A 72,089-nucleotide genomic window follows, 5' to 3' on the forward strand; every position below is an offset into this window, starting at 1 on the left:
AGAGCAAAAGATTATGGCAACTCCGATTGGTTCTTCATTTGTCGAAGGCCAATCTATATGAAACCACCACTCTTCAATGACACAAACTATACTTTTTAGAAAGCTAGAATAAGAATTTTTATACAAACTTTAAATTATAATATGTGGAGAGTTATAACTAGAGGACCACACACATCCACTATTGAAGTAAATGGAGTGTCTCATCTCAAACCGAAAAAAGAATTGAGATGAATATGATAAAAAGATGACGCAATTAAATACTAAAGCTATTAATATACTTTATTGCTCTTTGGATGTAAATGAGTTTAATAGAATATCCATTTGTACATCTACAAAAGAAATTTGGGATAACTTTGAAATAACTCATGAAGGAACAAACAAGTTAAAGAGTCTAAGATTAATTTGCTTATTCATAAGTACGAAATATTCAAAATAGAACAACATGAGTCTATTTCTGATATATTTTCTAAATTTATAATATTATCATGCTTTAAATGGTCTTGGCAAAACTTATTCTAACTATGAGCATGTTTGCAAGTTTTAAGGTGTTTGTCAAAGTCATGAAAAGTAAAATAACAGCAATACAAGAAGCAAAGGATCTCACCAAGCTGTCATGGAGGAGTTGATTGGTCCACTTATGACACATGAGTTGAACATGTATCAAAAGGAGGAAGAAGAAGAGTCAAAGAAGAAAAGATCATCACATTCAAATCAACCACCAAATTTGAAGAAAGGAAGTCGGAGGAGGAGGATGAAAATGAAGATGACTTCGTGGGACTACTCACTTCGAAATTCAAAAAATTTCTTAAGAAGAAATGATTGAAGAAGAAGAAAGACAATGAAGAAAAAGAAAGAAATGTCATTTGCTATAAGTATAACAAGCTGGAGCACTACAAGTCGAATTGCCCTCTACTTAAAAAGTACCCTAAGAAGAAAAAAAGATGGCAATAATGGATATTTGGGAAGATAGCGACATTTCTATCTCAGATGAAGAAGAAGAGAAGAAGGCATTGCAAATCTATGCCTTATGTCAATGATGATGTGGTATATCTTGAAAACTCTCTGATTTTTTTTTTTGATGAATTATATGAAGCTTTTAGTGATTTAATGAATGAATATAAAAAGATGAGACTGAAAATAAAGAACTTAAAAAGTCTAACTATTTTTGGCTGAAGAAAAGAACTAAATTTTGATGAAAATGACCAACTTTTGAAGAAAAAAAAGATCTTAACTGAGGAAAAGGATAAGCTTTTGAAATAAAAAAAATCTCTTGTGGAAGAAAATGCAAAACTAAGAAAATAGATTAAAATATTAAAGTCAATTCCGAAAAGTTCATGTTTGTTATGAAAAACTTCATTAATGTTGAAAAATCAAAAATCTATTTTCCATGAAGCTGAAATTGGTTTGAACTCTTTAAAAAAATAGAAAGTAGTCAAAAATATATTTTTAAGAGCTTCTTATGAAAACCATTCAATTGTTTGCTATAGATGTAACAAAATGGACAAAAATCTCAGAATATAATACTAAGAAAATTGGTTATACTTGCTTAAACAAATTTGGATTCCAAAAGAACTATTTCTCTAACTCATATGGACTCAAGGTAGCTTGGGTACTGAAAATTAAGATGTGATTTTACAGGTATGCCAAGTGTCAATGAATGAAAGAAGTAAAGTCTTAAAAATGGATGCTTAGGATTTAAAAGAATGGATGATGATATTTAATAAAAGCTAAACCTTTCTCACATCATACCACATTGCTTGTGAATTTACTTTGCTTGACTGATTGATTTTGATAATTTTTCTAGTGTTAGCAATAATTTATTCTATGACTTAAAAGTTTTTGATGTATTGACCTTTATGCTCTCTTCCATGTGTCACTTTGATTATTTTGAGATATGTTTTACTTTAAATTCAGCATGCAACTCATATCATGATGTTATTGAAGAAACTTAAATTAAAATGAGTTTGATGGCATATAAAATATTTGGATGCAAACTCTCAATTAATTTTTGACGTTCTCATAAGATTGTAACTATTGAAATATTTTTTAAAAAAATGCTTGATTGGAGAAATATCAAGATAAGTCATCAAATCATAAAAGATCATATGCTTGATGTTGACTTGTATTGCATTATAGTTTGATCCCTTAAGGATTTGAAAATCTCTAGTTGAACCTAAATCTTTTAAGCCTTCATCTAGTTTTCCCTTAATTTTTTTTATTTATTTTGATTAATTTGTAAACCCTAAATTGATTAATTCTTGATTTCTCAAATTGTTTTGAATATCATTCTGTGTCCTTGATTTGATCACTCATTTATTTCTATTCATTTTGATCAATTTTTCTTAATTTGAAACTTCCTGAACTATTTTCTGTATCAAGGAGTCGACTTTTGAAATTGAGGAGTTGACTTGTGGCTTTTGAAGAAAAATGATTCTATGAGTAGACTCATATTCAATTTTTCTAAATAGATTTGAATCTCCTTGATCTGGGATGAGTTTTTTAATTAGAGACATCCTGAGGCTCTATTCATCTTTTCTCATTTTTTTCAATCGAAACCATTTCCAAACCCCTCTCCCTTCAAAATTGGACCTCCCTCTCCATTTCCATCTGATTCTTGAGGTTCTTGTTCTCCAATGACATCTCGAAAGTAATTCATCCAAAGCAAGAGGAAGTCTCATCAGAAATTCAAGAATCTAAGGTTTCTCCAAATGGCTCTCTCATGCAAAAAGAAGGATCAAGCCGAGTTTTGGAAAAACAAGGATTTATAATTGGATAAAAAGTCAAGAGATTGGCTGAAAATTTTTGTGTTCTTTGGATCTCTTGAGCTATCTGAACCTAATTCGAGAATTCTATGAAAATATAAAGTTTGAAATTGAAAACTTAAAATCAGACGTTTAAAGTATCCATATTGCATTAGATGATGTTAAGGCTATTGAAGATACCAGTGCCAACACTCATGCTACAGTAGATAATAATGATGAAATTCCTACAGCAAATCCATTATGATAGTATCAAAATTGAGGAGCCAGTAGAGCAACATGAGAGACGCTTCTCCTCCACAGACTAGTCATCCAGAGGGTTCAGATTGATTATTTGATAGACTGGATGAAGATTCATTAGTTGAGAGAGTTTTCATTAAGATCACTTCTTTGTTTGTGCAAAGATTCAGAGATACCCATCAGAGGCATAACAGCTAAGAGAGAGTTGATGGATGTTCTATCTTTGGTCAGAGAGGAGTCAAATTAATTCAAGCACTTACTTCAGTAAGAGAGGATATTTTGATCAGATCAGTCATCTGGAGATATCAGGCACCCTCTCCTTCTAGTCAGTCGGATCTACATCTTAGGATATTCTGACCAATACTTATTTAGGATACTAGGATTCTTTCATAAAGCTTTAGTAACCCTAGCAATCTATTTTTATCATTTATATAGAAATTAGCTCTCATACATTGGTATGTATCATATTTTTATTATATTCTATATTTATATTATCTAATCAATAAAAATTTGATCTTTTATGAAAATTCAATATGTTGGATGTTTATACTTATGCTTGATTGAATATTTTTTTATTTATAAAACTAAGAAGGAGAAAAATATATTCTTGTAAAGTTTATTTTTAAAATGAATATTATATTTTGAAAAAAAAGAGGAGAATTAAGAAAAATAATTTTTTTAGCATTTATTATGAAAAATAGAGAGAAAAATATTATTTAAATATTATCAAGAAATATTCATACTTTGCATGCTTTTAGCACTCTATTGTTTTTGATTCTTTGGATTTTTGAGAAATCTATCTTGAACTTACTAAAGAAATCATTATTAATCTTAAAAGAGCGATCACTGATAAACAATTTACTTTATTTTCTTATGATTTATTTGAGCATTCATGTGGTTTTGATTATTTGATTCATTTTGAATAACTATTCATACTTATACATTTTGATCATATCATCATTTTTGATAATTAATTAGTATAAAAAAATTTTGAATCTTAAAAAAATTTATTAATGAGCATTCATTCAAGAAAAGAATGAAATAACTTTTAAAAAATTGAACTTATCTTATGAAAATTCATTGCTCTGAAAAGCTTTATCCTCTCAATCTTTGAAGCTCAAAGTCTATTTGTAATTAAATTTGAGATACCTTTTAATGCATCAACTCTATTTAAAAAGGAGAGATATATTTTTAAATCTATATTAATTAAAAAAAATTAGATTATTGCTGTTTGGATTGAATCTCAAAATATTTGGTATCAAAAAAAATTAAATTGATTATTTTTATTGATTATTTTTTAAAAAAATAAATTCAAACTTCTTTCAATTGGTATCAAAAAATTTTTCAAAAATATTATCACAAATATATCATGACTCTCATAATTGGTATCAAATAGCTTATTCATACCTTAAATTCTATCATATTATCTTTTGGCAGAAGAAAAGTATGTTATATCTCAAATCTAAATTTTTATGGCTATATTATTTTATTATATTATTTGAGACAAACTCTTATGATATATTTTTAGATGATCTACTTTAATATCAAAAAGGAGAGAAGTATTTTAAGACTATATTGTTCAAAAATTTATCTCTATTAAATCTTTAAAGTCCAAATACTTTTAATTGAAATTGAAATGTATTTTTGTATTTATGTTTTTGAGAAAAAAAGATAAGTCTTGATCTGAATTTAAAAGTTAAACTCAAGTTGGATTTGAAAGGAAGAGAACTAAAATTAAATTTTGAAAATTGAATGTGCGTATGTTTGATTTGAATTGATTTTGATATTTATCTTAAATCCTTTTCTTGTATGTTTTGATGCCGCCAAAAAGGAAGAAATTATGTTGAGTATATGCTTGAATGATCATATGCTTAAAATGCTTGAGTTGACTATTTGCTTGAAATACTTGAAATGCTCATTTATTTTACTTGAGATAATCATATAAAATGAGACTATATTATGGATATGTGTCTTCTTGAATATCATGTATAAAATGCTTGAAATCTGAATTTAAGATAAATTGAAGCATTCATTAAGTTTATATCTATAAGTGTTTAGTTATCATTTCATGATTCATATTCATAAAATCAATTGAAATAAATTATATGTTTATTGTGCATATACTCAAAATTTTATTATCATCAAAAAGAAGAAAATTATTAATCCTATGATTGATTTTGATAATTACCAAATTTTGAGTAATTATGATTCTAATCATTTATTTCAAGATTAGATATAAAATTTTTCAAGTGTCCAAAATGAAAAATTTGTCTTAAGGATATTCCTCTTTAGAAGCCAAGCCAAAGTACTTAAAAGAATAAGTTCTCACAAATTTAGATGGCTTATTAAAAAGATAAATAAAATTAGAAGAAGCAAATATCATTTGGAAGCATTGAGACTAAGAAATTCAAGTTTATGAGGCTAAATTTTGAAGAAAAATATTGTTGAAAGTTTTGGAGCTGACTCCGAGAGATTTCGAGTTGACTTTGGCACGTTTGAAGAAAGTTGGTATAGCTTCGAGTCGACTCACTTTCAATCCGAGCCAACTCTCTCAATAGAATAGAAGACTATATTTTCAAGATCCTTGTAAATCAAGCCAGCTCAATTTTTAATGCGAGCCGACTCGTTTGTCGAGCTTACTCATCTGCAGAATCGAGTCGACTCCATTTCTGAGATAGCAATAATGGCTAGTTTTCTATACTTTTTAATAGCTAGTTTTTACTTCTAATGGTTACTCTAAGCTCTCCAACGGTCAAAACTCATTCTTAAACCTTTTTCAAATCTATTAAAAATTAGAAAATCAATTTAAAAAGGAAGCTAAATGGATTGAAAAGAGAAAATCATAAATTTGAGTGAGGAACATTGAATACCATTGAAAAGAGAAGCAAAGAGAGAAATTAGTGCATACTTTTGAGAGCTTTCAAAGAAGAATCATCACCAACTTTTTTCACATCCTCTCAAGCATCATTCAAGAGAAGTTGAAGTATCTAAAGAGTAAATTCTCAGCCACTTTTCAGCACTTTAAAGAGTTCATTTCTATTTTTATTTTTGTGCTAAAATTTTTTATCTTTGTATTTTGATTTCTTTACAAATTTCTTTGAGAGAAAGAAACTTAAGGTTAGACCTATCTAAGCCTAGAATTAAACAAGTGTAGGTTTGGCTGGTGAGTCCATAAAATCAAATAGGTTGATTGTAAGTCTGAAAAATAATTGGTGTAAGATTTTGATTGGCAATCTTAAAAATTAATTGGATTTATTTGTGAGCCTGAGTAAAACAAACACACTGTAATCAAGAGAATTATAGTTAAATTTTCAAAAATCTTTTAGAGAGTAGATGTAGGTGCAGGATTGCACCAAACCACTATAAATTATTTTATATTTGTGTGGTGCCTTATCTTGTTTACTTTCTTGTGCTTTGCATTCTTGCTTTTCTTACTTGCTTTACATTGTTTTAATACTTATATTGCATCTCTCAAATTTTAATTTCACTGCTACTCATTACATACATCTCATAATCACTTAAGTTAGCCTAAACTGAAGCACATATTTGTCTCAATTTTAGATTTGGTTAAAATTTTTAAAGAACCTAATTCACTTTCTCTTTTAGATTGCTATCTTTCTGGACAACAAGCTCTGATCATAGGAGAACCTAAATCTTGTTTGCCTAAACCCCCATAATTTTTAATAACTTGAATTTAGTTGATGGTGACAGTGTTAGTGTTGGTTGAATATTGAACTCTGACTATCAGTTTTGAAACTTCTCGATGATTAAATTTTCTTAGGTTTGATGTTTGAGAGTAAAGATAAACTAAAAAGAACTGTTGATCTTTATCACATTCGAAAAGCATCGGACATACAATGTAATTCAGTAACATTCAAAGTTGTGGTCCATATAATGTGCATCATCAGATAATGAATAAGGTTATAAATGGAGGCTTCGTGCTGCATTGTTAAAAAAGCATGGCTATTTTCAGATCACAGGATATGATAATTCTCATACTTATTTGTTTAAGGGTTGAGTCGGGACCACAAACATATTAGTAGAAAGATGATTCGTATATTAGTCCGATATATTATTGAGAAAGATCTAGATGTTAAAGTTGAGGCTATTATGGCAACTATTAATGAGCAATTTCAATACACAGTGTCATATAAGAAAGCATGATATGAAAAATAGAAGGTATTAGTTGATATTTATGGAGAATGGGAGTCGTTTTATGCAAAATTACTCTATTATATGGCTACACTCCAAAATGCAAACCCCGACACTGTTATTTCATGAGATTTTTTCCAACTGAAAACTTTTGATGTATGGATTTTAAATTATATTTTCTAGACTTTCCAACCATCCATCCAAGATTTTAGGTACTGTCATCTTGTGATCAGCATCGATGGCACATATTTGTATGAAAAGTTTAAAAGTAAGATGCTAATTGTAACAGAAATTGATACGGGGAATGGAATTTGTTCCTTAACATATGCAATTGTAGGCGAGAAAATAACTGCTAGTTGGAGTTGGTTTCTTTTAAGGCTCAAAAGGTATGTCACACAAGATAGAAATAGAATATATCTAATTTCTGACAGACATCCAGGTATATTAAATATCATTACAAATGAGTCTATTGGATGGAGTCTATCACGTACCTATCATCGATATTACTTAAGATATGTCTGTAGTAATTTCAATACTCACTTTAAAAATGCATAGCTCAAAAGAGCTATATAGCAAGCAGGGAGTGCTCATTAAGTTCGAAAGCTCAAATTTATCATGGGTAGGATTAGGATAGCGAAGGCAGAGGTTTGGAGTTGGCTGTCTGAGTTAGAGCCAGAAAAGTGGACATGGGCACATGATGGCGGCATGCGCTATGATGTTTTAACTACAAATTTATCAAAAATTTTTAATAGTATCTTACAAAGAGCTAGAAATATGTCAATTACAGCATATTTTCAAATGATATTTTATCATCTTATAAAATATTTTAATACAAGATATGCCAAGCCTTAAGATATATGCAAGAGAATTTCAATAATTTTTTTATTCCTTATATTATAATTAAGATTGCTGAAGATCAAGTTAAAGCTAACCAATATAGAGTAATAGTGTTCAACCTCCAAAAGACATATATGAAGTGCTTATGAGAAGAGCAACTGCAGGGTTAAGAGGTAAAAAAAATTTCTATACCATGACTTTAAGTAAAAGAAAATGTTCTTGTGGAAAGTAGAGCATCTATAAATATCCTTGCCCATACATTTTAGCTGTGTGCCAAAAAATTGCTATGTATTTTAGTGGATTCGTAGATGATGCATACATGGTTCCTTTATACATGAATGCTTAGAGTGACGAATTTTATCCATTACCATATGAAGACTATTGGGGGTGCACACATATATTCACATATATTCTTGATTATAATCATTTAGATCTAAGCAGAAATACAGGCCAAAGTCAACAAAACTTCGAAATGAGATGGATAATAGGCAAATAAGAAACAAGAATCATTGTGATATTTGTAAAGAATAGGATCATGATCGTCGTCACTGTCCTAAATTACTTTAACACACATCAACTTCAAATAGTAGAAGAAATTAAAAGATGCCGAGTGTATTGCTTTATGTATTTTAGAGTTATGTATTGCTTTATGTATTTTTAGAGTTGAACTGTGTGTAGTGTATATTCAGAGTTGTGTATTATTTTATGTATTTTCAGAGTTGAACTGTAGTATATCATTTTATGTATTTTCAGAGTTGAACTGTTGTGTAGTGTATGTCCAGAGTTGTGTATTGTTTTATATATTTTCAGAGTTGAATTATTGTATAGTGTATGTCCAAAATTATGTATTATTTTATGTATTTCCAAAGTTGAACTATTGTGTAGTGTATATCCAGAGTTGTGTATTATTTTATATATTTCGTGCCATTGATTATGGAGCTGTTGTTGTCCAGAGTTGCCTTATTCTTTGAGAATTTCCTACCATCTTTGTATGCCATATTCTTTTGAATGTGTTTTGCAGATTATTTTAGCCATCATGTCTTATTGCATTTTAAATCCAGGGCCAAGGATCCTAGTGTTCTAACTTTACAGGCATTGTATAGATCAGAGCTTATATGCGAGGGAAGGTGATTAACTTTCTATTGAAGCAGCTCCGATTAATTTGATATTAATGATGTTACTTTTTTCATATTACTTTTATTTGATATTTTTTTCGGAGATGTAGCAGATCAGATGTTGATAATCAGATAAATCTTTTTGGACACACACCCCACCTTTTTCGGATAGCATCTTACAGTTTTTGTAGTAGTTGGATTTTTACGGCGTCATCATATTGGATGGATACAGATGGATGTAGGTCTGATTGCTGTATTAATTGAGAGGTAGCACATAGAGACTTATACATTTCATTTATCTTTTGGGGAGACTACTATCACATTATAGGATGTCAGCATCCTAACTGATTTATGCATCGATGGTTTGCCAGTTATTAATCATGATCTTGTATTTTTTATACCGCAGTGGTAGTCACTTTGCGAGTGATTATTAGAGGTTGCACCTCCAACTGAAGATTTTGAGGGGAGTAGACTTAGAATGAGATAGCTGTCGGATTATTATGTGGACTTTCAGTTATCAGATGATGCTTCCAATGAGATGGTTCAACAGTACACTCGGGGCCAGATTTGACATATGCTTGGAGGATTCCTTTTACCTGTACATCATTGGCTCTAATGAAGTTGACGTATTTACTTCTGTTGGAGTATCTTCATCAGTTGGCCTATATGAGTTGGAGAGTGCAGTCCTTGCATTTTTGTATCAGGCTTTGTGGAAAGCCACTAGGCCTACACAATCAGATATTGGTTCTTACTTAGTTTTACTACAAATACACATTTTCTTAAAGTTTATTTATATTTATTTATATAGTTTAGTTACATGATTTATCTACGGATATTTTTAGATATGGGCATGGGAGAGGCTCCCTATTTTTCGTCCAGAGGGATGGTGATTTTTAGAGATAAGACCGACGAGATGGAAAAGATATGCCATTCGCCTTAGATGCACCATAGGGATTTAGGTAAAAGAAGTTCATATTATAAGCATCATATTTTTACTTTTACAGTTGGTTACAGTCAAATTATAATAACAACATGTATAGGTGGAATGTTCTATTTCGTATGAAGGATATGTTCGTTCATGTCGTATGTGCTTATAGAGATCATTAGACTACTTAATGATACTGAAAGATGGTAACTTATTTCACATTTATGACTATATTTTAAAAATTCTTGAAGTAATATTCAACTTATAATTATTAATGGAGATATATTTATTTTTTTATCAATTCATCTGGAAGCTTTACACATGGATGCTATGGCTGTTTGCCACAAATGTGCATTGATGGGTAGGATATTTGGATGCGCGAGTGCCTCTTATTTGCTTTAATATCATAAAGAGATATTTTTCAAACTATGTACTCAGACAGTTTGATCTATATCAGTCGATACCACAGATATGCAATACAGGACTTGCTCTTCATGGTATAGATCGACGAGACAGATCCAATACTATTTGAGATATACATATGTCATCTATATCGACAGATGGCATGATCGTCAATAATTTATTATTTTGATAAGTCAATTATTGAGGACATTCTATATGATCGATAGTACATAATGTGGTATCAACAGATTATCTGTATAGTGGTGGGAAAGTCAAATTATTTAAAACTTGGATACTAAATAGGGAGAGACGATACAAATGTGGTAAACCCATCTCTAATACAAAATATTTTATATAGTTCTATTATATCTTTGTTTTATGTTCTATAAAGTACGAGTTTAAAATCTGTGCTATGCATGGGATGCTATTTTTTTCTTTTAAAAAATATTTTATTTCATAAATTTATTAATATTTTTCTATATCTATTTTAAAAATAATTAAAATAATAAAAAATATATTTTGTGTCTGATATGAAATTGAAGAAATAGTACTCAATAAATAAAAAATATTATTTTTAGGAAAATAGGTGCTTGTGATGTGTGTGTCAATGACTTTCGGATACATTCCTTCAAACTTGCCGGATCACATTTTAGCTATGTATCATAATAATTCTTGGAACTAAAATCAATACTTCTGTACTAAGTGGCAAAATAATTTCGATATGCACAAAATGGAATCACCATAATATTTGATAATCCTCCTTATTTCGAGCCCATTTGTTTATCTATCATATGATAACCATAATTTTTTGAGCCCTATACATTGAATAGAATGATACACTGCATGAAACTATATGAGACTCACATAGTGGTGAGTCATAAGAAAAGGAAAAATCTAGCTGATATTAATCCAAACACATAGGTATATCTATGCGTGCATTGCATAGTTGCATCTAAGTTGTACAGCATGTAATTCCCTATTGGGTCTCCTAGGGATACTTTGTATGCAACGTGGGCTAGCTCAGTCGCGGTAGCAGAGAATAAGGGCAGAGCCTTGGCCGCGACATGCTTGCCCATTCATTGCCCCTCCCCCTCCTTCAACGAAGGAATAGAGAAAACCTAAAGAGGGGAGGATGATTCGAACCCTCTCTCCTCCTTGTCCGCGAGCAGCATGAGAGGTGCTTTTCCCTTCTCCTTCTCGTCTTTCTCGCACGCATCCTCACCACCCAATCCTCCACGGCCATCCCTTGTCCTTCTCATCTTTCTTATATGCATTCTCACCATCCAGATCCTCTGCGGTCGTGGAATCCCGTGACTCACCCTACGATTCCTCTCCCGAGGCTGCCCCAAGCATTCCCAACACCTCAGATCTCCGGTACACGGTGAGATCACGCAAGACCAATACTTTCTTTCTCTTTCTCTTGCGTTATGCCTCATTCCATCTCGAATAATTTCGAGGATAGCTACAGGAACGTCCGTGCTGAAAGCACTCACTGTATGGAATGTCCGTCTTGTCTACGCACTCAGGAGCGTCGATCAGATTGGAGGCTGATGCCATCTTCCGGGAGATGAAGTGGCGGGTCTCCGACTAGGTCTTAGGGAGAACCAATCCTATAGTGGGCGTTCCTAATAGAGACAAATCGAATCGAAAGAACAGAGAGAGAGAGAGAGAGGAGGTAAACAAGTACTTCCATGGGATCAGACTTCAGCATGGGGTCAAGGGGCTCACCAAGAGAAGCTTAGAGAGGGCACAAGGAAATCGAAGGATGCTAAGAGTACGAGCTTACGCAGCTGGAGCAATCTCTTGAGCTTCTCTCAGTACAAAATGCCTGTCTGTACTAGGAGCACTCGCATACATGTCTGTCTCATCCGCACACTCGAGAGCGTTGGCCGGACTGGAGGCCGATGCTATCTTCTAGGAGATGAAGTAGATGGGTCTCTGATTGGGCCTCAGGGACAACAATGATGTCTATGTCTTGGTTTCTTCCCTCTTCTCTTTTTTTCCCACCTAAGGCAGCCAATTCTAGTCGTATGACCCCAAAGGCTTTTTTTTTTTTCCTAACATATGTGGTGAATATTATTGATGACACGTGGAGGATGGAGACATCTCTGAGATACCTCCATTTATATATATATATATTATTATATTATATATATATATTACTAATTTTATTTTTATTATGTAGATTGAATATTTTTCAATCTTATGCTGGACACTCGTCGTACTTTGTCTACGACTGATAAAGACGAGCGGATCAATATACTGCGAAAAATAGAGAAATCATATTTAGGAACATTAATGGCAATTGGCTATGAGCATATTACCATACCTTGGTATCATCCAATGTGCCAGATATGAGATATACACCGTCACCATATATTTCAGATATGCCATCACTATATATTTTGCAAATGTCATTGCCGCATGCTCTATATATGCCACCACTTATGATCCACAAATGCCAATCTTCATCTTCTTACGTGCCTTAGATGGTAGCACTGGATCCCAGCTGGCATCATGAATCTTCATCTGAGTGGTCTGAGCAGTTGGAGATTAATCCAATCCCTATTAGTATGACTTTTTTTTTATTACAGGCCCATCCTTAGATCCAGATGAGGAATTGAGAGGGTCACTCAGCTGACAGATATTTCGATACATCAAGATGGAGTATGGAGGCATGGTAGAGGTCATGGACAAGTAGTACATGTTATTTCTCATATGTATGACTGCGAGACGTCCATTGATATAGGAGAGGGGCCATCACATGTGACACAAAGAGGAGGAGCAACTGTTGAAGATCTTTCTGAGAAGGTTTAAGCGACCATGGACAGCGCCATGCCTTTGTGGTACTTAGATAGTATTTTTTAGACTTGTAGTAATATTGGATTCCTTTTTGTAGATGTGTAAATGGTTATATTATTTACTTGATATTTTTATTCTATTTATATTATTAATTATTTTTTATCAGAGATTAGTTTAGATATACTGTTTATTAATTTCAAGTGTTAGAATGCTATGAAATTTTTGGGCATGGATATAGATCTTCAGGTGTGTCTAGAAGGTTGGGGGAGCTATATAAATCAAAATATAAAAAATATAATATGTCGAGTAATTCAATTACATCCCTTAAAATAGTAAGCAACAAGCTTACACAAGTTAGCTCCATGGTCAGAAGGATTAAATATTCATGTGGCTATATATAGGAGAAATATGTCACATTAAGGTGTCAGTTGAGGGGAAATACTTCAACAAAAAAATATTCACCAGGTATTTATGATTTTTTACCTATGTTTGTACCAAGCATCTCCAAATCCTCTAAAACTTGCCATATTCCCTTACCTCTCACCATCTGTCCTTAACCACCACGACCTTTGGCTATCTTCTGACAAAACTGCCACATTTATAAAGCCCATAAATTGCCATCCATGGGATTGCTCTAGCAACTCTTCACATGTGGAGCTTATCTCGATCTAATCTCTTAGTAATTTGCATCATTTTCCGACTATTTGCCATCCTTCAAGACCACTCACTCCACTTCTGATGATCCAGGCACATAACATCCGCAGCTTCAACCCATAAGTAAGCCCGACAATCAATAAGCTCTTCCTCCACATCCTATATCTTAATAATCTTTGTTGTCCAAATAATGAGTTGGAGGAGTTGGTGTACGCTAAAGCATCATTTGGAATAGCGCTTCTGTTTTTTTTTTTTTGGATCCATATAAGCAGTATGTTAGATTGGAGGTTGGATGTTGAGAAGCACATTTAGAATAGTTTTTTTTATATATTTTTAATAATATTTTTATCTATTATATTATTTGATAAAAAAATTAAAAATGCATCATTTTTATAAAAAAATTTTACAAATCGTTAGTTTGGTAAACAATTCTTCGGGATGCTTTGGCGGAAGATCTTATTAATGAATAGATGGGATCGGATTCCGGGCCAGAATCAGGCCTTAGTACGAGCCTTGCCTGGAATTTATTCACATTCTATTTTAGGCCCAAGGCCGACCCAAACACCCGACTCAGAGCGGCCGTGCCGGCCTGAGGCCTTCCAGGCTTCCACCCCTAGAGCGGCCGGACGTGGTCCTTGACTCTCCCATGTCCTCCCTCCCTCTCCTCAAATCACGGAAACCCGCGCCATACTCGACAATCGTCGTCATGACCGCAACCCCCATCTGGCGACCTTCTGGGAAACCGACGCTCAAACCCTAAACCCCCTTCCCCCTCGCTCCCAACCCTCTCTCATGCTCTCATCTCCATGGATTCCATCATCTGTTCGGCTTTGGAGGAGATTTGCGCCTGCGCCGCGGCCGGCATCCACCTCCCTGAGTTGTGGCCAGTTTGCGGGACTCCCTCTCCGCCGCCGGCTCCATCCTTGCGAGCCCGTGAAGAAGGTCATCTGGGCTCGCCTCCTCGCCCACCCTGGGCTTCGCTTTGAAGCCGATGGCTCTTTTATTGGCTCCCAGACCCTTCCATCCAGTCCTTGAGGAAGCCGAGAAGCTGAGAATAAAGATAGTTGCGGAGGAGCACCTCAGGGATAACTTCTTGGGGATCTATGATCTCAAAGCTGCAAATCATGAAATTTCTCAGATTCAGAGGACCACACTCGAACGGCTTGCGGCTGCCAGGTTTCTTTTGTTTCTTAATTTCTTCTTATTGAGGTGAACGGCAGTAATAATCTTATTTTTGTTTTAAAATTTATCTTTTGTGAGTTATGTGGGTACAGTTGATTTTGAACGATGGTTGTGCCGATCGTTCTGCAAGACTCTAAGGTAGCATAAACCCTAATAGATATTCCATTCTCATTCTACAAAATGCTTCCTTTTCCCTCCAAAATGCAGGAAATAATCCTTTCAAGATCCCAATTGATGCTTTGAAATCATAGAGAGAGAGAGAGAGATTTTCATTGCATTAGAATATCTGGTTTCTTATGTTTATGGCTACTGCAAGGATCTTTAGAAATTGCTACATGTTTTCTTTTTGCTGTTATTTGACTCCTGCTGTGTCATCTACGTGGTTTCACTCGTAAGAGAGACATAAGCTTCTTGCTTTATTTACTTTTGGCTATGATACGTCCTCATTAATGTATTTTAAACTCCGCAGGACTAATGGTGTTACTCAGACTGAACTTGCTAAAGAATTTGGGATTAAAGGGAATAATTTCTTTTATGTTGTGAGAAACCTGGAATATCAGCAGCTGATTATTCGGCAATCAACCATGTTGAGGGCAAAAGAATTAGCAGATGAGGGAGAAAGTGGGCCAAAAAACACGCAACATGTGACTACCAATCTACTACACTTATATCGTTATGCAAGAAATTTGAATTCAAATTCTCAACAAAAAATTGTGATTACAAAGCCAGGTATTTTAGGAAGTCTCGATAATGCAGATGGAACTCCTGGGGACAGTGTGAATGATGACGTATCCATAAAAGACTATCTACCAGAAATGAAAGCTATTTGTGATAAACTGGAAGAAGCAAGTGGGAAGGTCAACTATAATTGTAGTATATGTCTATTAAATTTCAAACATATGCTTACTAACACTGAATAGATGTGATGTTGGTTTATTTTAGGTTCTTGTTGCATCAGATATCAAATTGGCTCTTGGTTATAGGAAAAGTCCTGGGCATAGGGCATGGAGAAGTGTAAGTTATTTTATTCTAGGCAGATAATTTACATCTATGTATATGTTGAATTTGTCTTAGTTTCATTCTTGATGTTTCAAACTTATTTTCGCTTATGTTTGTCATGCAATGCACTAACAGATATTGAACAGATTGAAAGATGCTCACCTTGTTGAAGAATTTCAAGCAAAAGTTAACAACAGGGTACGTTCTACAAATTGTAATGATAGGTTATGCTTGTTTACTCTTAGTTAGCTCCCCTGGTTGCTATAAAAAAGTTTTTGTTTTCTGTAGTGCCTTAGCTGTCAAGGTTACATAAATTAATAGGTATAAATTAAGAGGAGGGGTTTTTGGTTGTGGGGAGGGGGGGGGGGGGGGGGAGGAGAATGGAGATGGAAATTCAAAACTGAACACCAAAAAGCATAGCTGTTCTACTGTGTACTCCTTTGGATACTAAACTATATTCTCTGGAGCTACGAAATTTTATTATGGCCTGACTATGTTACCATACCTTCATTTGATCGGATCATTTTGCTTACATGATCAGTTTAAGAATAAAAATTAAAGTTCTTGTGTGAGGGAAGTTCTTTTCTTCATCATTATTAACCTGGACTCCACCTGAACTATTGATGAATATTTGTCTTATAGTAGTTTAAATTCTTGATTGATGTAAAAGGAGGCTAGTTTAAAATCTATATAACTGTTTTTTTTTTGGTTCTAGTGCATTATGATCACTGCGAAACACTTTTAGAGGATAAGAGTTATTGATCAAATGATTGAATCAGCTCATTATATACAATACAAGCATAAATATTTACGAGGTTGAGATTCTACTGATAATTGTTGACAAAGAGATTTCCAAGTAAATGTTTAAGTTTTCTTGGCTCTATATGAAGAAGATTGGGGTAATAGATGAGGATGTTACCAAACAAAAAGGGACATTTATGAGTATAATTTTGCTTTTGAGATGTCTTACGGTTATTGCGATCCTTTAATAAAATTTTAAGTTTCGGAAGTTCATAATTAGGCCAGAATATTTTATAGAATCTTTTAATTGAGGAACAGAAGTATTTAATGCTGGATATGTGAGTGATGTGATGAGTTTAAAAGCAGCAAGCACCTGATCTGGTCTGAGTAGGGAGTTGCTTGAACCTGTATTATGGGTGAATTTTAACCTTATTTTGTGAGAATGGTAGAAGTTATTCAAACAAGTATCAGAACGCAATCCAAAATCAGATGTGTGGCATGAGGCTTATTGGTAATGTTTTGGCTATAACTTCTGCATACATACCTGGTGCTTGACTTTGGGTTCTATTGCATTATTTGTTCCTCAACACCTTCTCCTTTTCATTCACAACCATTAAATATCTGTCTGTCCTTTTTTTTCTTGAATATCTGTCAGTTCTTGCTTTAAACTATTTGCAGGTTGTCAGCTGTGTACGCTTATTGAAGACATTTGATCCTAAAGATTTTCAGCCAAAAATAAGCATGAGTGGATATGATAGTTTTGACTCTGAACACTTGGTTAAACATGGAAAAAGAGGCCAGATTACTGATCAATTTGTGGAGCTTCCCCTAGAACATTGTATATATGATATGGTGGATGCTGAAGGACAGAAAGGAATAACCATTGCTGAGGTATCTATCAACCTCTCTTTGCAATGCCCTATTAAGTATTTTGTGAAGTTCTGGTTTTCAGTTTCTGTGCTGAAGTTGAAATGGTTACTGTAGTTGCTTATTTTTGATTCCTTGGTCTGACTTGCATTCCAGTCTTGTACAGATTGACCCATAAAATTTAATGGGCACAGAAACCCATTTTATCGGACGATGGGATACATATAATTATAGAGTATCAAAATAATGAATTTGCATAAATTTGGACGTACATACTCAATTTAGGGACAAAATTTGGTGGTCATACTGTATTCAATTGCTGTTATATTTCTTATGTCGTGATTATGTTTGGTTGTTTTCATTTGATGTTTGGTTGTTTTTCCAAGATATATAATATGCGGTTCTATTACAGCTTGAATTTTTAATATCTAATTGGACTGATTGATACCTTTTCAAAAAGTCATAATGCCTCTAGTTATTGATCAAGAAGTATCAAGGTTTGCCGTACTAGACCGAATTGGACTATACGGGGTATACTGTACCATACTAATTCAGTACAGAATGCGGTACACGGGGCACATTGACACTCAGTATGCCGAACCATCTCCTTACCGATATAGTAATAGGTTGGTACTGGAATGGGGCCAGTACTGAGATGGCGAACCTTGAGAAGTATGTTACCTTAGGCCTAATTAATACTACTCTCATACTTACCTTAGGCCTGTTCAGTAAATTTCTCATGTACAATACTTGTATACCTTGCAATAACTTGTTTCCGAAGAAGATTGGAGCTGAAGTATTTAATGCAACCCTTCACTTATTTTACTCCTCCCTCTTTTCCTGGTGTAGTACAAGGTATAGTGCTATTAACAATCTTCGGTAGTTTCATGCTATGAGTAAAAGCAGTCATATAGAACTAAACAAGTACTTCTAAATAAATGAATAATAAGTGAACACTTGAAGTTTATCTGCTTGAGTATATAACTAAGAAATTGTTGTTTAAGATGAGGAACTAGAAGACTCCATTTTTTTATAAATGATGTGTCTAAATATTGTTTGCATGCTCCATTAGAAAATTGGGTAGGCTATATAAGGAATTTGGCAGTTTTTTCTTTAGCAGAATGGTCTGTCTTTCCCATTAGTCATACTCTAAAAAGATGCCAAGTTAGTATTGAAATGAATTTGGGAGAGAAATGTTGGAGGCAACCTCTGCAGGAAAAGAGTACCACGTAATGGTCTTTAAACTTTGTATGGTATTTGCCCACTCTGGTTTTTGGAGAATGAGGGCCATACTCTAGTGGCTTCATTTTGCATTTAGAAATCATAAATGCCAAATACAATATATAGCAGTTGGTCATGGACTCAAGGGTTCTTGTAGGTGAAAGATTTCTGTACCTTGATGACAGATCACAGTTAAAAATTTTATCACTTTTATATTGATTATAAGTTAAGCCTGATTTGGTGTTCTTGTATCCAAGTGCTATCTCATGATGAAAATGGATAAGCAAATGCTTGTAAAAGCACTGCCTTACTGTTTTTGTGCTAGTAATGTGCAAAGCCCCTCATGATTTTCGTGAAAGGATTTGAAGAATGAATGGAAATAATTGATTTTATGCAGTTACAATGGCCAATGTAAAGATGTATAAGGGACTTACTGGATAGAAGCTCTAAAGGGTCGATGAGAAGCTAAATGAGAAAACATGATAAATATTCTATTATAGCCATGGTATTCTGTACCGGCCCAAACCGGTCGGTACACCCCATACCGTACCGTACCGGTGGGAAACCGGTTCGGTTTAGGCCAATTTTTTGAAAAATGGCCTAAACCGGACCGAACCGCACGGTATGGACCGGTGCGGTGCAGTATGGCTTTTTTTTTCTTTTTTTTTTTGGCTGTTGGATGGATTTTTTTTTGATTTTTTATTATCGATATAGGTCGGTATGGTATGGTACGGTACTGACCGGCAGCCGGCATGGGGTTGGTACCAGTATTTAAATCCTTGATTATAGCAAATGAAAAGTTAGCTTGGGATCCCTTTGGGTAATTTTTAGGATAAGACAAATGTTAATATGGATGTATAGAAGAGAAATCTTTATATACAAGTAGTCTAGAAGGGTTATATGCAAAGAAGCTCAAATTTATTTATTACCATAATGGTATTTGCACTAGGTATGTGTACATAGAAAATTGCCTTTCAAAGTTAGAATGTTAGCTAAAAAATATTTTTTTGAAGTGGGTTTGGAATTCATTTTCCGTTCAAGATGTGATCATGGAGGCACTTAAAGATATTATTGTACTTTTAGATGGCGGTCTATGACATGGATTGAGCTAAATACATGTATAGTTAGTTGCAATTGAAGACCTCAGGGAAATGATTTAGGACATGGTCAAAAGGACATACCATATTTGTGTACTGAGCTTTTCTCCATAACTGACTATAATTGATCTTATTCTCTTTCTTAAGGGAGACAAATTGAGAAACAAAAGAACATAAAAAAGTTGAGGTGTTGTTTGACATCATTCACATTTTACTATTTCAAAAATAAGAAAATAGAAATTCTGTTTTTTATCATTTTTTTTAAAACATAAACATGTTGGATATAGCCAATTGCTTTTAAAAATACGAACATGGTGATGATGGTGATGGAGGCAATGGTGGAGTTGGGGTGGGGGATGGCGGCGGAGGCAGAGGTGGCAGCGGTGGCAGGGGGTGGTGACAACGGCATTGTGGTGGAGGCGGTGGCATCAATGATAGTGGTAGTGTTGGTGGAGATGACAATATGGTGGCGGCGATGTTGGTAGTGATACTAAAAGATGAATTTCTCATGTTTGAAAGTATTGAAAGTGTCTATTTTACTTTTTAGAATTAATATTTTTTTTGAAAAATATAAAATAAAACAATAGCGCCAAATATATTTTTGTGTCAATTTTTGCGATTATGTTTTTAAAAGTAGAAAACAAGAAAAATAGCAATGTGAAATGAGCCTTTGGAAACATACCTAGCCAAAAAAGGGTTTTGATAGTAGAAGCCAGGTAGCACTCGCTTGTCCTGGGTAAAATCTAATTGAAAGGCTCAAGTGGAAGAGTTTAGGGAGGAAAAACATTTTTATAATTACCTTGGTTCAAGTAGGAAAAAAACTATTAATAGCATGTTTGGGAAGGATAGGAATGGGTTGAATCCTATAGGATTAGTAGATCCTATGGGTAAAATTTTATTTTCATTCGTGACTAATGTTTGGTTGATTGAACCATGGGATAATAGATTAGTGGGAAGTGGCCAATCCTATAGGAAGAAAATAACCTTGGAAGGTATTTTTTTTTTGTAATTGACAGCTCTACTGTCGCACGCATCATCGCGCTCCACCCCCATCATTGTGCTTCACCTCGACCATCACCTCTGACCTTCAATTGCCATGGAGATAGAGTGGCAGGAGGCATTGGAGCGGTGGATAGTGATGTAGATCTTGCTGTCACCATTGACCTCGGCGTTGATCTGGAGGGGGTTGCAGCCGTCGTTGAGGGAGATGACATCGGAGTCGATGTGGAAGGAGACGATAGAGGTGGCGGTGTCGGGGAACTGGTCGGCAATGAGGAGGTAGGTGGTGTGATACTCGAAGAGAGAGAAAAGGGTGTACCGGATGATACACTAGAGAATAACGATTTGGACCATGAGCAAGGCAGAGAAGGTGCTGTACATGGCGATGAGGAGGGGGATTCCCTTGACGAGGGTGAAGATGGTGGTGGCCTAGTCTAGGGAGCCACTGGAGCAGAGGCAGGCGCAGGTGGAGAGGGCAGTGAGGATGATGAGCTTCTGGAGGGTGTTGGCACCGATGAAGCGGAAGTTCATGGCATAGGGGTCATTGATGGAGATGAAGTGGAAGGAGAGGAGGGTGACGATGGAGATGATGATGGAGCGGTTGATGCCAGAGGACTAGTCAGGGGCGAAGATCCCCCCGCCGCATAGGCAACATGAAGTCAAAAACATCAAATTGATCTTATTAGGTTTAATCTGCCTGTCCAAGTTCTTTGAGCTTTATTATACCAGAGTTGGGCAACATGTGAGAATTCATATTCTACAGTTAGATTTGGAATAGAACTTCATTCAACACTTGATTTGGAATAAAACTTTTTAATTCGACATCGAATCATCATTTAATCTGTCTTGCACTTTGATGTCATGCTTTTAATGGAACTCTCCCTGAGTTTCATCTCTTTTGGGTGTTATATTTATTTCATTTCTTCTTAGCTTTTAGACTTGAGAGTAAGCAAATTAAGCCACTCTCTTCCCAAAAACCTCCCTATCTCTTTGCCTCTTCTCATTTCTAGGCCTTTTCATTTGTTATGTATTCAAGTGGTATCTACCAAATCCAGTGGTTGACAAGGGCCAAAGTCCGAAATTTATTGGTAATAGTACTTTGGAACTAGCTGAAGAGTTTTCTGATGTGCTCTCAATGGGCTCAATTGGGCCTCCATTTTTTAAATATAAAGGACTAAGGTTATATATTTATGCTTCAACTAACTTTACATCAACTAGACTTCTAGTCAGCCCGACTTAAGGTTGTTGGCAAGTTGCTCGTACTCAGACCAAAATTACTTCAAGGCTTAAAAATTTCACTTGTTTTGACTCTACTACCTACATCTTAAAATTGGGTCCTAGTGAGGGCTAAATCTCAATTGGTAGTAGAGCAAACTAAAATCTAGTTGCTTTTTGTTTATTTTATTTTATTATCATTGACACCTATTTGTAATGTCTGATTTAGTTCATGCCATTGTTTTTCATCAGAGTCCATTGTGTAGAGTAGCTAAAAGATTAAATTTAATTAGCAAATTAAATTTTATTTTCAGCTCATATATTTCTCCCATATAACCCATGCAATAATTTTATTACTTAAAACTATGTCAAATTGAGTTATCTACCTACTTGCTGGAAATATTCAAAAGGGCAAAACAAGAGGTAGAGAGAGAAGGGGGAAGAAGAAAAAGGGCAAGGAAATCCTAATTTATTATCCAAATATGGGATAGGGTTATTTACATGATCTTTTTTTTCCAATAGGATTTAATGTATAATCCTATATGATCAAAATCCACACCTCATTATGAATTTTATGCTACGGTTATAAATCCTAGACACCCAAACAGGCCCTAAGTGTAGCTGAGTGCAAATAAATGATGGAAAAATACAGAGGAAACATCAAATATTTTATGAAAGGAAGAGCTCATTATTTCTTTTGACAAAGCAGTTAATGCTCCCTATGCACTTTAATCAATTTTCAATTTTTAAATAAAATCTTCCTTAAAAAGAGTTTAAAAATCAGGAAAATTCATTTATCATGCTTGACGACACTTTTGTAAGTGCATTTCTGTTATGGATGTTATATTGTAATTTTTATATTTTTTTCAGAATTTCTGCATTTTTAGTTGTTTAATGAAAAAATTATTCATAAGATATAAATATGTTAAAAAATAGATTTCTTTGAGGGCTTTGTAGGCATCCCTAATTCTACATATATTTTTCAGTGGCTGATTGGTTGCTATTTTGATGGGATGTTAAAATTGATCACAATTTCGAGCTTAGGCTTGGGGCTTCCAAGTGCACCTCTGGATTGTCTTATTTGAACAACCAAATACTGTATCACATGCACTCAACAAATTAAGAATGCTACAATTTTTCATTGCCAAGTTTCATTCATCTTTTTCTTTATTAATTTTCTAATAAAAATATTAATAATTCATAAAAGAAATATAAAACAAAAATCACAGTGTTGTAGGGTGCTGTCGAATCCTCCAACATATATGAAATTCAAGTAAAATAGGAAAAATTTGGCATGACTTACTCTAATTCTCCTGGTTTGTGCCAATTTTTGGGCTTCAAAAGAGGAAGGAAGAAGGCCCTCAAAAGATATGATGGCCCTGTCTTCCATGTTGCCGGCAAGGGCTTCCCGCCATGATCCTCGCTGTACTCCCTTTCTCCTCTTGCTTCCCTCGCTCTTTCTCTCTCCATTTCTCATGATTTAACCAAAAAGAGAGGCAGAGCCTTTCATAGGCTAGCTAAAAGGGGGGAGGGACAAAGATTCAGGTTCCAACGGGATATCTAGCGGGACATTGAGATAAGGTACCTTCCCATGTGTTGGGACAAGATCGTCCTGCTAGCATCCCAAGCTCCCAATCAGGACGTCTTGGGACATCCTCTGTCCCAAGTGTCGGGACGAGACTGCGGCGTGTCCCATTCCATGGAAAGATCGGGACAGTCCCGTCTCACGGGATTTAAAACCTTGGGGAGGGACACCTTGCATGGCCCTTGCTGACCCTCTCCTAAAAAAAAATGTTTCCTATTAGGATGCACTTTGAACCGCTCAAATTAATCATGGTACTAGGAGGTATCAACTTGTTGCAGCGGGGATGCATGATCTGTGAATTGTACTGGCCGAATCAGGCTATTCTAGTTGGTACGAAGTGCTATTGGCTGACCTTGTCTGGTTCACCCTGTTTTTAAGCATGTTGATGACTTGGGGGGGCATCTTGGTGACATTTTCTAGCTGGAACAATATGGTAACCAGTGGTACTAGCCTGTTCTGGTGGGGTTTAGAACTATGATTTGTGATATTAATAGTCTATAAGATGTTGAAATCTTGAGGATTATAGAGTTATTTTTTTTGGATATAGTTAGTTAGTTACAGCTATAACTTTTTAGAGCCATAATTTAAGACCCTAGAATCCATTTCAGCTATATATTATTTGTGACTTAGGTATCCTTGAGGAGGCACAACTTTTAAATGTACTAGGTGAATAAGCAACTGGCTTGTTTGGGCCATGTCAAGATGGAAGTGTGATAACATGGTTACGAGATTAAGGATGTTTTTCCGTTTTCACTTGACAAGGTCTATGCTTGGTTTTATCTGGTAGGTGCATTGTATTAGTCTATATACATACACACACACACACACACATACATACATGCAAACATATACACGCACACATACATACATGCAAACATATACATGCACAGGAATACATATACATATGTATGCATATGTGTGTGTGTGTAGGAGTATGTTTGTCCTAAAGAAATTGAAGAAAACTTGATAAAGTTTCCATCTATTTTATTTTTATTTTCCAATTTCTTGTGTTGTGAGTTTTGTGATTTGATTTAGGCACTCAGGAGCGATTTAGTCACTTAGGAGCTTAAGGAGTTGAACCTATGATCATGGATTTGGAAAAATCTTTCCTCTGTCCTTCGTTCTTGAGGTTTATCTAAAGAATCTGATCAGCACTTTTTTTAGATCTGATTTCTAATGTTTGATTTATATTAACCATTAGGTATGTATTTGAGGAGACTGATTATTGGGTGTAATGGTATGGGAGAAAGTTATTATGTTCTTTTATTGATTGAAAGTAGTGAGGCTTTTCTACTTGGGTTGGCGAATGGAAAGTCATTAGCATCTCATGCTTGGGATTGTAGAATCAGGATAATTGGTGAGGATATGCAAATACAATTCTTTGGCTAAAAGATTGTATTTAATCATCACCCTTATGCCTTTATCATTGATTTAAAAATCGGCCATACTGGCCAATCTACAAGTTTTGGACCTAAACTTCTATGTTATGGCTATCATTGCCTTGTATAGCATTTTGGTCTATACTGCATGATATAGCAGGTAAAAAGCTGTCATAACAGCCGTTACACTTTTGGGTTATGTCAAGCACTATGTGCCAAAGCAAGTTTATATGGGCATACCTTAAGCCTTCATCTGATGAAAAAGTTCACGGATAAAAGGGATTTGGTGAGACCAGGAAAGATTCAATTTGCTTTCTTCTTTTGAGCTGGTAGAGTATGATGAGTAAGAGGATGGAGTTAGTGATTGGGAGACTTCTAAATGGTGTAACAAAGATCAAGGAAAGAAGATTCAAGGCATATTTCTGAGGTTTAAATTTTGGAATAATATGTCATTTGCTTTAGAATTGTGGGAGCCCTTGGTAGAAATGCTTAGGCATGGCCATGAGTTATATATAGGGTGATTTGATGAATGCTAAGAAGGAGATGGCCTTACATATGAATGAAGATGAGAAATACTTTCTAATTTGGGCAAATTATTAATTTGAGATGGCATGCGAAACTTATAGGACCATTTCATAGGCCAGGCTACTTCTTGAAACCCTATTCTTCTATGCCAATAAGAATAAAATTGAAAATGATTTATGGAAATGGTTGATTGAGTGCATTTTGAAATTCTGTCTTAATGATCAAAATATGCAAGATGAAATTTCAAGGGAGATTTCCTTACACATATGAGCTACTAGGTCATTTGGATGGGAAATGGCCATTAGACAAAGGGCTTGGCCCAAGCTTACTAATTTGTTAGTTAGTGATTGTCTTCAGGGCATGTGATGTGCGTGGTCTATGGAGAATAATGCATGTTTATATATGATTGTATAACTTATTTTATATAACTTATGATGCGAGCTTTGTGATGTTTTATATCTTTGTCCTTGATATTTTTTCCTTTTTTTGCATGAAGTTGATGTAAAGTATTAATTTTTGATATTTAGTAAGAAAAGAAATAAAAATATTTTAATAGTCTGTAGCGCCTTCTATTCAATATCTGCAATGAAACACCCCGGCCACTCTATGCCCCCACTATTCACTTTGTAATACATTGACCTTTATATTTTATATCCTTTTCCTACTCATATTATATCATAATCTTTTGGATCCCCTTCATTTGGAAGTCACAGAAAGAAATTGTTACTCTCAAAATCTGGAGACAATGAAATTGTGTAAAAGCTTGCTCCTCATGTTTGAGGGATGGTTGCAGACTTGCCGTCATAGAGGAAACTGTTGTTGCTGGTATTTCTGATGGCTTTTATCAGGAGTTCAAAAATTAGCTTGTATGCTAGCATCTCTTTTTAGTAAATAGTTTGCAGATTCTGCAGGGTGTATTAGCAGATATTCCTTTAATGAGGTTTTAATAAAATTTAGTCCTTTCACTTCATGTAATTGTATACCCTAGTTGTGTAGGAATGGAATGATGGGTTCTTTCACAAATGTGAAGCTATACTAACTGAAGGATTTTGAATGTTCTAATCTTAATCATATCCAACTCTGTTATTTTTATTTTTTATATATAGTAGTGCATTTATCTAAATAATAATTGTCTATTTCCTTATTGCAACAGTAGTTATTTTTCTTGGAAATATCTTGCTCATCAATATAGAAATTATGCTTATTGATTGGCTTGTTCACTGAAGCAAGTAACCATACAAGTTGACTTGCATGCTTGTTGCTTTTTGAATCGCTGAAGTTTTCTAAAATATGCTTCAAATCTTTTGGTACACCCAGATTTGCAAACGACTTGGGTTCAATGCTAAGAAATTATATAACCGAGTTAATGCTATGCGTGGAAGGTTTAAAATGCCTTGGGAGGCCGAGATTCGAGATAGAACACCACTTTATCGCATTTGGACATTCAGAAATTATCCTCGCTGTTCAGCTATTGTTGATCCTGGCAACTGTGAAGCACTTCCTCATAAGCCTGAGATTTCTAATCAAACAGGGGATTCTTTTCCATATGCTGAATCATCTGCAATTGTCCAATTTAAAGATACTTACTCCACTGATGAGTTTTTGCACTCAGAGAAAACAGATGGTAGATCACTTGTTTCAGAACCACCTACCATCTGTTCTGGATGTACCATGAATTCCCAGGTAATTAAACATGGAACAGAAACTGAGAATCAAGATATTCCAAGCACAGGTGATGATCCAAAGCATGGCAATTCTGTGATAGCACCCAGATTAAATGGTCGTCAATCAGAAAAACATCATTCAGTTTCATCTATTTTGTCTAAGCTGAAAGCAGTACAGAGGTATCCTTGCCTCACATCAACTTTGGTTGGCACCAGGAGGGAACAAAGGATACTGAAAAGATTGAAGGTTATTGGCCATTTACTTTCTATTATCATAATGGTTTATGCTTATTCTTCCATTACATGGTGCTTAAACAGTATGTGAGCCCTTTGCTTCATCTAGTTTTGCCTAGCAGCTAGTAAGGATGCTGATTATTCTAACATAAAATCTCCTTTTTTACATTCATCCATCTATTCATCCATTGATCCAGTGTTGCTTTAAACAATTTGCAAGACCTAGTCACAGAAAGTTATTGGAATGTTGTTCTATATTAGAACCATCTGCAATGTACGATTTGTTTGGTCACTTTGTGGCTTTAGAGAAATATGAATCTTATCATGGAACTTGAAAGAACGAGGGGAGTTTATGTTGCTCAATACACATGGTCTAGTAGATTCAGATTAGGATCTGCAACATCTTTTCCTTTTGAAGTCTTTTTATATTTAAACACAGCCACTGGTCCAAAATATGTTCCAGTCTTAGCTAACCTTTTTTTTTTTTGACTCTCTTTTTGATTGTTTCTGCAAGTTGATTTGATACAGAGTATGAATCTCATTTACATATATCATTTCTTCTCCTTTTTTACTATTTCTGTGACAGATATGGTCAAATGATCACAAATGACGCAAGGTGGTTTTAGACTCATCTTTTTGGAAAGTACTTCAATGAGTAGCTTCAATTTTATTTCCTTTGTTGGATAGCTAATCTGATTTTTATTCTTGTGAAGTCCCACTAAGATGTACAAAACATTTTTTTTATTTTCATTTGCATGTCAACTCTAGCTTACGACAGATTAAGTTGATAAGTATCATATTATCTTATTTCTAGTGGCCTGTGTAAGAAAATACAGAAAATACATATTAATGGATATATCATAATGTCAATACTTATTTTACATAATTTTAGGTTTTTTTGCCAGTCTGCCCTTCTTTTTTGGGGTAGAATGCTAATCTGCCTTTGCTGCTTCTGCAGAAAGAGAAGTTCATCTTAATGTCTGAGCTTTATAGGTGGCTTGAGGGGCTTGAGAAGAATAAGCACACGAGGATGGATAGGAAAACTCTAACCCGTACTCTGAATAGACTCCAACAAGAAGGACTGTGTAAATGTGTTCAGGTTAGTATCCCTGGGGTGACAAACTACAGTCGAACTCGGCTAACAGAGGTGATTTTGCACCCTTCTGTGGATAATTTATCATCAGAAATTTTGGCTCAAATTCATAAGAGGCACAGAGATTTTGATAAGCATGTTCGTGGACAAGGGTCAGCTAGATCAGAAAATGGTAAATCTCTCATTTCACTAACTAGTCTGAGGCCTTCAAATCGTGCAGACAACAAGCCTGTAATATTTGATGCTATGCGTGCTAATGGATTTGTTCCTGCAAAGATGATCCGTGCAAAACTTTTGCATAAATTTTTGTGGGGCTGTCTGAGTGATTTACCTGATTGGGCTAATGCTTTTAATTCTAACAAATATGGGGATGATCTGATAAATCCTCATGACACATGCCAGTTGTTTGTGCTGGATGAAGCTGTAAAGACAATGCCACTTGAACTGTTCTTACAGATTGTTGGGTCTCCCAAAGAGATTGATAACATGGTAGAGAAATGCAGACTTGGATTAAGGCTTTCAGATCTTCCTGGCCAGGAGTACAGACGCCTGATGGATACTCAGGCAACTGGACGTCTCTCATGTGTAATTAATATTTTACTTCGGTTGAAGGTACTAATTTCATGTACTCCCTGAGGCTTTTACAGGACAATTTATTTTTAGTGCTTTTCTTTATGCATATAATATCCTGTCTTTCCATCTAAATATTTTTTGTTAGTAACTACAGCACCACTTTTTATTTCTTAAAATTTCAAAAGCTGGTGTTTTGGATTGAAGGCTGTAGACTTATCAGTTAGTTTACCGAAATCAGTTGTAATCAAGGTTTTAAATAGCGGTACCGGACTCCGTGCCGGTTGCCGGTCGGTACGGTACGGTATGGTACCATACCGACATGTACCGACAATAAAAAATTCAAAAAAATCCCATCCAATGGTCAAAAAAAAAAAAGAAAACCAAGCCGTACCGCACCATACCGGTGCCGTACCGCATCGTACCATGCCGTACTGCATCACTGCCGTACCAGCCTGTACTGCACGGATCGGTACGGTTCAGGCCATTTTTCGAAAAATCGGACCGAACCGAACCATTCTCCGCCGGTACGGTACAGTACAGAATGTACCAGCCGGTTCGGGCCGGTATGGAATACTATGATTGTAATATATAGTTGCTCTCTCATTTAATATCCACTCGCAAACTATATGTAGTGAGTTACCCACAATCTCTTACAAGATACTTTTATGCTTATTTATGGAGAAATTGGATCATAATATTTTCACTATAGTAAATTCTATTTGCATAGGGCACACTCTTTTACTGTTTCTATGATTTGTACCATATTACTAACATGCTAGTTTACCGCTTGCATCTGTTTTTCTTAATCCACATCATTAAATCTCTCTCTTTCTCTCTCACTCTCACTCTCTCTAGCTGTGGTTTTTTTTGGTTAGTCGTTACTGATTTTCTTCTCTTCAATGTGTCAAATCTAGGTGCTTTCTTGCTAAATTTCCTTTGTGCATGTAAATCTTAAAGTATGGGAACCTTTGCTTTCTGCTTGACACTCAGAAAGGCTTTTTGTATCCTTGGTGGATAATTTGCTGTTTATTTTGCTGGATATTTCTTTCAGGAAATTTCTGTCTGCACCTATGCCCACACTTGATATGCATATTATCATATCATATTCACTTTTATGGGGGTTGCCTAAGGATGAAGAAGCTCAAGGCCTAATGCCTTTGTGACATTTATATTGTATTACCTACTTTAACAGCATTTCAGGAAAACTAATAGGCTTTTCTCCCTATTTTCTAGTTGATTCAACTAGTGAGAGAAGAATCTGAAAAAGATGCAACTGCCCTTACGCATGCTATCCTTGCACATGCTTTGGAACTTAAACCTTACATCGAAGAACCTTTGTCAACAACCCTCCGATCTTCACACGTCAAGGTTGATCTTCGTCCTAGAATTCGACATGATTTCATCCTTTCAAAGCAGGATGCTGTTGATGCATATTGGGAAACCTTGGAGTATTTCTATGCTGCAGCCGATCCAGCAGTTGCTTCACATGCATTCCCTGGATCTTCTGTTCGTGAGGTGTGTGATTTTTATTTTTGTATTGTATAGTCTTGCTATATCGGTTGTGAACATTTTCACTATAGAGAATTTATATTAAGAGATCCTGATGTAGTTTGTGACACTAGTTCCTTTTTATTTATGAAGATAGAACAGTTTTCATCCTCATATTTTGGCATGTGCAACTTTGCTATTCTTGTCTACTTGTTGAACTACCACTGAGCTATGGAACTCTGAGACCTATGAAAGTTGTTGTCACCATTGTACTTGTGGATTCCTCTGCCCTGTAGCAGCAGCGCAATATATTTATCAAAAACCAAATGTAATTTTCGAGTAGGAAATAAATCTATACTGCAAAACTTGGGCAGTTATTGTTGAGATGTGGTAATGCAAAAAATTCCCAAGTGAGGCAATTACCAAATATTACATACCCAATATAGTCCCTACTGCTTAGGCCTTGTATAATGAATGGGAATCTATCTATCTATCTATCAATATATACATATACATACACATATACACACACACACGCACACACACACACACACACATATATATATATATATATATACACACGCACGCGCACACACACAACATATACATATACATATATATATATACATATATATATATACATATACATATAATATATATACATATACATATATATATATATATATATATATATATATATATATATATATATATATATATATATATATATATATATCTGCATACATACATATAGGGAAGACTTGGGTAAGGTGACTGGATTTGGGCTCAGATCCGGTCAGATCAAAATTGGACAATGGAGGTCCTACATCGATGATTCAAGCCGTTGGGTATGACCTATTATCTGAAACTGTTTGTACATCAAAAATCATATGATATAGTCTATGCATCAAGTGATCAAAAAATACATCTAATTCAATTTTATTTAGTCTGTCCAATTTTTGACTACTTGATGTAAGGCTAGAGGTCTCCAAATCATATGATTTTTTATGTCAAGTAGTTTTGAGATAGTAGATACATTTAACGGCTTAGATTATTGATATAGGACCCTATTATAGAGTTTTGACCTAACCGGATCTTGAGTCCAAATTCGGTCGATTTGATTCTAGCCTCTCTCTCTCTCTCTCTCTCTCTCTCTATATATATATATATATATATATATATATATATATATATATATCCTTAAAAAATATATAATTGTGTGCCAATTTTGTTGTGAAAACTTTTCTATTATCAAAATAGTCCTCTCCTAGAATATGTTAGAGAAAGTAAATTGTATCTTTTTCCCTCCATAATACCTTTATGAGTAATGTAGAAGAAATGCCAAATTTTCCCATGTCTCACCGTGGAGACGCTAGCAATGACTAGGATACTTCAGCCCTTACCTGCTCCTTCCCCCTTTCAAACTTATTAAAACTCCTAGAAAACGGCAGTGACACTCAGCAGCACAATCTACTTCACCATTGATTAAACTCCTTACTCCAAATACTCCTTTCGACATTGGCATCATGGTTTCAGTACACCATCTCTTCTTTTTCTATTTATACTCTTTGCCATGCCAATATTTCTTCAGTATTGAAAGCAACTTTTTATGCAGAGCAGCCCAAGTCCTTCCTGTGTCGTGTCCTACCTATTATGGGAAAACCAGTTTGCTTTGAAAATGTACTTTCTCTGAGTTGTCTCCCCCCACTATGCTAGATCTCTCTCTCTCATTCTCTCAATCTCTCTCAATCTCAACCTCACATGGCATTCTATGATTTTAAGTAATCTTGTGATAGAACTCAAAGATGTGGAGTCTTTGAAATAGTGAACCACTATCAAAGTGTTGCTGAGGGAATATCTATGGTTATTATAGCTGCAGTCACTGGTACACGGTAGCTTGTTGTCTAGCATTCTATAACATACCTTGTATACAATTAAAAAAACGGCAATTGATGCAAAAAGGTCTTTTGAGATTACAGATACTGAAATTCCCCCTCTTTGACATGGTAAAAATACACTGACTAAACAATCACAAGAAAAAAAATTAGTGTTCCTCAAAAGATAATATTTTTAAAATTATACATATCTTGGAAGAGAGAAATCTCAAAGGAGATGTTCTTGCTAAGAGCAATATGGTCAATGTTTTTGACTCTAGACTTAAACAAATCTGCCTCTCCATATTCTGAACTTAATCTTTGCCTTCTTGTGAAAGGGAAAATAGCTACTATATGATGCCAATATTTTTTCAAAAATTTCCATTGGTTTAGCTGGTATTTAAAACTCATTCCACCATCAGTAATTTGTCCAGAACAGTGTTGGGAGTTATTAACAAGTGAGATCCATATTGTTGTTGCATTGTTTATAGAAGGCCACAACAAATTCAGCTGAGCTGATTTTTTGGTTCTGAAAGCTCACTCTCTCATCCAGAAGTACTCCAACTCTCTCAACCTTCTTTAGCTTTTGAAAACCTATTCCGGCTTGATGCAAAAGGAGAGCAGAGTTGACATTTATCCTTTATTCGATTGGCTTTTTGCATATGAGTTCTAACCCCTGCAATACACACGCGTGATGTGCCTAAACTTAGCTTTAGAACTTATTTTATTAATTTTATCCTGCCTACACATCCTCTCTTACGCCCCTCTTATGTTGGTTGGTATACCCAGTTCTGATATATTCGATTGCACGATACCCATTATACAATTCAGTGATTATCTACTGGATGAATTTGGGCAAGAAATTAATATGATCCCACCATGACACTACTTTATTGCGGGCAATTGGCTAAATTAAGCGAGATTCAGGTATTCTGAGTTCAAGTCAATGATATCTCACTTAGCTATCCTTACGAAGAACCTTTCTATCTGACCATTCTAGTGTTCCTTGTATGAGATACTATATCGAAACCCATTATTTAGAAGAAACTGAAAACTCCTTTTCCATTACATTCTGATTCAACTTGTGTAGTGTTTATGGGAAGAGTATTAGAATTATGGAATATTCGTACATGTAAATTTAAGTAAATGTAGATTGACTCATTCATTTGGTTGTTATAATCTTCCTAATCAGATCCATTTCAATTTGATAGACTTTGAATTTGGCATGAGGGTGTTTTATTCATTGTATCCTATTTTTTAAAATTTAATTGAGTTTAGAAAATTATCTAATAATGCAAGTCATGAATATTTGCTCATGTACATTCATCTTTCATCAATCGGTAAATATTTTGATTTTTGCATTCATTATTATTATTGTTTTTTAAGTTATTTTTTCTTTCATATGCTTCAGCACATGTTCTATAACTAGTATGTGTGTGAAAATACACATATTTGTATATATGCATATGTATGGTCCATAATGATTGCTGCTAAGTATATCAGTTTATTGTTCAAGTAGACATGATATACGTAATGAAAGTTGATTATGATTATTGCATATGTATGTCCATAATGATTGCTAAGTGTGCTAGTTATTTTTTGAGTAGAGGTGGTGTATGTAGTGAAAGTGAATTATGATTACTTATATGCTTTTTATACTCATTAAAAAAATTAGATTACTTAGGTCTTGTATCGGATTACTATCGGTAGTGGAGTTTTTGAAAATAGAGCTTTTAAGAAGTAGAGCTTTTGGGAAGTAAAGCTTTTACAAAAGTTATTTGCTATTTAGTAACTACATTTCTAAACTGTTTTGGAATTTTAACATATGTTTTTGGCAGCCAAATTGGGAAAGCGCTTTTGGTACGACAAAACAACAATAAAGGATACTGCATAGCATTGTACAATAGAGTTTAATACATATTATTACATAATATAATATTATTATAATGTAATATAATATGATATAATATTGTAATGTAATATAATATTATATTAGTATCATGATTCATCGAACTGCCCCAAACTGAATAGTTCATGTCGAATCGGATCGGCAGCCAACCAGTCTGGTTCGGACGTTCGATTTGGAACACCGACGAAAATGAGCAAGGGAGAAGGAAAGAGAGGAAGAGAGAGAGAGGAAGAGAGGGAAGGAAATAGAAAGGCCGATGGTGGCCGGTGGTGGCCTGCTGAGGCCTTGGGGCTTCGCAATCCTTTACGAGAGAGATTAGAGAGAGATAGAGGGAGGAGGGAGAGAAATAGAGAGAGAGGAAGGTGATGGGGAGGCCACGAACGGTGGAAATTCACCCACGGGCGCTGCGGGTTCAAAACAGAGGGCCCACCCCTATTCATCACTTTTTTTTTATAAAACATGATTCATAGTGAAGCTGACAATTGCCACCTTCACTGTGAACTATGTTTTTACAAAATGCGATGAATAGGGGACCTATCGCTGTTTTGAACCTGCAACGCCTGCGGACGGATTTCTGCCATCGGACGACCTCCCCGCTGCCTTCTCCATTTCTTTTCCTCCCGCTCTATCTCTGTCTCTCTAATCTCTCTTTCGGAGGATCGTAGGAGTCTCAGAGGCCTCGACGGCGCTTTAAGGGCCTCCACAGGTCTCTAGTGGCCACCGCTGGCATCTCCACCTCCCTTGCTCTCTTCCTCCCCACTTCTCCCTCTTTTTTGTGTCGGTTTGGGTCCGGTATGGGGGTGTACCGACTCAAACCATGGTCCGGCTGGCACGGGTTTGGTTCCGGGTCGGCAAACCTTGATTAGTATAATAATAATATAATTTGATAAGATATAATATAATATATTATACTATGATATAATAATGTATTATTATATATATTGAAATATGATTACATTTTGTAATAATAATAATATAATATAATAAATTATATATTATAGTATAATATAATGTAATATATCATTGTAATATAATTGTAACATAATATAATAGTATATTATTATGATATTACTGTAATAAAATATTATATTTCTTGTATAAGAATATAATATGACATTATATATATAATATAATATAATAATATAACATAACTAATGTTACTTAATAATTATAATACAATATTTAGATATAAAGTTGTATTATTATTATTATTAATATATTATTACATGGTAATTTTTTTTGTAAGAACAATTTTTGTAAATAATACAAACACCTGCAATCACGCTTGCAAAAGTGAGAATTTAGGATTCTTTTCTTTCCAATACTTTCCTTGTTCTTGCTTTTCGTGTACACAATGAAATATCATAGCTTGGTTTTGGTTATTGCTGAATCCCAAAAATACATTTGTGCGATATCAGATGTAACCACATCCATAACAGATTCTCAAATATGCATGAAGCATTAATGTCACGAAGTGCTTTGTATTCTTGATTCTAATAGAAACAAAAATGCATGAGGCATCATTCTTGATTACTCAAATATAAAATATGAAGATACAAAGTATAAAATCCATGTTACATGCACTATTACATAACGAGATAAGTCAATGAGTCACAAGAAGAGCAGCAATGCGGTCATGCAGAACATCCATCTTATGGTTACTTGTGTGGCTTTGCTTTGTACTCAGTTCTTACTGTGGTTCATTAATCTCTAAACAATCAGGAAGAAGTAGATTTTCATCATCATCATAAGGCTAAACTCAATCTGTCATTCCAAACGGCCTTCTTTTCTCCTCATCTTGGGATGATGGACCAGCTTTCTTTTTACCGTGCAAAAACAAAGACCCGAAATACTTAGTCCATCATAAGGCATGATTTCATCCATAATCATAAGACACTTTGTAAAGCATACATAAATATGTACCATTTACATACATATACATTGCATAACAATTTACATAACTGTCCATTATAAGTCAAGCATGATCTATAAATAGTAGTTAAATACCATACTACGTACACCCAATATGTGAGATTGTATTTTCCCCTGCTGGTTTTTGCGTATGCCACCATGCGTATGAGTATATAACACAATGTCTCACATATGTTAGCATCAACCATTCAAGTAAACCGGAAAAATGAAATGATAAAAGAATTTTTTCTTAGCATCAACCTCAAAAGAATTATGCAAGGCTTCTAATCTTTTAATGAGATCTGTATTATCGTAAAACATCTTAAGGTCGAACGCCTAGTTAGTCAGCTGGCTGTCTTAGGATTCACTTTGCACTTATTTATTTGATGAGTTGTGGACTGTTGAAAGGTTGAAGTCGTGCACCAAGAATAACAATGGCATGTCTTTCTGGATGGTACACGATTAAATGCTGGTAATTATGATGCTAAACAAGGAGAGCATTAACCAAGAGATACATTCTATGTCTGTTAATATACCCAACAACTTTAATCCATGCCCTGACACAAGCCTTTTCATATTTACTAAGTTTGGTTGCTAGAACCGCAGGGATGTGGCTGAACTAGTTTATCTGGAAAGAAGAATTACAAGAAAAGCTCATTTTTCTAGTGTAAATAAGATTATACTGAGATGCTGCATGGGTCTTGATTGCTAAAAAGGATGTCATATATGCTCCAGCTCATGGTTCTCCGACCATCCCAAATTGGATGGTTCAGGGCATTCCAAACTGTACTGGCTGCAAACTAGGATGGTTCGGCCTTCCCAATCGGAACACCGGACAAAAAAAAAAGGGAAAGAGAGGGAAAAAGAAGAAGAGAGAGAGAGGAGGGGAGGGAAAGAGGGGATGATGCTGCTGGAGGGTGGTAGTGGCCCACCGAGGCCGCCAGAGGGCTGTGGGTGATACTTGTGGAAGGTCCCTGGTGCACAAGTAATCCTTGAAGAATTTGTCACAAAGCATCCTCCACCATGCTAGACATGAAAATAACAGTCCTTAGGACTTGGGCACCTATGGCTGAACTTCAGCAAAGAACGACACCGGAGACAAACTCTCTAAAGCTTAGATTACTTGTGTTGATCAATCCTTGGGTAAATTCAGGCATGTGAACCATACACTTAGATAGGCATAATGCCATGGAGAGCACCTCTGCTTCAAGATGCTATTGGCATCTCAAAATACTTTGCACACTGGAAGGAACTATTTTTTCTGAGAAATGAATCTTATTTATGCAGTATCTTAGCAGCATTTTTTTAGCTGCTTATATTTTTTTGGAACTATACCTTGTGAGTAGTGATCTTAGCAACTTTAAAATAACCAGTACTTGATAAATTGCAGCTGTTTCATTTCCGTTCATGGGCTTCAGTTCGAGTTATGAGTGCTGAGCAACGCATGGAGCTGCTTAAGTGTGTAAAAGATGTTGAACCAGGGAAGAAAATTTCATTCAAGGATTGTGCAAAGATTGCTCGAGAGTTGAACCTGACACTAGAACAGGTCACTGTTAACTTTTTGGTATACTTAATGTATCCTCCACATTATTGGAGTTGTATATGCTGATGATGCTTGATATCATGCATTTCACAATTCCACTTTTTAATTTCTTTAATCCTCTTGAAAATTGTTTATCTCTAGTAATGTGAAGAAGTGATTTCAGATACATTGGATTGCATTATAAAAATACAAAATTGATGTTTTAATGAAATTAGTTGTTTGTTTGCAAAGTACAGGTCATAATTCTGTTAGTCATATCGGAAGAGCACAATAATGTCATATAAAATTTTGGAGCATGATTTATATTATTTTGACTTATTATTAAAAGATTGGAAATTGAAAAGCTCCAGAGTTTATAATTCCTGTCAGGTAGTGGGATGATTTTCCATATGCTTGTAGCCATGTCATAGAAAACCTCCTCAGATTCTGATACACTGCTTCCATATAGGGCTTCAATAATTTCCCTCTGCTTTCAAAATCATCAGCTGGAATCCAATAGAACACTTTATTATGGCTGCTTCTGGTTTTCTTTGTGAATTTCAGACCATCTAAATTTATCAATGTCAGTTCATTGAGTTTATGCATAAGCCTCTTCTGCTGCACTGGTTTCAGAGCAGTCATTCTTTTTCCTTCAACACATAAAAATGCTGATCTTAAGCTGTCATCAATGGGCATATCGGTTAAAAAGAAAAAAAAGAAAACAAATAAAGAGCTGACTTGACTTAATTAATCACCTGGTTTGTGTACAATATTAAATTGTTCTTCACTTTTTTTTTCAAAGGAGCTAAATAATTAAAAGGCTGCATTATATAGCACAAGGTATGATTGAAATCATAAGAATTACAAACACTATTTTAGAAAAGGGCTTTCTGGTGGACAAGGCTGCAACCATTGTAGGGCTAGGAAGAGTTAGATGCATGTAGCCTTACGCTCACATGTGGAGAGGCAGTTTCCATATTTCAAATCCGTGATTTCCAGGTCATAATGGACAAACCTTATCGTTAAGCCAAGACACCCTCACAAGCACTATTTAAAAATTAGATTGATAAAATATGGATTATTTCCAAGCTTCTACTTATATGCATATGCAATAAGCAATCTATAACTTATTGAACAAGACTAAGAGATAATTAATATGTGTAGATTAAAATTTTAAAATGTCAATGAAATAAACCCTAAATGGATGGAGAAAAATTTAAAGAACAAGAAAGGCACCTCATTCTCATTTCAAACTGCAGCTCTGCAATTCATTTTCCCCTCTCTTTTTGTTTAGGGAACTTTTCTGTCATGCATGTGAGTGGTTTGTAAAACCTAATGGAAAAACTACATAAACAGTCTTTATTGGCCAGGATGGCTGATGGATCTAAATATCCTGTCTTTTGATTTATGAGTATTCTCTTGTGGGAAGAAGGAGGTGAAGGCCCAGCCAAGTACGGTGCAGGAATAAACAGCTGTTGGGTTTCATGGTTCTTGCCTGGGTAACTAAGTTGGGAAAGGGAAGAAAGCGAATGTATCAGAATTCATAAATGGATGAGAACTGATGAACCGTTTCTATCTAAGCTCTTATTCAAAATTTGAGAGTTGCAGAATCTTATAAATCAGTAGGCACCGATGATATATTGTTTTTATATGAAACTCTATCTTGATTGATTACATTTGAGATGAGGACCTTGTACGACTGATCTGGAGGAGAGGGATGGAGCAGACTTACTGTAATTGTGAGTAAGAGGAGGGGCATTCACATACAAAGCGAAAGTAGTTCTGAATCCATGCCCAATACACTACTATGCATATATTCTCTCATTTGTTTTTCATATTATTGTAAGTTGACATGTAAGCTGTGTGATGGCTTGAGTTTTGACCATTAATTACTACAACAGCTATTTCTTTGAATCACTCCATCACTTCAAGGTGACATATAAGCTGGGTGTCCCCTCCTAATTCTCAGAAAAGGGGATAAAAATAAAATATCACTCGGTATACTTTGTTTTGGCTCAACTAATGTTTAGGTTGTTACCTTCAAAAGTTCCTCACTTCCTTGGTTCCAACAAATCTGCTCTATATCATTAATTAACTGATCATCATCTACTTTTACATATATCCCAATAAACAATGAAAAGCATTTCATCTTTGACTAGCGAATGGAGGCTCAATGCTCAAGCCTGATGTATGAAAACATTTTGAAGTCACCAATTTTCCCATATGAAACATGTAAAACTCTTTCTTCTGTGTGTATTTATTTTTCATGCTATCTGTTAGTTTGTGTAATGTGCCTTGTTTCCCTGAATTCACCTATTCTTTTTTTTTTTTTTATTGTGTGTTTTCTCTCTCTCAATAAATAGAATCTATGCTATCTTTTTGCACTGAGTTACCTTTTTCATATCTAAGGTTTTATCAATTAACTTTAAGTAAGAAATGTCATCATTGGCTGAACCCCCAAACAAAAGCCAAACTGGTTGAACTAGATAGCAAACTGATCATGAAATATAGTTTCATCTTCCTCTCCTGTTATCTGAAAGTCTGCCTTATCTGTTTTTTTAAGATAGAAAGTAGAATGGTATACATCATTCTTGTTATGATTACCATCTTCAAAATTCTCTTCTTGTCAGAGAAGTTGGCCCTCTCTCTTTGAGATATCTTATTGTCATTGGTATATCTTAAGGATTTTTTTTAATAAGATTGTCAATTAATTTTATTGGGTTTTACAAATGAGAAGTTTTTTGCTTTACTGTCTTTGGTTGGTTATTATTGCCATCTGGATTTTTTGTTGCCCGTTGAGTCATATACTCATATGTCTATATGACTTGTTATGATCATTTTGCAGGGATATATCTTGTTCTGCAATCATTTTCTCTCATTGAAATCCTTTCTAAGTCTGATCGGTTACTACATTTTTGGCTACTTGGATTTTCTTTAATAACATTGCTTCTTGCAGGTGCTTCGTGTCTCCTATGATAAAAGACAGTCCCGACTTCAAAGAAATCCCAGTAGATCAAGACCCAAAATGCAGGAAAACCATATAGATGTAGATAATTGTGGTTCATTTGGTCAGAAAAGAAAGAGATCTTCAAAATATGTTTCTCCGAAGCATACTCAAGGTGCTAATGAAACTACGGAATCAAGCATACAAACAATTTCTGTTACATCTATTGCTGACGAGCAAACCAAGGGAAGAAACACTTCTACTTTAGATGCTAGTGGAAACCATGATTGCCACTTGCCAGCAGGTGGAAATAATATTCATGTCAATGCTACAGTAGAATCTGAGATGCATGAGGAAGATGGTATAAAATGTGCTTTCATCAGCCAGTGTACCTTTCCAAAGAGAAAGCGCAAGCGTAGGAAAAGGTTCTCATGGACTGACAGTTCGGATAGGTATAGAGTGTATCTGGTCCTAATACTTTTTTTCTAAAGAATTTTTTGAACATATTATCTTGTGGGCCTTCACTTGGTTACTCGGATGAGATTAATGAAGATATTACTTTCAAAAAATACATGATAAGTTTTATGTTTTGATTTAAGCCTTCATTCTTATTTGGTGCATTTATTCTTTTTTCAGGCAACTAGTGATGCAGTATGCAAGACAACGTGCAATCCTTGGAGCAAGATTTTATCGTGTTGACTGGCCTTCACTTTCTGATCTTCCAGCACTTCCAGGCACTTGTGCAAGACGAATGGCTATACTAAATAGTAACTTAAACATTAGGAGAGCTGTGATGAGATTATGTAATCTTCTTGCAGAACGGTATGCGGGGTATCTTGATACAGTACGGAGAATGCAGGAAAAGGAATCTCTTACTCAAAATATATCTGCTACTCATGAAAATAAGTTTGAGACAAATTTCCAGCAACACTCTTGGGATGATTTTGAAGATCCCGACATAAAGATTGCTGTTGATGAGGTCCTTAGGTACAAAAGGATAGCAAAGATGGAGTATGCAAAGAGGATTGGCTCTAGGCATGGAAAGGAGTGGCCAGATATTCCTCAGACTGATGGGACAAGTTCAAATGTCCAAGAACATGTAAGTTATCATTAACTTATGAAATCGAACCCGGTTCTGGACTCTAAATTTTCATCTTTTACTCCCAGGCAGCAGTTCCTGGGGATGGAACTCAGGACTATGTTGATGGATGTAAAAGTGTCAATATCATTTCAACAACTAAACGAAGCGGGGCAAGTTCTCATCGTTTTCGAGGAAAGTTTTTCAAGATTTTGAAAAGCAGAGGTGGCATCATCAGAAGGAAAGTGCGTGAATCATTAACAATTGCCAATGCCGTTGAGCTCCTGAAGCTGGTCTTTCTAAGCACCTCTGCAGCGCCAGAAGTGCAAAATTCATTAGCAGTAACACTCCATCTGTATTCTGAGCGTGATATATTTGCAGCATTTAACTATCTCAAAGAAAGGAACTTCATGGTAAGCAGTCAACTTAGGCTTGTATCTGGACCAAATTAATGCGGAAAGGTTAGGCAAGAATATGACTTATCACACCTCCATATATTGAAGATCCAATTGAACATAAGCATGAACTTATCTGTTATCTCCATTATACATTTTGGGCTTCCGCATCTTAAATGTTGTGTTTGAGTAAGACTATACTTATTCTATGTAATATCTGCTGTAAAGTGTAGAAGTTACCCACAATCAGAACATTATAAATGCTATTATATACTTAGATAATCTTCCATCAGTTTTACTATTATGGTTTGTATCTTGATATGATGCTGTTGCACTTATATGTCACATTTTACTAATCTGCATTGGCTTAATATTATCACTTTATCAGATAACCTTTATCATTATACCTGTCTCATTCTCTAAAATTTTGGTTATAAAGCAAGGATAGGATATTGCATGTCAGCCTTATTATCATGGATGAAACCATCGGGGATGTGATTACAGTTCTGTCTATAACAAGGATCGTCAATATTCTTGTGACTTTGGGGACTGCAGTTAATGTTTTCAATTATTTTACCCGTTTCAGTGCATGTAATGATGTGTTTGTACTTTTTTTTTTGCTTTATCAAAATGAATATTATGCTTTCATTGATTTCTTTGTACATCTCTTTCACTCTGTTGAGCAGGTTGCCGGGCATGGAATTCGACCATTTGTCTTATCCCGGAAGTTCTGGCATGATGCTTCTTCTTCTCCCCTTCCAATTGACTCGGGAAAAAGGGCTGCTGATTTTTCAAGTTGGCTTACTAAGCAAGAAAAAAATCTAAGGGAGGATGGGGTTAGTCTTACTGAAGATTTACAATGTGGGGAAATTTTTCACCTGTTCGCTCTTGTTTCTTCGGGAGAACTCTTTGTTTCACCAGTCTTGCCAAAGGAAGGAGTTGGCGAGACTGATGAGCCAAACAATTCAAAATCTTTATTTCCTATGGAGCATATAGAGGAGTTTGATGTTCCAAAGGTTTTAAAACGTAAAAGTGATAAAGCAAAATTAAGCACTAGGGAGAAGTTTAAGAAACAGAAAACTCAAGCGAGAATAGATAGTAATCTGTGTTCTCGTCGAGAGAAAGGGTTTCCAGGCATCAGAGTCATTCTAAAGCGTGCAGCATTTTCAAGAGGTGATGCAATTCAGTGCTTCACAGATAAGCATGACCTTGCTTGTTCTTTATCATATGATGAAAACAATCAAGCAAGCTCCCATACTGTAGAAACAAGTGGTATTCTATCTTTATCAGAAAATTCAATCTCGTGTCAGAATTATGGTGGTATCATCGAATCAGCTGTGCCCCATAATGAATTGCCTTGGGATGCTATGGCTATGTATGCTGTGCAGGTGTCATCAGTTTTTGTTGGTGGGGATGCAGCAATTACCTTTTCTCACGACCTCCTTAAGTCTGTGTACTCTGCTATTTGCCAATCTGGTGAACAAGGATTGGAGATGGAAGAAATTTCTGAAGTCACTAGAGTACAAGGTATGTTTTATTATATTTTGTTAAGAATTTTCATATTTCAATTTCTGTAGATGTGCAGTTGGGTATTCTATTCATGGAATACTTTGTTGAGATTCTTTTTTTTCTGCTTGTAGGGGTACAATTGGCTGAAGTAATTGTGGACACTCTCGAAGTATTTCGGTTAGTTATTAAGGTAATATTACATGACTCTTTAAGAAACCGAATATGATCTGATAACCTAATTGCTTATTTATATGGACTAAAATTTTCTTTCCTTGGTTTTTAAATTTGAAGTCCTTTTCTCAGTATTGATTCTATTCTTGTATTGTCAAATTGTTATACTGTTCAAGGAAAATGGACCCTGGTAAATGTGTTCTTGAGGTGCCTAATCTATATTTTTTTACTGTTACAACTTGGTGGCTTAAGGAATCCTCTAGGAAGTGTATCTATTGAACAAATGCTTAGTTGCTCTCTCTCTCTCTCTCTCTCTCTGAGAACTAGGGCACGAGGAAGCCTGGACAAAATCAGGATGAAGGTAGGATCTGAACCCAGGTCACTGGTACCCAGCTCTGGCAACTTTACAAAACTAAACTAGTTGGTACTTTGTTGTGCTAGTGTTCTCTACCAGATGTAATGGTTTTCTATTGATAACTCCAGCAACTTATATCATTTCAATTATTGAAGAACACAGGTTCCTTAGAAGAGGGGGGAAAATTTTAATGTGCTTTCACATCATTCTACCCTGTACCTTCAATAAATTGCACACTTTGCTCTAGTCCCTTAACTCGTAGATATTTCAATTATAAATATCCAAATCATAGTATGCCCGAGCATTGGCTTGACTTCCCTATGGTACAAACCAGGTGAATATTGTTTAAAGCTGTTTCATTTGTTCTCAAATATAACGAAGAAATAAGAATTTAGATCATCTTTTCCAGTGAAAACACTCCGTTTGGGACCAAATTGATGAATTGATCTTGACAAGCATGAAGAACATCCACATTTGGAGAGCATGTTCTTCCAAACTTCCACAGAGAACTTAAATGCGAATATTTCAGTTTTGCTTTGTAGATGAACTGTATGTTATGTATTTTAGAGGTAAAATCATAGTTTGTCTACCATTATAGGGCACATGAGATGCACAAGGAAAGAAGTGCAGGTGGCTGCAATCCTCATCTTACTAAAGATTTTTTTTCTATTATTTATGTAACTTGATAAATACTCCCACATGTATAGTTAGTGAACTTCCATTGCTTCTTTCTCTTAGAACAATAACTCAAGTCAGTATTGCGTATTCATTAAAAATGGTTATAACTATAGTTATGGAGTGTAGATACAGATGATGTTGGTGGCCATGCATGACATATGGGAAGGCTTTTGCATTATAAAAGATGTATGTTTAATGGTTGATTCTTCTATATTGGGCTATCAGCCTATAACTAGAGTAATACTTAATTTTAACCAAGGTTTTAAATCCCGTGGGATGGAGGTATCCCGGTATCTTCATGGAATGGGATGCCTCGTGTTTTATCCTATCCTGACATTTGTCCTAGTTATGCATCTTGGTAGATATCCTCATATTCTCCCTTTCTTTCTTTTTTTTTTTTCTTCTGTCTTTTCTTTCTTTTTCTTCTACCTTTCTTTCTTTCATTTTTTTTTCTTTTTCTTATCCATTCCTTTCTTTTTTTTTCCTTTTAATCCTTCTTTCTCTTTTCCTTCTTTCCTTCCTTTCTTTTTCTTCTCTATATTTTTCTTTCATTTTTTTTCTTCTCCTTTCCTTTCACTTTGTCCTCTTTTTTCATCTTCCTTTCTTTCTTTCCTCTTTTTTTTTTCTTTTCTTGCATGGATGGATTTCAAATCCCAACCCATCTTGGTCCCGCTTTTCACAGGAATGGGACGAGACAACCGGGATGCCCCTCGTCCCGTTGGGACGTAAAATCTTAATTTTAACAAACTAAAAATTGATCCTTGAATTACGTGGTATTGGAGCCAAAAATCAACTAGGAAGCACGGATATGGACAAGCGTACGGATAGACAATACGACAAATCTTTGCAAACTAGGATACAATGAGCCTATGATACATCAAGGAATATGCATGTACATATACGTACTATATATGTACATGCATGCATGTATAACACATGCATATGCAAATATATGCGTATGAAAAAAGACATCAATAAAGTATAGTAGGCTATCAAAAAAGACATCCATAACACAGTCCATACTCCATACTTTATATGGTAGCATTAATTGTTATAAGCTCATTGTTTAGACATTATTCCGTAGGCCATAATACATAAATAATTTTTTAAAATCAATATCATAAAGCACGAAGTTGACCCCTTTCATTTTTGGAGGTATCAGGAAGTATCTAAAATGTATCCAAGAAGAACTGAAGTGTTTTCTTTTTTTTTTAATAATCTTGAAAAATAGGATACTTAATGCAAGTATTGGATATGTATCTGAGAAGTATCTCACAAGTCTTATTATACAATACAGACATGGCATGTGATTTGAAGCATCTATGCTTCCTAGCCAGTGGTGATCTTCCCTAGAAATCATGAAATTTAGATCTTTTGGAAGCTATTTCTGAATGTCAAAATTGTTTGGGCTCTTGGTTAAAACAAATGATGAGATTGTTATCAACTACTAGAAGAGTGATTTTCTTTTCTTTTTTTTTCCCCCTAGAAATTTTAATGGAGGGTTCTTCAGTTTATTCTATTATCCTATACTTCAACACCAATGGATAGTCAGCGTACCCTTACCACGAAACAGTCAGGATTATTAGGTGTTTAAATCAAGTTCTTTATGGCCAATATAATCATATAAGTCTTTCTAGGATTTCCAAGGTGCCCTTAAGTTGTTTTTGGTGCCTTGTAATATCCTACTGCCTTTGGGACCCCTTCCTAGCTGGAAACTGCCATAACCCACCCAAGCCAGTTCAGGGTTTGTACTCTCTACCTTTTGTCACTCAGGCTATACAACTGTCTTATGGTAAGTTCTGGTTTCTTTTTTTTATTTTACACAACTTTGTGGTCTTATTGTCTTTCACTTCTTGTTTGGCTTCCATGATCTCTTGATTGCTTTGTCTTGTCTTGCAGAACCCTGTCAAATTGCAGGGGGGCCTCTTAGGAATCTTGTAATATATTTTTCCATTTGAAGCTCATTTTTTAAGAATATAGGGTTGGCATTTACCTTAGGGCTTGAGTTACTTTATAAACTCTATGTAAAAAGCATTAACCAGGTTATGCTGTTGATGATTTGATAAATAATTAATGAGACACCTTGAGTGGTCTTGACTCCATAATTGTTAGGGAAATGATTAAGCCAATGTCATGCCATAATGCGAAACTTTAGTGTTAAGTAGGATGTGAAAGCAAGTTTGGCAATGAATGCTCATATGTGAATGTGAAGAAGTTCTATAGAGCATCGCAAGATTGAGAACTCTTGCTGATCATGTCAATCATCTTGTTCTAAATTATACTTTAGTTTGTTCTGCCTAGGAGTTTTGGGTATTTGAAGTGTTCAAGCATGAGATAGAAAATGCAACCCAGATTATGTCTGTGTTACATGTGTAAACATGCATATATATGATGTATGTATGTGCAGATGCATACATATATATATGTATAAATGAGTGTATGCATATATAAATTAGTTGTTTATGTAACTCAAGTAGCTGTACTAATAAAGTTCTTTTAAAGGTGATAAGATCAATGTTGTTGAGGGCCCCAGATTTGTTGAGATATCTGTGAAGACTTTAATTTATTATGGTGAATGCCTGATGGATGATTTCATTGCTCATATCACTTGACATTTAAACTGCTAGTTCAATGGAGTAAGCTACAGTTCTGACATTACTTGAAGTAATTCTTAGTCTATATTCTGTGAAGATAGGTTTTTTTGATATTGCAACCCCCTTCAACTTTTGGCAGATCATGCCAGAGAAGAAAACCCAATCTTAGAATTCTTGAAGGAAAACCACTTCTAGAAGTGTCTTAAGCCTTAAAGTTTTGATGCTTTGAAATCATAAAGGTAATAAAAATTATGAACCTGATCGTCATCATGTTAATTTATGATGAGATTAGCTATTTAAAATTTTCAGTTTTTGTTATATTAATGTAATTTGTTTGCTTGATTTTAAGATTTATAGTCTTTTTGGAAATTCAAGCAATATAATTGTGTTATCCATATTGTGCAAAAAGCATTGTCAAATAGCATACTGAAATAATTGAATACTTTAATAATGTGGAAAGATGAGAATCACAGCTCCAGAGGGGGGATATTCTTAACCCACATATGCCCCTATAGTAGTATAATTTAAAACCCTAAAATAAATCCTATCCTACATGTCAACAACTCAGTCTACCATGAACATATGTAAAATAATCCTTGATATTCTTCTAATCATGTGAAGTTTGAAAGGAGGATTTACGGCTGATGCATGCCCTAGTCATCTCCAAGGGACAATCTCAACCAGTGCTTAGATAAAATTAGCTAGGGTTGTTCCATTTATTTTAAGGAAAAAAAAATCATATTGACCTGATTTAATTTCAACTAAGATGAATCAAGATGCAATGGACTACTCTTCTACCAGGCCTGCCACTGACATAGGCTACCAAGTACCCAGTGTTCGGATTTGCCATAATTTTTTTTCTTGTTCTCTTGTGATTAATGTCCCACTTTGGAAGGGATTGTTGCATGTCCATTCACATCAATACGTTACGTGATTGAAATTGGCAAAGATTATGAGTGGAACCTTCAAGAAATGATAAAATCCTAAGCTATAAAAGATGTGATCAAGATATAGATAAAATTCTAAAACTAAATGATCCGTTGATTATTTTGCTATACCCTTTTGGTCAGAGGAACATTTCTTCAATTATTAGCTACGTGGTATTTTGCTTGACGAGAAGCTGGATGCTCCACATTAACCTATTGTTTGTTCAGGTTTGATGTGCTAAAGATTGTGTTGATTCACATATCAATTCAACCCAATATATTTGATATGAGTGGCTTAATGATCCATACTCATTTAAACAATATTAATTGAAGGATATGGAGACACTTCTCAGTCTTTAACTATCAAGTATGTTTTTTAGATCCTAGTGTCTAGTGTGACGTGATCATTTTCAGGTGTGATACATAATTTATGATTGATGGGACATTAAACATCTAATGCTTAATGACTTTTTTCTTTTCAGTCTGTCTAGTTTAAGAAATTATTTTATGTTTTTGTCTTTTCCATCAAAAAAATTTATGTTAAATAGATAATTTAATTAAGTCTGCAAGAATCCATAGTTTGTTTCATGTTCATAATCTTGAACAACCTTTTACTTCTGTATGGGACTAACTGCACCATAATTGTAAACAGGTAATGACATTTGCAGATGTCAATATTTGTGTAACTTTTGCTGCATGATCCATTAGTTCTGAATGCGAAGAGAGTTATTTCAGTTAATCGTTTCCTTTATTTGACTCATCTCATGATCCTGGTGACATGTTTGGAGATCTGATCTGAAGACATGACTTCAAAATTGCTGACTCACCAATCCTTGTTGACTCAAGACATAATTATCTGAGATCAAACAACGTAAAGTTGCTTCATCCACTAGAACTACAAGAATGGAACATGGTGGCAGATACCAATAATTCAGCAACAGATTTCAGATAGAAACCCCATGCTTATATCTTGATCGAAGTAGAGTAATATGAATCCTAGAATGGGCCTCACCATTTGATTTAAATCATTAAGTGCATAGGCCATGTTTAACAAATAGAGGTTTGACCAAGCCTCAAATGTCTTGAAGAGGCATGACCAATCTCCGTTTTCAGTTTAGAATATTATTAACTAATTTAGATGTTTGTTGAGGTGCATGGATGACTGCCATTTTTTTCTAATAGGCTTTCCAGTTCTACTGAAAAAAAAGAGGTGAGGGGCTGGCTTCTAGTAACATAAAACAAGCTTTCTGTATCTATGTTCTATTTTTCACTTGATAAGGAATTGTTGCATCAATTTGCATAAAAAATTTGGATGTATTTAGAGGAGCAGAATGTGAGTCTGTAACATGAATAACATTCATGAATGTTATTATTGTTCAAAACCCTTCTTTTGGTTGACAATTTTTTGATACCAAAGATGATAGCCTGACTTTTGTGCTGGTGATTTTTTTGTGATAGTAATATTTCTACTTCATTTGCTACTGCATGTCCTTAATGTTCAGTGTATCGAATCAAAAGTTTAAATTAGGTTATACCCTATTTCTGTATCATATTACCAGCAGTTCTCTCTTCATGAAGGCTAAGAAATTAGAATTGTCATAAAACCGAGCTATGTACTTGTTTTGGATGAAGAAATGTATTTAAGTTGCTGATATTTGAAAGAAGAAACTCTAAGATGAAAGCACATATTAAGGGAAGTAGTAGTTGTCGCACAATTGTCACAAGAGATCTGTACCATACATTTCTTTGACTGTATGTGCATATGTAGTTCACTTGTGCAAAGTATAACAGTTGTCTGATGGCATGGTGAATTTTAAATTGGGAAACTCTATAAACTATTTCGGGATTCAAGCTGATCGGATTACTGGTTAGTATTTTATTTATAGTTATTCAAGTGATAAGGGAGTCAGATCAACAGCTATCTGCCAAAGACAGAAGTGTCACATCATCATGCTTAATCAGTAAATGATACAATTAGCAGTTAATTATAGTTATCAAGAAAGATATTTTAGTTGTTTGCAAAAAGAACTCTCTTTTTTATTTTTCTCACCCCTATGGGAGGTGATGACATGTGCAAGTAGACATTCGCAATTGTGTGAAAAATTTTGAGTAGACTTCCCACTGACAAGTTGAACCATAAAGAAACATACCTTTGGGAAGAAATGTTCAGTCTGTTATGGCAAGTAATGTTTCAACCAACAGAGATGTCTGCATTCACTTTGTTTGGCTGATGTACTTTAAGTTTAGTGCATATGGCCAAGCAATGCAATACTAGGCACTCATAGGCCTGCTAGGAACAATATGTTGAATGCTGAGAGTCATGTTAGAATATAGATCAATCCTAGAATGATGGATGGGTTGATAGTTTAGTGCAGAGAGTTTAGAAAAATCAAATTGCCATTGCTTTTATCTACTCTGATATAAGTTGCACTGTAGATAAATTCATAAATATTTGGATATATTTCTATCTTTCTTTAATAGAACCTAATCTACGCAGGTCAATGCATATGACAGCATCCGGATAGTTGATTCTTCATATAGATCAAAGTATTTTATAAGCACACTTGCAGATCTCAATCAAGTCTGTGATTTGTCATCTTACATGAAGTCTCAAATAGCTTGTTATGAAGCATGTCGACAACTATCGCAAGAAAAGCAAAATAGTATTGATCATTCTCAGGAGACTAGCATGAACCTCTGTGATGGGCATAAAGTAACCATTCTTGATGTGCCTAGCAAGCCTGCTGTACATCACATTGAAGACCAAAACATTGAAGGTAGTAGCACAGTTGGTGAAAGCATTCAGGGTGAAGCTGTTCGTGTGCAAGGGAAAGATGCTGTGGACAGCAAATGGCCTGCCACCTGTGTTTCACATGCATCTAGACCTATATTACCATGGATTAATGGAGATGGCAGTACAAACTCCATTGTATACAAGGGTCTTACACGTCGAGTTCTTGGCACTGTCATGCAAAATCCTGGTATCAAGGAGGTATGTATCTTTATCTGTATGGTGTTGTAAATAGCATATCTAGAATGAATGATGATAATAATGCTTTGATGCTCATAATATACACATCTGCTTATGTGTAGTAGAAACACAGGTCATCTACATAGAGGTTAAAGTGTATTGTGGTCAAGATGATGCAAGTGCAGACAAACTATAAATTTAGCCATATTTGTTATGAACTCATAAAATTTTGAGCATATGTATTAACATCTGTCTTAGGTTGAAAATATTATGAGCAACATGCATATCTGGGATGATACCTAATAATACATATACGAGGCTTTGAGTTAAATGATTACATGTATGTCATGTCTTTGGACCTACCATCTCTATAATGCCCAAAAAATGTATTCTTAATTTTTAATTTTTTTGTAAACCTTATTTTCTTTGGGGTTTCTTTTCTGGTGTTTGTTGAATAGTGGAGTTCTTCTAAAGTGAATAATGTGTTCAATTAGGGTGAAATTCTAGCTATTTTTATTGTGCTATAGCCACAGCATACAGTTGAACAAAGATGACATGATGAACTCATACTCAGGTTCTCTGTGATTTGATCTTGTTAAATATATGCTACTGCAGCTTAACACAATTCATGTGATTCATGTTTTCCTCCTAAGAGAGAGGGATGGAGACCCACCCACACTATAATTACCCAGATTCAGTTATTTATAGATGCACTACTTGAGAATCAAACCCCGAACCTATGGTCTCTGAGCAGAGGCATCTATCACTGTGCCAAGCCCCAGTTCATGTTAATTACCTATTTATTTTGTATGTTGTGATGGTAATGTAAGTCGATATTTTTTGTTCGGGGCAAATATGCATGGGATTGTTTCTAATATATGCTCTATTGATAATAATCAAATAATAACATGTGTAAGACTCTCTTTCTGTTTAAAATGTGATATGTTAAGAAAGAAGAGAAAGCAACTAGATTTGAAAGAATGTGTGATCTAACTGGATTCTTAAAAATAAATAAAAATAAAAAAAAGGTGTCTGGAAGCATATATTTTGTATCTTTGTGCAAATGTAAATCACAATCAATAATATCTAAGTTTGATAAGGATTTCACCATGCATCAAATAACCATGTTGCATGCGAAGGTAAAGAGACCTAGTCCTATTTAAAAAATTTATAAGTTCCACATGCATGATGTTTCAATTCTTTAATCAAGAACTTTTGGATCACTTGAGAGTTTCTGGAGCCTTACCAGAGTACTGGTTAGTCAGGGCCTCAAGCAATTCAATTACCTTTTTCTATATTATTTTCTTACTGGTTTGGAGTGTTCTTTGTATGACTTCTTCGTTTTTTTTTTTCAAGTCACCACAAATTTCTTAGGGATTATATCAGGTGACAGACTTGAGGTATTTTCGCATGGTTGTGTAACGCTTCCTGATCCTGGGCATGTAAATGATTGTTTCCATAAATCAATTGTTAAATGTTTAAATGGCTAAAAGATTATATTGTTCTAAATCTCAAATATTCATATAGAAATAGTAGATACAGATAACAAACAATTAAATAGGTTTTGTCCGACGTATTCTTTGATCAATATGGGAGATAACATTGCTGTTAATACACGAGTGACAGTAGGAAAGAAACATATGAGTATAGAAATTCAGATAGTAGAAAATATAAAACAAATTATTAATTCTTCTACATAAAATGGCTTCTTATTTAAAAAACATAAAACAAATAATCATTAATTCTCGAGATTAAGAATTCGGGGTTTTTGTACATATTTCTTCGTTTACAAATATGGAACTACAAGTGGATAACCTATGCGATGTGAGGGAGATTTTTTAAGAAAAAAGAATATTACACTCTAGGAAATAAAAATTTGAGAAGATACAAGATAAAGAAATAAAAGAATAGAGGTTTGAATCATTTATGCATAAAAATTCTTGCCACACTAAAACAAAAGGCAAAGTTTAAATAATAGTAGCAGAAGTATTATCTTGCAGTTCTTATTAGTCAAACCCAAAATTATAATCAATATATGACTTTTTGCAAATTTTATAGTCAGGGAAAGGTAAATTATTTTTTTGTAAGCAAGTATAAGAACCATTCAAACAAAATTGAAGAACAGCTAAGGCATCTTTAAGTACTAATGTTGTTGGGACTAGATATGCCTTCTTCGGATTATTGAAACATTACATTCATTTAGAGATATGTGCGGTAGAAAGTCACACATTAATTTTCTACTTTTATATTGTGTACATACATACATAGCTTTGTATGGAACGAAGACATACTCCACATGATTAAGACCAGGGCTAACTTGATTTAATCTTTGATTAATCTAGCCCAGGATGGAGTCTTATTTGATTAGTACGACTTGAATTTGAACAACTGTACCAACCCATATTTAGTCCAATTTTCTAGAGCTTCTAATTGCCTGACCATATCTAGCCCGTATTTTTAAAGTTCCTAATTTGATTTGACCCAAGGTTATCTATCTATAGCGGGTTGCCTGCCTAACCTAATTTATATGTCTGATTTTGAACTTCAGTCATAACATGTCAATTCCATTTCAAGTTGGGCTATATCTTGAGGCAATTGGATCCATGTTGAACCAAACTTAATTTTCCATGACAGTCCCAATCAACCTCATGCATATCTAGCTCATATTTCTAGAGCTTCCTGATCGAACACATATGTTATCCACAGTTTATGGAATATGGACTTCCTTGCTATCCTTTGTCAAATGTGGCTTGGAGTAGCATAACTCAAATGAACTTTAGTTTGGGTTCAACATTTTAAATTCACGTTGCTTTCAGGTTTGGTTAGTTAGTTCTTGGGTTTGGTCAAATTTGGATCGGATATCTTGTTGGTTGGGTTGATTTCATTTGCTTAGGAAACCAGACAAACATTGAACCAAACCTAAGTCTTCATGGCTGGGATACTAACTTTATCCATGAATAGCTCACATTTCTAGAGCTTTTAACCAATTCAATGCATATGTCATTAATATTTCTAGATCTTTAACCTAACCCAACCCAGTTGTAGTTTATCTTCCATAGAATATGAACTCCCTAGCAAACCTAGTGTGATCTCACTTGAACAACCATGACTCAAAACTAACCAAAAGTTTTTGGTGAGTGACCTAACTGAAACTTGGGTTTGAATGTACTTCTTGATCTTCTATCCTGACTTGAACCCAAGTATGCTCTATATTCTGTAGAATGAAGACTCCCTTCCCAACCGTCTGCTTAAAGCTACTTTGCTAGGCTTAGCCCAAATGTACTTTATATTTTGAGGGGTAGGGGTGGGGGTTGGGGCAGGTGTGGGTGGGAAGGAGGCCTCTTCTCATCCCTGCAAGTACCTATGAAGTATTCTGGGCATATCTTGCAAGTATCCAATTCCTTATTTTAACTTTGATTGTTAAATTATTTAACATGTATCTTATTCATATATAACAAGTACAGATTGGATATGAACGCCATATGCAATTTGAGTCATCTTTGAAGTACTCTGAACATATCCAAGAGGTATACAAACTTTCAATGCCCTTTTTAATTTTTTACATTTTTAACTTTTTAAGAATTTGACCCATCCATGAAGCAGGAAACTAGAATATTATTTGAAAAAAAACATAAATTGGGTATGTGATATAGGATTTAGTTGCTTGGCAATTCCCAACCATGTCCTGTGTGAAATATTACAACTCTTTATGAGTTTGTCTTGGGTCGATTGGAATTCATTTGATGATGTCAGGTAAAGTAGCCTAATTCTGGCTACTTAAGTGTACCCGAACTAGTTGCTGATGCGTTTGCTGCTTCCAGTTGACCAGGGTTTGCTTAAAGGTTGTGTCTGATAGTGATTATTTTGATGATTCTTGTACAACAGATGATTACTTCAGCTTTGTCTCTTTACCTACTGGAGGATAATAATTGTTGCCATATCACAATTACAACATTAACTTCAACTAGATTAATACTTTACAGAATTAGATCTGACTGCATTTTTTTGTTCATTTTTCGTTGATGACAGGAAGATATTATCAATCGAATGGATGTTTTAAATCCTCAGGTATGCTTCAGTTATCCCATCAGAATGTTTGATGCCCTATAATGGATAAATATTTGTCATAAAACTTTATGAAAGGGGAAAAAGTAAAAAGTCAAAAGAATGTTGCTTTTTTCTTTCTTGCAGTATGTGCCTCTTTTTTTTTTTTTTTGGTCATCATTTTTGCTTTTCTTTGGTTGACTCTTTTGAGGATATGAATATTTCTACGGATAGCTAAGCATGGTTTGAATATTATGCAGAGTTGCAGACGTCTCTTGGAAATGATGGTTTTAGATAACCACCTTATGGTGAGGATGATGCATCAAACTACTTCATCTGGTCCTCCGGCGATATTGCATGACCTTTTCCGTTCTAACTTTTGTAAATCAGAATCAGTGTTTCAAAAGCATTTTTTCGCTAACCCAATGAGTACATACCTACTTTAATTAGCTAATTGTGATTAATGTTTTCTCTTAAGGTTTTGTATATTTGTTCTGCTTTTTAGTTGGTTCAAGGCAATATAGATATTAAAAGATTATGTGCATTATGTTCCAGAAGTTTCCAGATTGCTGCTGCGTTTACCACTACGAATAATGTACGTATAATTCATGCAAGAATAACCTGTCCATTTCTGTCGGTGTTCCAGCATATTCTCCCAGTGCCCCTAGGAATTAGGATATCTATGTTTTGATTGTTTTCATGAATTTTGACACTGGAATTGATTGTGAACTTTTTTTTTTTGGGGGTGTGGGGGGGGGGGGGGGGGGGGGGGGGGGGGGGTGTTGGTGGTTTGGTGTTGGTGTTAAAGGAGGGTTAAACCCTAGGAATTAGGATATCTATATTTTGATTGTTTTCATGAATTTTGACACTGGAATTGATTGTGAACCTTTTTTATTTTGGGGTTGCGCCAGGTTTTATAAAGAAGGTGAGAATGGAAAGTTACAAAGAAGACAAACAAGAGAAAGGAATAAGGAACTACAAGGAGGTAAGAAAAAGATAAATAACAGCCACGAAACAGCAAAAACTCCTGCAACACGATGCACTTGAGTTCCATTTGGTTTGCAATCAGAATTGGAGTGGGGACTCAAAGTAGTCATTTTCCAATGCATTTGATTTGTAATTAGAATTGTAATTGGAATGAGATTTAAAATATTAGAGGAGAGTGAAGGTTAGAGCATTTTCATTTCTCCTTGGAATGGAATAGAAATAGGACTCGACTAGAATAAGAGTTATTCTCAATCCCTTTTGTGAGCCTAATGCCCTCTAACCAAGCATGTCGCAGATGTTAAAGTTGATTAGGTGTTTAGGATAAGAGTAGCAATGTGGTTCCAAAGCAGCTCAAAAACAAGACACTAGAATTACCCCACAATTTCCAATCCAGAAGAAATGAAGTATTGCGGAGATGGCCTCCGATGTCCCTCCTCTCTTAGTGAAATTCCTGTTCCTTTCCAAATTGACGTCACGAAAGACTCATCTGCTTTTTGATTCTTTTACCTCTCCATATATTCCACAGTAAAAGAATGGATGGTGGATGACCTCTGAACTTTAGTTTTTGCTAATGGATTTCCAGATCGTCTTTGTGAAGGAACAAAAGAGGAGTTTGGCTGTCTCTATTGAGTGTTCACAAAAAGGGCATGGGGTGCTAGCATTTCTCCTTTTCTTTGAGAGGACTTCCCTTGTAATGATTAACACCCTAATTTTTAGGATTATATTGTTTCTTCTTACTTTTGTCTTTGTGATTTTGGGCATCAATTAAAGTTCATCTTGGCTTTGAATGGTTGGTTATTCTTTTAATTCCTATCATTGTCATGGACTTTATCGTGTTCTGCTGCTCCTTTTCTTGGCTTAGCCTTTTTCAATCAATTTGGTCCTCTTCACTTGATTTATTTTTGCCTTTCCTCTGAGATGTTTGTTTCGTACACCTTCTTTCCTCAATCTCTACTACAGTTAATGCCTATTTATGGCTTCAATATTTCTAGCTTCACCGTGATGAATTGCTTTACTTTAGATGTTGAAGCTAATCTTTTATTATTATTACAAGATAAATTATTTTGAGACTTCTTTTTATAGAATGGAGTACTCATATAAATCTAGTATGAATGCAATCATATAAATCTAGTATGAATACAATCAAGAAGATAAAAAAAAAAAAAGGATGTCTCAAAAAAATACCAGCAAAATAGTGGCATTAGTCCACAATCCTGAGCTACAAAACTAGCGATCTAATTTGTAGTATTGTTTGTCTTGCGATAGACATACCTAATGTCTATGTCGATGCACCCTCTAAAAGTCTTCAGATGTCATGAACCAATAGGTGTACAACAGCAGCCCCGACGTACCTCCACATCCAGCCTACCATCATGGTCTGTCTTGCTCAATAACAAGCCGATCAACCTGCAAAATCAGCCTCGCATGAGCAATGCTCTCTAGGCTGCTCGAAGCTTTGCCTTGGGAATGGTGGGCACATAAAGATGGATCCGGCCAATCATGATAAGTTTAGAGTCAAGATTTTAATCACAAATTCAGCTTGGCCATTACTATCGATTACACTACCATCAAAATTGACTTTAAAAAAATTAGAGATGGAGTTCTCAAGTAATAAATATTTGATGAGATGCTATATGAGCATGAGGGGTCCTAAGTGTCTAAGTCCTCTGGGGCAAACTATAAAACAAAACATCTACAAACTCGACAATCTGATCAAAACTCTCTCGAATGCAAATCTTGCCAACTGCCACCTTGTCTTGAAGATAGTGGTGTTCGGGCCAATCAAATGTGGTAAATAATGTAGGTGGCCCTAATACTGGATAATTTGGTGGCCTCACTCTCAATGCTCCACCGCAGTGCCTCCAAAAATTTGGGTCGCTCTGATTGAATGACCATGGAAAAGGATATAGTCAATTGTTAGATTGCATAACTCTAATACCAATGAAGACGGCGTGCTCCACCATCTCATCATCCAGCCCGTAACAAGGACAAGTAGGCAGCATGTCCATCCTATGGCCTCTCAATAGTGCCTTTTGGAGAGTCGACTCCAAGCAACCTTCCAGACCCCGAGCCTCTAAATCCAGGCACCATCCATCCTCCTATTCAGGTCTCCCCTGTAAAGGTCATACAATCCCTAGCCACCACCTTTGAGGTGCAAGATGACCTTCAAACTAGACATCCAGCCCTCAAGAATTGGAATCACCGAGACGAGACACTCTCAGCCAATTGGTCTCTAAAAAGGTGAGCCACCAACTCCACATTCCTGCCCCTTTCCTCCGATTGGAAAAATCACAAACTTTTGATAGGCCTTTAATCTTAGAGCTAAGAAGTTGGCCATCAGCATAACAGAATTTTAGCTATCCACTGGTCTTGGGTAATATCGATTGACTTTCCATCTCCCACAAGCCATCGCATCTGGGTCATCACATTAGGGGCATGAGTGTAAATTTCCTTCCACATAAAGAAGCTACTTTGGTTGGCATAATCTTCCCATTGAAGGTCCACAAGCCGTACCTAGCATGCATCATCGAGCTCTAAAGGTTGTCGGGCTGGAGTAGAGATCTTGCAACATTTACGAGCAGTCAAATGTCATGTCAGATCGATTGTTGGAGAACGTAGGTGATTTCATGCATGTATTTCGAAATTTTTTCGAATAAATTACGCAGAAGATAATTAGATTAATTAAAATAATCTAACATGCATATGATCTAATCATCAAATCAACCTACTCTAGAATCTATGACATGATATGTTGCATATAAAATCTAAAAAAAATACTGAAGATAAATTCAACATCCACGCATGTGAGCAATAGATCACATCTACTTTTAATCGGAGTTCAGAACTCGATACTTTTGTGCGGATCGATGATCGTCGCTACTGATAGACATGATAAAGAGGATCCTCGCTGGTTGCTAGCAGCCGCACATGCATCCGACCTCTACGAAAAGTCCACTCGAAGCCCGATCTGATCGATTTTCTCAAAATGCTAGCTCGCGCGAAGACCTTCTTCTTGACTGATCTGGATTCTTTCTTCAAATCTCTAGAATCTTTCAGAGATTGAAGATGGACTTCTGGAGGAGATGAAGAGGTGAAGAAAGATGGAGAGAAAATAATTTTTCTCTTATTTTTCTCTCTTCCCAAATCCTGAGATCAAAATCTTAGAAACCTGATTTTTGCGCACACCCTAAGAGAAGAGACTCTCCTTCTCTCTTCATGCCATGAACCCATGCCCAAGAACTTCTCACCGTGAAAGCCCTTCTTCTGATCTCTTACACGTACAAGAATGAAAATAAAACTCCTTTTATTCAATGTGTAAAGAGGTGGGATGAAGGTCCAAGAGATTATGGACTCTAACAAGATGTCGCACTCTCTCCCAATTCCACACCAAAACACACCCAAAAAAATATGGGATGCCCCTTCCCATATCTTTCCATGGTAAATCAATTCTCCAACTGATTTTTTATGAAAAATCTCTCAAGATGTCCACATATAAGGAGAAAAAAATAAGTTGGCATGTGGCATGATTTAGATAAGAATAGATTCTCTTGATAAGGAATATTTTGAAATCCAATTTCAAAACTTTCTTTTATCAAAACCAAATCAGATTTGGACGTGAGAAAGAGAAGGGAAAGGACTCTTGGTATAAAAAAATCTCACATAAAAATTATTTGTGGTGAGGATATATGGATCAAAGAGGGAGGTGTATGGGAGAAGAGTCATATTCCAATAAGGACTCTTAATTTCCTTATTTGAATCCAAACCAAATCACATCTGATTTAGCCCAAATAAAATATATGAAATCCAATCTAATTAGATTCATAAATTCTTAATCAAATCTTAATTAAATTAGAAATTGCTTGAACCAAAGTCCTGATCAAATCAGAGACTATTCTCCTTAGCAATTAGATCATCTCGTAACCTAATCGAATCAAACCTAATTAAATCTAATTAAATTAGATTTTATTTAATCCACTTTGCTCAATCAAATTGAGCTAATCAGTAATTTAATTGCTAATTAATCCTCATTAATTCACTAACACTTGGTGAATTAATTTATTACAATTTTTGCATAAGATTAATCATCAATCGAATTGACGATTAAGCCCTTAAACGATTCTCAATCATTGATCAACTATATGATCAGTCAAAAACTTTTTCTGAGTGTGACCCCATAGGTTCAAACCTAAGTCGGTAACAAAAAATAACTTTCTGAACCAATCGATGTAACCATCTAGCAATGGTGACCCGACGTCCGAATAGGTCGAATGAAAGCGAAGCAACATTCATGAACATATTGGCGTATGGTTACCGTATAATTCATCCCTTTGACCTAATGCTCGAGGACGATCTAGGATTTAACTGTCAATCCTAATAAGTCATCCATATTGTATTTTAATTTTTTCAAATCCATCTCATAGATTATCCGAGCTCAGATTTTGCTAAATTAAATATATTAATACATTAACTCCTACTAATTCAGAGGGATCAATCTCATTTTGACTCACGCACCGACTTGACAAGTACTTAACTGCATCCAAAAACTTTCATTATTGAATTAGAAACTCAGTTAGTCCGGCACCAAAGTACAGTAAGTTGCTTGCAAGTCACATGGTGAACTCAGGTCAGAGGGACATTTATACCCACACCCTTCATGAGCTACCATTGATAGTAGAGTGCTCCGCAATTATCATATTTAATGATGATGTACTCCTATATCTCACCTGCATGCCATACCAGTGTTTCCACACTATTTGGTTACAGGACAACTAACGCATATGCACACAACGACCTACACTTGATATCACTATCGTCCTAGTAATAGCGTATCGGTTGATCGCGAATAAATTTAAAAATTATGCGATAAATTCTCTTTTATCGATCAAAATAGTTCTAAGAACTTCATCACAATATAAAATTCATTAAAAGATGTAACTTGTGATGAAAAAAACCAAATAACTTTTATTATTGATCAATTCATATACATTTATAATTAGCACAATCGTCAAACGATTGACTTTAGGACACATTTCCCAACAACTTCCACTTGGACTAAAGCCAATCAGTATAGTATCATATGTCCATCTTTGATTTATCATCTCAGAACTCTTAGATACCGAGGCTTTATAAATGGGTTGGTCAAGTTTTTCTTTCCGTCGATCTTCTAAAGATTGACGTCATCTTAACAGATTTTTCGAATAAGATAGTAGCGATATAAAATATCTAGTAAGCTAATAGGACTTTGGATCCTTGCATGAGCTATGACTCCGGTGCTGTACAATACAGCAGAACCATCATCAGAGGGTGCCACTCCTAGCTTGTCAATGAACCTGTATAATCACATAGCTTTCTTACAAGTATCGAATGCTGTAATGCATTCTGCCTCGTAATTGAATTTGGCTATATTGCTCTGCTTGGAACCATTCCAGCATATTGCTCTATTATTTAGGATAATGATGTATTCTGGTACATTCTTGCTATTATTATATCCAACTAAAAATGAAGTTATATTCTATAAATTTTAAGCCAAATTCTCTATAATCGAACCACCGATCCTTAGTATTTCTCAAATACTTAAGGATGATCTTTATAATTCTCATCCGAATCTTGCATGTATCTCCTTACTACCCTAGTGAGTATACCATATCTAGTCTCATACATAGTGTACATGATAGAAAAATTCTACTTATAAATACTCTATGTATGTTGACTGGGATAACTCAAGCAGCCTTTTAGATGAGAGGTGCCTTTTCCAAAATCTTTATAGAGAATAATAATAGCAGCGAAATCTTTATTCCTGTAATATAAGAAATATCATTCCTGATTATGAAAATTTTATTTACATACAAAACAAGAAATAACTCATAGAACTATTAACCATTTGTATTTGCAGAATTTTTTTTTATTCTCAACGAAGCCATGCATTTTGATCACTTATCAAAATATATGTACCAACTCCGAAATATTTAGCATTGCCACAGAAAAAATATCTCGTTATGGTCAATACCATAATGTTGACAATATCCTTAGGCAACCAGATGAGCTTTATAGATTTTCATCTTCTCATCTGCGCTCTCTGATCTTATTGAAGATTTACTTATACCCTATGAGTTTTACCCCTTCGAGTAGATCAACGAGTGTCCATACACCGTTGACCATTATGGACTTCATTTCGACTTTATGGCTCCAAACCACTAATCAGAGTCGGACTCTGCATCGCATCATGTAGGCGATCAAATCTTATCGTTCTCATCGAGTTTAACAGAATCACATCCCGGATCTAGATAATGAAGTATCTATCCGACGGATGCGGTACTCTATGGATCTTCTTATGGTGCCTCTACAATGAATTCTAGGTTTGATCTAATCAAATCTGATTTTATAGATTTATCAGATTGTGTCGGTTCTTCTACCTGTCGAACTTCATAAGTTCCAATTAAAAGATATCAATACCTTTGCCAAAGTACTCCTTTTTAAAAAGAATGCCGAACAACTTTTATTCTTTAGCAAGTAGAAGTTATATCCCCTAGATTCTTTGGAATATTCTACAGAATAATATATAGAGGATCAGATCTAAGTTAATCGATCTGCAAATACTTGACATAAAACAAACACTCCAAATCCTAAGGTAAGTGAGTATCGGCTTACATCTAGTCCATATCTCATATGGAGTCATTGCGACTGATTAATTTGAAATCCAGCTCAGAACATAACAAGAGTCTTAAAAGCTTAACCCTAAAAAGAGATTGACGGACTTGCAAACCTATCATGGATCGAACTATATCTAACAAAGTCGATTCCAATAAGAGAGAATCCTATTCTCTTCTAGATATATCAAAAACTCACCGGAAGGGCATTCTCCTCCTTGGTCTGACCGAAGAGTTTCAATGCTCTTTCTAGTTTGTTTCTCTACCTTATTATAAATTATTTGAAATTTCAAATAATCCAAATTTATGGTAAATATATTTGTAGATCCAATACATCAGTATGTATCAGACTCAGAACATTATTGATTCGTTCACCTTTTCCAGCAAAAGGTGACTTGATCATCTTATTAAGGAGATAGGATTGACAGGTTGACAATGATTCACAATCATTGCTTCAAAAATTATCCTATTGATTCTATTCTTGTTTATATGACGAGCCTACAATGCCAAAGATAGATTTTCATAACATTATCTACTCTAAGGAGTTTGTTTGTCATATACAGTACACTAACAAGCTGTGTAAATGTTATTTCTTAGTTGTCCATATAATTTTGATATCATTCATAATGATATCATAAAATCATTAGATAATAGTGATAATCACTAAAACGATATTGGCAGAATTAAAATAAACTAGATATTTCTAAAATTAAGATTGGAACATGACTTCCATCTCTAACGTTCAAAATCTCTTATTGTTTTCAATCTTTCTACTAACCTGAATTGTTGAATAATTTACATAGATTTTGATATCTAATACCGAGCAGTAGTATCATAGATAGAGAAATCATAAGGTGTTATCATATAAGTATCTTGTCCAGCAACCTTTACTGAATTCTCTTTTTAGCTTCTTCGGATCAAGGGACTCTGCCAGACTAGGTTAACCTTAGACTCTTTTGTTAGTTCGGACTCATTAGCCCAAGCATAATTTTTTTGCACCTTCTTTTTTTTTTTTTTCAAAGAATTATTGCCCACTGAAGACACATCTTCAGAGGTGCAAAAAGAACTCTTTCAATATTTGAAGATTTTCTCCCACTGAGCATAAACGAATTTACAACTAAAATCATGTTCTTTGCTCTCAAAACACAACACATGGTGATACGATCATTTGGTATTTCTGATAAGTGCTTTGATTATATCATATATGTTGGATATGAAACTTCAGGTGCTGGATCCATAATCATATGTAGGATCCATTCGTGCTTTAAAACTATTTACAACTTCCGATACCATCTATCGAAGTTGGATTCTATAAATAAGTTACTATCAAATTGAGCAACGAACATCTAACCATAATTGGAAGGAAAAACTCAAGACCTCTATGTTTATAAATTGATTAAGCCTGAAGACTTGACTTCAGTCTAACTATTCTTTCACTATTTTAATCGAATTATAGCATTTACTTCTAATCTGAAAAATTATTTTAATTTCTTAGCGGTTACTAGAATCCACACAGACTACACACGAGTCCGACTTTGGCCGACTCACCCATGTACATCTATAGGTGGGTTCTTAACTAATTATTTCACCAAATAATTTTTGTAATTGATTTAGCCCCAGGATTCATTTCAGTAGGCGATGGGCTTCCACTGAAAGTCTCGATCAGTTCCAACCATTAATATGATCATACTTAGAATCAAACTACCAAATGATCAGGTCCGACTTTGGTTGGCTAACTTGACCATCATCAGAGAGACTTGACTGAGTTTGCATATTATGAATGATAATTTCAATAGCAGATGAGCACCAGGCCTTTGGGCCTTCAATGATCATCATACTAATGGATCCATTATCACCCAACTTAATAGAAGGTTATGATCTAGTTATCTCTATAACTAGCTCATTTTATGGACTTAATAATTTAAAATATTTAAGAATTAGTTTAGAGAAGAGATGAGAAGAGATCAACCAGAAAAATCACAATTCTCCCACTGATTTTACCAAGTCATTGAATTGGATTAAGGTCAAGCTGGTTGAAATAGCACCTAGATCAGTCATACTGATCAGCCTTAATAACATGGGTCAACTTGAATCACTTAACGATCTAATCAAGACGTAACCTACCAAATTGGTCAGGTAAGTGAGATTGGTAGGAGGGTTTGCTCAGCTTGCCTTAGACACCATAGAAATAGCCGGATAAGCCTTCTAATTAAAAATCATCGGTCGAAATGTCAAACTTACCTTAGACATCAATTGGTTAATTAGTTTCGATTTGACCAGCCTTATGATTCAGGTTCAATTACTGAGCCACAATCAAGGTCCATTTGGTCTAATAAAAATATGGACTTGACCATCTACAACTATTGTATTAAAAAAATTTTGATTAATCTAATTCAATATTTGATTAGATTTAATCAATTTTTCTATATAGTCAATTACTTCTTTAATTCTATCCTTAGGTCTAATCAATTAAAAGAACCTGATTTAAGCTAACCCATGTCTCCATATTTTATGCAATATCGTTAGATCTTAAATCACAATTTTAGATCTAATCGATTCTATACTTAATTCTCAATTAAGTTTCAGCATTAACATGGTTTAGGTTTAGGTTTGAAATAATTTCAATCTTTTTATTTTATAAATAATTTAAATAAATATTATGCAAAGACTTTCTGTTCTGAAACTGGGTCGACTAAATTACTATTGAGCTAGCTACACAAGGAGACTGGGTCAACTCAGTTCAAAACTAGATCGGCTCAGTAATTGTGTGAGCACGATTCAAATAATTTCAGATCTAAAAATTCTTGCATACCACTAAATAAAATCAATCATAATACTTTTAGATTATATCTAAAATTTTTATGATTCAGATTTTATTTTTCATGATTAAAATAATTTTAATCACATAAATTATATATCTTACATTTCATACAACTTTGTATCACATACAACAAACTTAAATTTAAAATCTAAGATTTTGTAGAAAAGTAAGTTCTTCCTTTCACATTCTTCTTCATGGATCTAATCACATGGTACCCCTGCACGCCATAACAGTATCCCATCGAATGAAAAGAAAGGGCTTTAAATCTTTCTTGCTCCTATGATCGGACGGTCTGATGATCAACCCAATTCAAGTACTTGCTAATCAGATCATCTAATCTAATCACATATCCCATATGTATGAATTTAGATTTATCTAAATTACATCAATTTGATTATAATTTTAGATCAATCTAAATCAGATCATAAATATCATATGCATGACATAAAATCAGATTTTATCAAGGATCAGCACAAACTAGGATGTAAGGGGTAAACCTTACAGCAGGACAACCTTATATCATTTTGTACGACCTATCATTAATTAAATTAAGATCTAAATATCATATATCAGATCTAAATAAAATTAAATTTTAGATTTAATATCACATAAATCATGTCATAATGAATCTAGGTTCTGATACAACTTTGGAGAATGTAGGCAATTTCATACATTATTTCGAAATATTTTGAATAACTTACAGTGAAAGATAATAGATTAATCAAATTAATCTAATATCATATAATCAATCATCAAATCAACCTACTCTAGGATCTATGATATAATATTTGCATATAAAATCTGAAAAAAATATTGAAGATAAAATCAACATGCATGCATGTGAGCAGTAGATCACATCTACTTCTAATCTAGTTTGGAACTCCATACTTTGCATGGATCGATGATCGCTGCTCCTGAAAGATATGGTAGAGAGGGTCCTCACTGTTGCTCGCAGCCGCACACACATCCGATCTTTATGAAAAGTCCACTCGAAGCCCCGATCTGATTGATCTTCTCAGAGTGCTAGCTCGTGCAAGACCTTCTTGATTGATCTGGATCCTTTTTTCAAATCTCTGAAACTTTTTCAGAGATTAGAAATAGATTTTAGAGGAGATGAAGAGGTGGAAGAAAGATGGAGAGAAAAATAATTTTTCTTTTATTTTTTTCTCTTTCCAAATCCTGAGGACCAAAACCTAAAAACTGATTTTTGCGCACACCCTAAGAGAAGAGACTCTCCTTCTCTCTTCATGCCATGAACCCATGCCCAAGGACCTCTCACTGTGAAAGCCCTTCTTCTGGTCTTTTACATGCATAAGAATGAAAATAAAACTCCTTTTATTTCAATGTGTAAGGAGGTGGGATGAAAAGTCCAAGAGATCATGGACTCTAACAAGATGTCGCACCCTCTCCCAATTCCACACCAAAACATGCCCAAAAAAATATGGACACCATTCCATATTTTTTATAATAAATCAGTTCTCCAACTAATTTTTCATCAAAAATTTCCTCAAGAGGTTGCACACATAAGGAGAAAAAAATAAGTTGGCATGTAGAGTGATTTGGATAAGAAAGATTCTCTTGATAAAAAATATTTTAAAGTTAATTTTAAAATCTTTCTTAAATTAAAACTAAATCAGATTTGGATGTGAGAAAGAGAAGGGAAAGGACTCTTTGGCATAAAAAAATCTCATATAAAAACTATTTGTATGTGAGGATATATGGCATCAAAGTGGGAGGCGCATGGGAGAAGAGTTCTATTCCAATAAGGACTCTTAATTTTCTTATTTGAATCCAAACTAAATCATATCTGGTTTATCCAAATAAAAATATATAATTTAATCTAATTAGGTTCATAAATTTTTACTCAAATCTTAATCAAATTAGATCTTGATGAACCAAAATTCTGATCAAATCAGAGACTATTCTTCCTTAGTGATTAGGTCACCTCATAACCTAATCGGGTTAAATCCAATTGAATCCAATTCAATTAGATTTTATTTAATCCTCTTTCTCAATCAAATTGAGTTAATCATAATTTAATTATTAATTAATTCTTCATTAATTCACTAACACTTGATGAATTAATTTTTTATAATTTTGCATAAGGTTAATCATCAATCGAATTGATGATTAAACCCTTGAATATTTTCAATCGTTGATTAGCCATATGAGTAGTCAGAAATTTTTTTTGAGTATGACCCCATAGGTTTGAACCTACTTCGATGGCACAGGAATAACTTTTGAACCAATCGATGTAACCATCTAGCAATGATGACCGACGTCGGATAGATCGAATGAAGGCGAAGCAACATTCAAAATCTATTGACTATGGTTACTGTATAATTTATCCCTTTGATCTTAATGCTAAGGATGACTAGGATTTAACTGTCAATCCTAGATAAGTCATCCATATTGTATTACAATTTTTTCAAATCATCTCATGATTATTCGAGCTTAGTTTTGCTAAATTGAAATACATTGATACATTAACTCCTACAATTCGGAGGATCAATCCCATCTTAACTCATGCACCGATTGACAAGTATTTGACTGCACCCAGAAGTCTTTCGTTATTGAATTAGAAACTCAGTTAATCCGACACAAAGTACAATGAGTTGCTTGCAGATCACTGTGGTGATCTTAGGTCAGAGGGATACTTATACCATACCCTTCGTGAGCTATCCTTGAAAGTAGAGTGCTCCACAGTTGGTCATGTTCAGTGACGATGTATCCTACATCTCACCTGCATGCCATATCAGTGTCTCTATACTATTTGGTTACGAAGACAACCAATGCATATGGTACACAATGACCTATACTTGATATTGCTATCATCCTAGTAATAGCATATGTTTGATCGCGAACCAATTTAAGGACTATGCAATAAATTCTCTTTATCGATCAAATAGTCCTAAGGACTTCATCACAACATACGAGTTCATTAGAAGATGTAACCTTATAATAAAAAGGTCAAATAACTTTTATTATTGATCAATTCATATATATTTCTAATTAGCACAATCGTCAAATGATTGACTTTAGACATATTTTCCAACATCGACAAGGATGGAATGCCAAGCTCCCCTCACAATTAGTTGACAAACAACATTTCACTCCACAAGATGCACTCGACCCCTCTATGGTGTGATCTCCATAGAAAGTTTTGAAGAACTACTCAAGCTTCAAGAGAGAGATTCTTGGCATAATGGTATTGGACAGCATATAAATAGGGACACACTAAGGACTGATCGAAGCAGAGTCACTCTAGCCATCATTGAAAGAGCTCTAGCTTGCCATCCCTATAAACACTCCCAAATTAATGCCTCCAAATTAGAGCACTCAATCCTTCAAAGTCTTCCCTTGATAATAAGGACCCTTAAGTAGCGCAAGGCCCCAGTCTGCTCTATGTCCAAAATCTCCTAATCATGTATCTATGCTGAACTTAGATCTTTGAGCAGAAGTACATCACTAATTTGAGGAGGTTCACCTTCTATGTCAAGACTGCATAGTAGTCTTCCAAAATCCTCCTAAAGATAGCCACATTTTGAGCAAATGCATGGTCCACTAGAAAATAGTCATTTGTAAAGAGAAGGTGTGAGATCAACTAGGCCCTTAGAGCCAGTACATAGGGGTTTATGGTCTAGCCAATCATAAGGTACGAGAAAGGCATTAGCACAAATAATGAATTGGTAAGGGATAAGGGTCAACCTTGTTGAAGATCAATAGTGGAGTGCAAGAAGTCCATCAGTGTGCCATTGATTAGAATGGAGAAGGAGATGCTTGCAAGTAGCCCATAGTCCAACTAATGCAATGATTATGAAATCCAAAGCTCCGTAGGGCATGGTAGAGAAACCTTAGCACATTCGATTATAGGCTCTCTCATGTCAAGCTTGATATCCATAAGGTAGCAATAGGTTGGAGCTCCTGAAGGTTATGCATAAACTTCTATGCTATCAATAGGTCATCGAAAATGTTGTAACTACCCATAAATGATCCCTACTTAAGATTAATCAAATGGGGAAGAATATGCTTCATCCTATCCGCCAGAATCTTAGCACAGACTAATGGGCCAAAAGTGACAGATTCCAAAGCATTCTGCCTCTTCTAAAGTATAGCGATGAAGGTCTTATTTCAAGTTGCCACATCGATCTTGTAGCAAAGAACTGCTGGATTGCCTCCATCACCTCCTCTTGGACAATGGCCCAATATCGCGTGAAGAAAAGAGGAGAAAACCATCTGGACCAGATGCTTTATCCTCTATTATCGCCCAACTTATCCCCGAACTGTTAAATATGTGTCCTAGAAGTCAATTGTTGGCTGAATATTTTGTAATTTCAAACTTAACTTGTACTTGTATATTTTTATCATCAATAAAGAACTTTTTCATTCCAATCATGTTTATGTGTCTATGATTATCTTAAAATTAACAAAGATGATTTTTATATATTCTCAAAGTGTTAAAATTTGAGACATACATTTATTAGTGGTTAGTTTTAAATACTCCCGATCAAAGGATCGTATGGAGGATAGTAATAATCCATTCGAGATCAGTGCATGTTCACCTCCTTTGTGGGTAGATAAGTCTCAAATCTGTAGTATGGGACATGGGGTGAGGGTGTGGATGGTTATTAGAGAATAATTTGTACTGAATATGATCAACATGAGAAACTACTTGATGTCTACTCACTCGTCAGTGATCTTCTCGATACTGCAGTGGTTGAGTGGTCCTTTGATCTATGGTGTCATCGACTATTTGCAGCGAGCTACTGAGTTTGACTGTATATTTTTTTGGTCTATAGCCATTCGGATCCTTGCTGTGAATGTTGACTACAGTAGGTTCAGATTCGCTATTTGAAGTAGGATACACCTAGATGAATCTATCGATCTTAGTAAAAAAGGAGAAGTTTATTGATTTGCGGATGAGTTTAGAAAGTCTTTGACCAAAGCAAGTGTGAATACTGAAAAAAATTTTCACGAGATTCAAAATGAACTCGAGTCGAGCCAATCTTGTATATGACTGACGATGAAGTCTGACGAGTTCTCATGACCTCCATCAAGTCAAGACTCTCGATAGAAGGACTAAATCATACGATAACTGACTTAGAGATTCATACTTTATTCTACTGGATTGCCACTATATACTGCTAGGTATCATGATGGATTGTGGACTCATCGGACGTTGTCTTGATGATTGATGATCCTCGAAGGATAGAGTTGGAATTATTCCAATCTATCAAAAAAAATTTGATGATATTGTGATGGAGATCGTAATATATCTCACTGCCAGATAGAATGAACCTATGGGGTACACATTAAGGGATTTAATCTTGAATTTATCAATTGACTTATGAAGTTCTAATTGGGTTAGGATTTGTTGAAATCCTATTGGTTTAAGAGAACCATGCTAGCACATGATTAAACCCAATTCTTCTTTGAACTTCGATTGGATCAAGTCCATAGCCTTGAACCTAACATAAATCCATTTGGATTTAGCTGGCACCTAATTGTGAGCCCAAGAGGATTAGATCATATTAATGAGTTGGCAATCTAATCTCTTCTTTTTTTCTTTGATATTTTCTTTTGAAGCAAAAAATTGATGGAAAGAAGAGATGGCACCATCCTCCCTTTTTAGAAGGTCCAAGGGGTGCCAACCCCTTGGAATGGTATGAGGAAGAGAGAGGGGCCCACCCCTCTTCTTGGTTTGGCATGGAAGGAAAGAAAGAGAGGGGCCATGCCCCCTTCTCTTGCATAAAATCCTAGAAGGGGCGCCAAGGGTTGGCCCTTTAACTACCTGCCTCTCTTAATGAGGGGCGCCCACTAAGTCTAGCTATTTTGACTGGGGCACCCCATCTACTTGTTAAAAGAGGTTAAGATCCTATCAATTAAATTTAATTTTAATAAAAAATAATCAGATTAAAAAGGTAAAATTCTTATGGGATAAGGACTAGTCTTTTTAGGTTGATTGGTTTTTGACTTGGAATCAAGAGATGGTCTGTATAAAGAGA

The 72,089-nt window shown here is 35.0% G+C and overlaps 1 protein-coding gene across 1 annotated transcript; it reads left to right on the top strand.

The window, feature by feature from the left end:
* The first annotated feature begins 14,557 nt into the window (after window positions 1-14,557).
* Window positions 14,558-56,176, top strand: LOC105034571 (uncharacterized). The gene is given in 20 exon segments (XM_073256620.1): window positions 14,558-14,771; window positions 14,774-14,800; window positions 14,803-14,899; window positions 14,901-15,062; window positions 15,538-15,925; window positions 16,011-16,082; window positions 16,203-16,265; window positions 17,487-17,699; window positions 27,014-27,607; window positions 28,553-29,299; window positions 30,494-30,775; window positions 37,833-37,988; window positions 40,921-41,360; window positions 41,545-42,007; window positions 42,076-42,399; window positions 43,068-43,908; window positions 44,022-44,080; window positions 51,112-51,606; window positions 55,615-55,653; window positions 55,890-56,176. Coding segments are annotated over 20 exon segments (5,727 nt in total). The 5' UTR covers window positions 14,558-14,692; the 3' UTR covers window positions 56,076-56,176.
* The last annotated feature ends 15,913 nt before the right edge of the window (window positions 56,177-72,089 follow it).

The sequence above is a fragment of the Elaeis guineensis genome, chromosome 4 (genome assembly GCF_000442705.2).
Source record: "Elaeis guineensis isolate ETL-2024a chromosome 4, EG11, whole genome shotgun sequence".
In the NCBI taxonomy this organism is placed as follows: domain Eukaryota; kingdom Viridiplantae; phylum Streptophyta; class Magnoliopsida; order Arecales; family Arecaceae; genus Elaeis; species Elaeis guineensis.